At 40.5% G+C, this 72089-nt stretch overlaps 5 protein-coding genes, 2 long non-coding RNA genes and 1 pseudogene across 7 annotated transcripts in view; 4 read left to right on the top strand and 4 right to left on the bottom strand.

The window, feature by feature from the left end:
* Positions 1-38986: 38986 nt before the first annotated feature.
* LOC126792129 (uncharacterized) lies at positions 38987-41641 on the top strand. The gene is made up of 4 exons (XM_050518615.1): positions 38987-39893; positions 39978-40130; positions 40203-41435; positions 41534-41641. Exons 1-4 carry the CDS (start codon positions 38987-38989, stop codon positions 41614-41616), a joined length of 2376 nt encoding a protein of 791 aa, XP_050374572.1. The 3' UTR covers positions 41617-41641.
* Positions 41642-42043: 402 nt separating this feature from the next.
* Positions 42044-47692, bottom strand: LOC126792128 (uncharacterized). The gene has a single exon (XM_050518614.1). It carries the CDS (start codon positions 47690-47692, stop codon positions 42044-42046), a length of 5649 nt encoding a protein of 1882 aa, XP_050374571.1.
* A 1625-nt stretch (positions 47693-49317) lies between these two features.
* On the bottom strand, positions 49318-51181 carry LOC126791693 (uncharacterized). The gene is made up of 4 exons (XM_050518157.1): positions 51096-51181; positions 50908-51000; positions 50575-50694; positions 49318-50067 (listed from the first exon to the last, which is right to left on the bottom strand). The coding sequence occupies exons 3-4, from the start codon at positions 50575-50577 to the stop codon at positions 49549-49551; spliced, it is 522 nt and encodes a 173-aa protein (XP_050374114.1). The 5' UTR covers positions 50578-50694; positions 50908-51000; positions 51096-51181; the 3' UTR covers positions 49318-49548.
* A 1289-nt stretch (positions 51182-52470) lies between these two features.
* LOC126791695 (uncharacterized) lies at positions 52471-53807 on the bottom strand. The gene is made up of 3 exons (XR_007671848.1): positions 53517-53807; positions 53262-53354; positions 52471-52490 (listed from the first exon to the last, which is right to left on the bottom strand). It is a non-coding gene; the product is annotated as an uncharacterized LOC126791695 (long non-coding RNA).
* Positions 53808-54992: 1185 nt separating this feature from the next.
* On the bottom strand, positions 54993-60002 carry LOC126792127 (uncharacterized). Its single transcript, XM_050518613.1, has 5 exons — positions 59489-60002; positions 56873-58601; positions 56436-56747; positions 55684-55786; positions 54993-55613 (listed from the first exon to the last, which is right to left on the bottom strand). Exons 1-5 carry the CDS (start codon positions 60000-60002, stop codon positions 54993-54995), a joined length of 3279 nt encoding a protein of 1092 aa, XP_050374570.1.
* A 2248-nt stretch (positions 60003-62250) lies between these two features.
* On the top strand, positions 62251-63084 carry LOC126791676 (uncharacterized). The gene is made up of 3 exons (XR_007671842.1): positions 62251-62368; positions 62729-62754; positions 63006-63084. It is a non-coding gene; the product is annotated as an uncharacterized LOC126791676 (long non-coding RNA).
* Positions 63085-63193: 109 nt separating this feature from the next.
* On the top strand, positions 63194-64513 carry LOC126791675 (uncharacterized; annotated as a pseudogene).
* Positions 64514-69974: 5461 nt separating this feature from the next.
* Positions 69975-72089, top strand: part of LOC126791368 (VAN3-binding protein) — a 2950-nt gene continuing 835 nt past the window's right edge. The window contains exons 1-6 of the mRNA XM_050517813.1: positions 69975-70160; positions 70268-70339; positions 70822-70890; positions 70998-71352; positions 71630-71797; positions 71929-71978. Coding sequence (XP_050373770.1) covers positions 69978-70160; positions 70268-70339; positions 70822-70890; positions 70998-71352; positions 71630-71797; positions 71929-71978 — 897 coding nt within the window. The 5' untranslated portion in view covers positions 69975-69977. The remainder of the gene's footprint in view (positions 70161-70267; positions 70340-70821; positions 70891-70997; positions 71353-71629; positions 71798-71928; positions 71979-72089) is intronic.

Here is a 72089-nt window from a genome sequence, read left to right as displayed (position 1 = left end):
GTGATGTATATGGTCACAAAATAATCGATGCATATCGGCGATTCTCATGATCGCACCAAAAACAGCGGTGTACTCAGACAACCACACGAAATCGATTTCTTCCCTTTAAATAATAACGTGACTCCCCCAGGACTGTCACACGAAAAAAGTCGACCAAGAGGGGAATCATATCCCTCTTTGGTCTCATCGGCGTTATAAGAAGGGCCGGAAAAGAAGACATGAAAAAGGCTAATAACGCCCGATAATTTATATATATATGTTCAAAAGCAGCAACTTTAAGAAAAACATACTTGTTGGTCTGCCAAATAGACCGCATATAAGTAAATTGCTCTCCAATTCGATCGTCATTCATGAAGTTGCTTGATGAATTCCTTTTCAATCTTCGTCCGATGACAGAAAAATCTTAGGAGGATACGATCAAAATCGTATGTAGATGACAAAAGTATCGTCCATCTCAGCATGAATGTCATCACCATAGTACGACGAGCAATGATTTTACCTATATGAGCACGTGAAATATCGTTAGAAATAAAAACGTGCCAATGGACATTTAAATAATGAAATAGGAAAAAGGAAAAGAAAATATAGTATGATGCCCAAAAGGCTATTGTGCGCGGCAGGCCATAGGCCCAAAAGGGTAGAGAAGACGGGAGTAGCTTCTCTTGAGCGAAGAGTTTGCTTGTGCAGTTTGCATTTCTTGCGTATATATGCGGGAAGAGTAATTGTGAATCCTTTGATGCGGGGTCTTGCGAGGCAAAAAGATGTTTTTGCGGAGCGAAATACAGAGGAGACCCTGCGGGGCTGCGTGCAAGGGCAGGAGGGGGGATCGCAGGGGCTGTAGGGCAGGATCTGCGTGCGGGGCTGGTTGCGTGCAGGGCTGCGTCCGTGCGTGCAGGGGCTGGATGCGGGGGCAGTAGGGGTCACGTGCAGGGGGGTTGCAGGGCTTGCAGGCAGGGGTGCAGGGGCTGGATGCGTGGCTGCGGGGGTAGCAGCGGGGGGACTGCAACAACGGCGAGCAGGGGCTGCGCCGACGAGAAGGGCCGACGAGGAGATGCCAGAGGCCGGAGACGACGACGGCCGGCGGTAGAGAAAATAAAAAAAATTCTAGGGCTCTAAAAGTTCAGGGTTTTAGGGCAAAGTGCGTGATAACCTGTTTCAGGATGAAATAATTGTGTATTATTGAATGATATGGGGGCCTATATATAGGCATTACAAAACCACAATCCCGTAGGATTCGGAGTTCTAATCTATTATGGAGATGCTAATCTATCTCCTAACAGGAAACCTATTAGGCTAAGACACACACAATGGTAGAATAATAATTCTTTCGGAACACTTGTCTAATTATTATTTACTTATTACTTGTAAAGCTCATATTCTAGTTGGTTAAAATTTTTAAATTTAAATATAAGGTACTCACTTTCTCTAGAATTAGAGGTTGATTGGAACTTGTAAATTTCAAAGTAAATTGGATTAGGGACTTTATCCTTGTACCGACGAGTTTAATCACTTTTCATCAAAAGGTTGAGTGGTAAACAACACCCAAGGATGAAATTCCTCTTCCATTTTACTAAGTGAATCGGATTTGGATTTTTTTGTAACATATTTGTTTATCGCTCTTCCAAATACGCGCATCTTAGTAGGATTATGATGTCTAGGTAAGTGGATAGAGATTTTATCCCAGGCGTTGTGCCGTGTACTAAGTGGCCTCACCTACCAAAACAGCGTCTACGCTTACCTGGTCATAATTCGAAAAGAGTTACCAAAAAGAAGAATGTTAAGCTAATTAGTGCATTGTTTGGAACTACGGCAAACTACTTTGGAACTACGCCAAACTTGGATTGGAATTATGCCAATTTCGTTACACTTGAGTTGGAATTACACTAACTTGCAAAATCCTTATCCTTTTTGTTTTTCTCACTACAAGTTTTGATTGGTTTCTAATTTTCTAGAAATTGTTTACAAGTACCTTAGTAAATTCTTAAAAAAAACAGAAAAAAATCTAAATAGCCTATTTTTTCGTTTTCTGGATGGGCTCTAGTATCGCAACTGAACTAGGGAAGCATGAAATTGAGCAGATGGTGGTGCAAGCTTTAGTTGCAAACAACGTGATAGACGCATTTGGAGCTCTATTGTATGGTAAAATAATAGACAAGAACGATCAAAGTCCACGTAAAGTTCCTATGTGAACCACTCTACGAGAAAATTGGAAAAGCTGGCCTTATAATTTTTCCAATGATGCATGGAACAAAGTGTCACCATACAGATTTGTCCATTACGATTCACTATGTAATGAGCTAAAACCAGATAGCGGACATAGGTTTAAGAATGCTGAGCAGTTTGCTCATATGATAAATATTTAGATGAAAGATGTCCAAGGGTAAGCAGACGAAATGCTAGAGCTGCTTGAACCTATATTTGACAAGATCACGTGACATGGTAGGACAAGTGGGCCACTCCTACAAATATTGCGGTTGAAATAACCACAGTGCCAATATGGCATTGGCCCCGGTCGTGTCCCATGTTCGCGGCACGTCTATGGCATAGTAAAGTTTGATTGTCAATTTCATGAAACCGTTACCAAGCTTGGAGCAATGAACTTTAATGAGAATTAAGACATTTCAATGCTGGAAACATCAGTTACAGAGGCTAACCACATTTGAAGCCAATTTAAGTTCTTAATAATGTTTTCTCTTATTCAGTAATTTCATTTCACTATAAAAGGAACCTTAGGATTCTTTATTAGAGGTCCCCAACTAAACGATCAATGCAATTATTTCAAATTATCTTTCAATAGAATTCTACAATTCACAACACTTCATCTCCTTTCAATCTCCACGTTTACTTTATTGTTTTCTTTACCAGTATTTATATTTATGCACTTTTCTTTATCGTTCTTTACGTAATTGTTCTTTACTTCTTATTTGTTATTTGCTGCATTTTATCTACGTTTAATTGCTTTGTTCAAATATTAAGAAAATCACAAAGAATCACAATCATCATCACCATCATTATCACATTCACAACATTCACTTGTATCACACAACACCAAGACCTTAGCTAGCAAGCCGATCAGTGTTAAGTCCTTGTATTTAAGACATCGAGAACCCCGCGGCCGATAATGATCTTTTCTCGGCCCACAGTCATTTGGTTGCAAGTCAGATCTGCGCAAAAAAAATACAAAACCTCACTTGGCCGCTTGGTAGTGAGTTGACACAGCTTAGCACACGTCACAAGCCAGAAGGACACGTGAAAGACAAAGAGGACCCTGTCCTATTGACACGTGGCTGGGACAATTTTTTTGCCAACAAGAGCAAAGATGCTTTTTTAAAACAGACGAGAACTTGATCGCTCATGAAACATTAAAATGGTTCAACATCCTCTCACATATATTGAAAGGCAGGCAACCATGTGGATGAAGGACAACTATAAGATCAGTGTACCCATGGCTTCTTTTAAAGGATACTTGCCTAAACAAAAATTTGGAACGATGGAATGTGGAATATTTGTCATGTACTACATGAGCACAATTATATCTCCGTGGGAATTAGCAACAAAGTTCTTCAAAGTATATGGCGAAAATTATGAAGGGATTTGTAGACAATCGACACAGTTGGAAAAAAGCGTAAAGAATAGGATTCAAATGTAATTCCTTTGATTTGTAGAGATTTAGATAGGTAGATATTTGTTGACAATTGCTATGGGTGGAGAGTGATTAAGAAAAAAATGTTGCTAAATGTACCCAATAAATATCTAAATAGACCCAGCACTGTTATTTCATGTCCCCTTTTTTCAATTTTACCCTTATCGAAAAAATCTATGTTACGGTCAACTGTCGTCGGATTGAGTGAAGATGAAAGATTAGCCAACGATAACTTCAAACTTAACTTTGCGATCGCGGAGTGAGCAAACTGGCATCCATAATTGCTCACTACGCTGAATGACTTCAAGCTTGATTCTTTTGGTCGGGAATTACTGAAGAAAGAGTGAAGTTCATCACCCTACATCTGCGCATGTGCTGTCTCAATGGATTGGAGAATTCCACATATATTATTGGCTGTAATAGAAGGTTTCTGCACAATTGAATTGATGATTATGCGATTCATTTAATGATTTGCATCTCATGTTTCATTGGCTGCAACTCCAAGCTGAATAGTTACCACAGATTTGGCATATCTTATATATACTTTACCATCTTGTGATTACTAGTTTCAAGAACCCATACCAGTTTTGTTTATATTCATATGAATTTACGATCCTATGGAACAAAGAACTTAGAAACCCAGTGTTCTAAATGATGAACGCGGGTAGGTGCTATTGCAAAGAAGGGTAGAATTTGGAATATAAATTTTGCTGTGTTTACTTAGAAATTTGCTAGGTACAAATAGAAGCACCCTTAAGAAAGAGTTTAACTTTAAAAAATTGTTCATCTAATTGCAGACATTCACATTATGTTGACTAACTAGCATGGTAACCGTATTATCATTGGATAGACATAAAACTATGCTGAGAAAATCAAGGCGTTAAGTTGGTATTGTTTTTGCTTCCCATTCCCAATCAGTTCAAACGCTCAAGAATAATTCGATTTTTTTTTAAAGTCTACTTCTCGAAAAGAAATTGACCGGCTATTCATATAGACTAAACAAATGAAAGTAATACACTGGAAACATAATATCAAGCTCAAGATTTGGTGTTTAGGGTTTAATGATTTGATGGTCGTTTAAACTGGTTGTCGTTGTCAAAGTAGAAAATGATTAAATAAAAAAAAAGTCAACGCACCCTACTTTTTCGGTGCTGCGATTCGAAACCCTTCTCTAGGGTTCCGTGAGGGCGGCGACACTGTTGCTTTGGCAGGGTGAAGCTTGCGACGATCTCAGGCGACAGTGCTCTACCTCGAGCAGGGCACGTCTGCGGTTCCAAGATTCGTACGACATTGATGAGTTTGTGTGAGCCCCTGTAAAAATTTCTTTATTTTTCCGGCATAATAGTCGCGCTAACTGACATTTTTCCGAGATGTCAAAAATGTAGTTTAATATTTTTGTATTAAACTACACATTGTTACGAGTGCGAGAGTATTTGCGGAATATTTTTCCGACGCTCGGTTAATTTCCTACGAGTTTACAAATTTAACTCGTTTAAAATCATATTTTAAGAATTTCCTATTTTCCGTTTTCAAATCTTGACCGTCCATTTGATAGAATTGATCTGGACCGTTAGATCAATCTATATATATACCCAACTACAATACACACCGGGACAAGGGAGCATCTCTCTCTCTCCCTCTCCCTCTCCGTTTCTCTCCCTTCTCTGTCGAAACAAAGACACCGCTGCCGTCACCATCTATGGCGCATAGCGCCGCTGTTCGGCTGACCCAGACAGCGAGACCACCACCACCGTGATCCTCTCTTTCTACTCTCTTCAACAGTACCTACAGAAGCACCACACGCACCTACTGAGGGCGGCGTGTGAGCGCCACACGCGGCTACCGGAGGGTGGCACGTGAACCCCACACGCTGCCACATGTGGCAGCGCGTGAACAGTGATTCGTAACAGTCATTTTTGTAAAACTAACTTATTTACAGTAAATGGTAAAAGTAATTTTATACAGTAAATGTAAAAAGTAATTTATGTACGGTAAAAATGTAAAAGTAACTTCTGTACAGTAAATTGTAAAACTGATTTCTGAATTGTAATTGTAAAAGTACATTTCTAAATAGTAATTAAGTGATTAGGATTTACATGAACATTAATACGTGAACAGTAATTACGTAAAAACCGTAATTTGTTGAATAGTAAACAATAGTATTGATTCGGCATCTGAGGTTTTACGTAACGTTTCTAACCACTTTATTATACAACTAGGTGATCGATAAAACAAGTGAAGGATTTGCTTTCGGTATTGTGGAAATTACGCTAAGGAAAATAAGGTGAGTAAATCTCACTATGACGAGTCTACCCTTGGCGGTGATTCATATTTACGTTTATTTAAAAGACCGAACTATGACATGTATATGATATAGTAGGTTGTGTATGTATATAAATGGTAAATACGATACATATATATGGGTTACTATATTATATACTGTCACATTCTTCTTTCCAAATAAGTTTTATTATTGCACCAATATTTAGTTTATTTGAGCATGAGTCGCTTGGTTGTTGTACAATAACATGTGAGGATTGTATTGTACATGGTTTTAACTTTGAGTCATATTAAAACGTTTTTCTGTCTTCGGACGTGTTGGTAGTATCGGAACAAGCCTTGGCCGGGTGACAGTTACGATTCAGTTAGAGTTCTAGTTTGTCGGTCGGTGTACTGTATGAAAGGTAACAGATGAGTTACTTGAGTCTCATGAGTACCCATATTTTTGTGATATTGGGTAACAAATATGTTGCTCAGTATCAGAAAGCGTACTGCATGAGAGATAACAGATGAGTACCTAGGTCTCATGAGTACCCGTATTATAAATGTAATTTGGGTAAACAGATGGGTTGCCCAATGTCTCATGAGTACACATATTTTCAGATATTATTGGACATCCAGATGAACCGTCCTGTGTCTTATGAGTGCATTTATATTTAAATGTCATCTAAATCTCCTTTTGTTTACTATATGTGTTATACTGTTGATTTACTCATACGAGCTGCAAAGCTTATCGGGTTTGTGTTTACAATCCTGGTGCACCTATTTGATAGTGTAAGGGATAGTTCTGCAGGTGTGGATTAGCAGAATTGGATGACTACTTTGAAGATTTCAAAGTTTATTATTTCTATTTGTGGTGAGGATTGTGAGGATTTTACATTTCCATTTGTTATGATGCTTGAATTATAAACTTATTTTGTAATAATCAAATCGACTGAGATGTACTACGAACTCAATTATGATACGCTGTGACTATAAGATGATTTCAATATTTTGAGATTGTTTTAGAGTTTTCATGGCTTCGATTTTGAGTTTATCACTTGAAATTTCAGGGCTGTGACAACGACTGCCACTTGCCAAAGCTACTGCACCACCACAAATCCCGGCAGCAATAAGAACACCACCACCGCCGAGAATAAGACGCCGATAATCCCAAACGACGGTGCCCTCAATGTGAAAATCCAGCCAGATCTCATCACTGTTACCATCTTTGTGCCTACCACCATGACGACCCGTAGGCCCCGCTGGCCACAAAGCCTTGCTGTCGACTTGAGAAACATAGGACGACATTCTTCTCCTCCATGGAAATCCAGATCGGAGAGAGAGGGAGAGAATCGAGATGGTCGAAACCAAACTTGGAGTTTGCTGTGCCCGTGAGGATGCGCAGTGCCAGAAGAGGCGCTGAAGTTTTGCCCCATAGAAGATTATGGGTAGATTTGCCGATCTCGAAGGAGAGCGGCGGTAGCTCTAGGGCAGAGAGCTTTTTTTAGGTTTTGTAACAAGTACAAGCTTTTTATATAATCACTCTTTTGAATGACGTACAGGCTATGATGCACCAGTATGGGTACGGGATACGGATACGGGTACAACATGATACGCGGATACGTTTTTTTTCTAGTATGTAGCGTTTTGGATACGTTTTGTAAAATAATATTATATATATATATAATAATTTCTAAAATTTGATCAAAAACAAGCAATTAAAATTTTATAACACCTAAATCCCATCAATTCTACAATAAACATATAAGTCCATGAATTAACTACTTAATAAGTTCAAGCAAAATAAAAAAAAAGAAGTACTAAACATGATATATAGAATGTGATGTCTTCGTCTCTTCAATAATCTTCATCCTCATTGTCAAATATTACACCCTCCAAGTCCAGAGAGAGAGAGAGAGAGAGAGAGACTGAAGAAAGTAAAAGAAAGAATAGGTTTTATCAACCTTTAAATGACAATTTTAACCTTGAACGTATCCAAATCGTATCCGAACCGTATCCGATGAGTTGACTGTGCACTACATAGTTAAGATACGTTTTTTCATCCATAGATACGTGTATATGGCATGGGTACGATACGGATATACCTATATTTTTCCGTATCCATGCTTTATAACGTACATGTACTTTTCTTACTTCAGTTTGCATATTCTTGCAGTTCATGGGCTTCTCTTTATGTAGTTATTGTTCTTAAATTAATGTTAATATTTTTTTTTTAATTGCCTCTACACATTGACAGCTTTGATCATAAATTCGTAATCTTGTAGCTAGAATCAGCTCAGTGGTAAGAGGTATAATGCAGGAAAAATTTGGTAGTAAAATTTTTTTTTTACATAAAATGGACAATTTCCTCAATAAAGCAAGACAAATGAAAGTTAATCTTTTTATTTTTGAGTTTCCTATCTGTAGTTGTCTACGTACAATGCTTGCACCAGAAAGCCGATGTTCAATTGTTGTTGAATCGAATGTGCTAGGATCATAAAAATAGGCCTTTGACTCAACAAGGGTAGTGGATGATGTCGTCCTTTTTGAGCGGATGGATATGATCCATGTGAAGAAGAGATCTAGTTGGTGGTAAAATATTAAAATTTCCTTAGTCTGGATTGTGCGTATTGGTGGGATTTATGAGGAAATTAAAGAGGTGTCTGTTCATCAATAATATTTAATAAAAACAAACCTTATTGTTGAAAGGGGCAATGCAAGGCACGTAATTTACATGGAGGAGGAATTGGCATTATCTATGATGATCTGTAGAGCCAAAATTATATGCCTGTTCAACCTCAGAACATTTTAAAAATGAGGAGATGAGTTGCGAATGTACATAACACGGCATTTAACTTGTCTTGGCTAGGAACTTCATTCATAGAATGTAAACATGGAGATTGTTCTTTCAACATACTATCTCTTGTCGTGTAACCTAATTTCGATCTATGATATAAAATAATGTTTTTTTAGGGGTGGACATAAAAAACGGAAATCCCGATCCCGTCCCGAAATTCATAGGGACGGGACGGATGTCTAAAAACGTTCGTCCCGTCCCGTTTTATAATAGTGGGATGAGACATGAGACGAATAATTTATATCTCGCTTCGTCCCGTCCCACCTTTAATGAAAACTTAAAAATTCTTATATATTTGTATCAAAATGAAACTAATTTATGTTCTTAATAACTCCAAAATTATATCAACTCAAATAATAATGGTAAATTATAATATTTTGAACATAATATGCATTTTTTGGTTAAAATTTCATTATTAAATGTTACTTTGTTATGAAAAAGTAAAAATATAGGTTTTTATTTAACTTCATAGGAAGGTGAGATTTGTCTCATCCCGTCCCGATCTCGTCCCGTCCCAACCAGGATTAATCTTGAATGTGATGCATTCTTAAAAACTCTCATCCCGTCCCGATCCCGTCACGATTCAAAAGAGTGGGACGGAACGTGGGATGAGTCCCGTCCCGTCCCATCCCGTCCCGTGCCTACCCTAGTTTTTTTTGTTCCTAGTAAGTACTCCAGGAATGAATATAAGGAGAGTTTTGATCTCCATCATATATATCAGGGATTCATGTCATTTTTTCTATATTTTACTCTTTAATCTGGTATAAACATAACTTTTAACTTCGTGATAAGCTTAGCAAGCCTTAACCTTCTCGTTGATTTTTATCATGTTGTTTTGTTGATATATTACAAACACACAATTTATTACATTTCTCTGGTGCATTCGAGCATGGACCATATTGCCATTTCGCAGTCTCTTTACATGAACAACTAGTGGAATAACTTGATATGCTATTCACTTAATTTTAATGCAAACTCTCAAAAACACAACAGAATGGCTCCTTACAAATGATCAGTTGTTTAAATCGGTTGGTGTTTACACTAATTTCGTATTATGTGAGAGTAGCAGTCAACTGTTGAAATGGCATGGTATCTCTTGCTGTTTTTTTTCTTTTTCGGGAAATGTCTTGGTGTTGGTACGTTCGAAGTGTAGATCATACTCATGCTCATTAAGAGAGAGATGATCTTGTCGTTGTAAACTTGTCTATAAGTTTTGACAAATGTTCTTATGTTCAATAATTTCACAATCTGAAAATATGCGTATTGATGTGGCAATGGATAGTGTGAAGGCACTAGTTGCTTTTTTCAAAGATTATCGAGAAAATGGGTTTGAGAAGACTTTGAGATGTGCTAGAGAGATTGCTACTGAATTAGATATTGATCCAGTATTTCCTGAGAATAAAAGAAGAAGAACAATTCGTAAGAAGAAACATTTTGATGAGATTGTCACTGACATTGAGCCATCTGAACCAGTCCATGAAGATTTTGTACAAGGGTCATTCTAAATTCAATACTTTCTATACATAGTTGATCAAGCAATCGGTTCATTGGAGAGAAGGTTTGAGCAATACAAGCAATATGAAGAGACTTTTGGCTTCCTATTTACAACAAAGAAGTTGAAATCTTTGAATGCTGAGAAACTGGAAACAAGCTACAACAATCTTGAAAAGAAGTTGGAGAATGGCCGCATTTCAGATATTTATGGTGGGAATTATTTAATGAGTTGCAAATTTTACAAAAACATTTACCAGAGGAACATGATACATCTAGTGCAATACTATCTTTCTTGAAAAACACGAATTGTTATCCAACTAGTTGTCTAGCATATAGGATTTTGTTAACAATTCCTGTTACAATTGCATCGGCGGAAAGAAGCTTTTCAAAATTGAAAATATTGAAATCTTACTTACGATCAACCATGACGCAAGAAAGATTAAATGCTTTGGCTTTGATTTCAATTGAACATGAGTTTTTAGAAAAGTTTGATTATGAGAGTTTGATAGATGACTTTGCATCTAAGAGTGCTAGAAGATCAGTGTTCCAGAAGTAGTAATATTGCACTAATGAGATTATCATGTTCTTTTGGAAAAAGTCTGGTTTTAGTTAGTGTTTCATTGTAATGACTTTTGTTACTCCTAAATGTCAAGGCAATCGGACATGCTTTTATGCACATCATACCATGTCTTATGTCTTTGCATTTGTGCTTGTTGTAGCTAAACTTGAGGTCTGCAACTTAGATTTCTCTTAAAGTCAAGTAACTAGAGATTATGTATTTATTTTTTGTAAACAGAGGATATAAGAATACCCATTTTGTTGAAAAATTTGGTATATTGTTTGTTTGTTTTTTGTTTTTTCTATTAGGAATGTCTCAATATGTAAGTCGTAGAGGGCCTCACAAAATGATGGACCGGCCCTGCCACCAACATTGAAGTTTCAAAGAAGAGAGTAATTTTGAAAGGCTACAAACCAAAGGAGAAGTCAATAGATGGGAAATTAGAGAATCAAGCTTCCAAGGGATCCCTTCCTGAAGCAATTGTTAAGCAGCGATTCTTGGTGCAAAAAGAGACAGTGAAGAACGTGGTTCACAATAGATGTTGCTCATCATCTATGCCTGGTTACATTCTTTAGCATATTTTATTGCTAAGGTCCCTAGCCAGGTGGTGGCTAATGGTCCCTGGTTTGGATGATGCAAGTTTTGCATAAGTTGGTTGGGTTTGTGTGTGTCTCCTTTGGTGCTTGTGTTCGTGTCTTTGTGTTCAGGATGCATTACAGTTCTAGTTTACCTATGCATTTTATTATTGTAGGCAGGGAACTATCAAAACTATCAACTAATAGCTAGTAATGAACTAAACAAATATCCCAAATAGTGTTTATTCTGTGTGAAAGCTACAAAAGTTCACCAAGGTAGTTGTTTGATCTTTGAGGTGTTGGTTTGTGTTCTATCATTCAGGAAGGGGAATGCTTGGCTCCCAGTTAAGGAAGCTTATCGACTAATAAATTGGCAACCATCTGATAGTCCAGTGAATGTAACTTGTACGTCAGTGCTTCTGTTATGGTTCGAGTTTTGTGTATGTTCGAGCAAGGATGGACTGGGTCAATAATGTTAATATTGAGATATTGCGTAGTTTCTGGTGTATGTGGGGGGAAGACAACGAGTATTTAGTTGCTTAGAATATCCACTAATGGGTGCTAAACATTATATGTAGCGAAAAGCTGCAAGACTTTCACTATTACTTGTATCTCCTTATAAAAGATTTAAACCCTGCATATGTTCTTGGTGTTATGATGTTGGAAGTATGGTAGTGGTATGGTTGTGCCCATTGGAGTGTGGCTTAGTATCAGAGCAGGTGTTCATGACCTCTCTTTTACTCTGCTTCTTCTTGGTCAATTTCTGATTTCTTCATCCTTTTTGGAAGAGAAATCTATTTAGAGGTTCTACCTCACTCATTTCCAATGTTGGAGTAAGTCCAAATCAGGTCATTTATCTGATTTCTTGTTATTTTTAGGAGAGAAATCTGTTAAGATTTCTTTTGTATAAGACTCTTCATTTCTTATTGGGCAATTTTATGATTTCCTCTTTCCATTTTGAAGAAAAAACTATTATTAATGGTCAAATTCTAATTTTTCCATCCCATTTTGGAGGAGATATTGGTTAAGAGTTCAGTACTATTCATTTCTTCTTGGCCACATTGTGATTTCTTCTTTCCATTTTGAAGAAATTTGTTGTCCACGGTCAAGATCTTATTCCTTCATGCTAGCAGGATGTATCTATTTCTGCTTGAGAGGTGATCTGGTATAGCCAGCAATACCACGACAGCCAATACTCTCTCTGTTAACGTGACATGACAGTATCAAGAGTTTGAGGAGCATGTATTTTGCCCGGTGTCACACTGTATGGCATGAGATTTATTTTGACTAGCGGGGCTAGTCTATTTATTATAATTATCTCTTTGATATTTATTTTGGCTAGCGGGAATAGTCTATTTACTATAACTATTCTTAATTATTTTCTTTGGCTAGTGGGGTTAGTCCATTTTCTATAAATATTCTCATTGCTTTTACATGACTAGCAGGGCTAGTCTATTTTCTATAATTATACTTGTGGATTTTATTTTGACTAGCGGAGACTAGTCGGTTTACATGAGAATTGTTATATTGTTATTGAGCGATTTGATAACAGGTGCATGCATCAAATTTTCATATTAAAGAAAAATAGGGAAGTATAATAAATTATTTATTGTATTCAATATTTGATTTTCGTCCAGTCACTCCAATGTATTTGTTTTATATAATTTCCCCTGGGCTCTTCGGTTTCAATCATCCAGTTTGCAGGAAAGGCCAGACGAGGTCAAAGGTTCCCATAATTGAGGCATAGTCACTATTGCTTCCTCATGGTAGGATCATCGATCCTTTACCTTTTTGTTTTGTATTCTTTCCAAATTGTTGTAATTGGATGCTCTAATTACCTTTGAGGAAATTAGTTCATTTAGGAGTTATGTTGTATTGTGTGACGGCGGTTGATGCCTTAGGGGAGCAGATGGCTTCAGGAGTTGAGGCTGATAGTTGATTTTAGAAGTGTGTCATTTTTTACATTTAGGGTTGGCTACTTTCAAAAGAGACTATATCAAAAATTTTGGTATACCTCTTTAAATAGTGGTTCACGCATGACTTACTCCAAGTATTAGGGTTATATTTTGGACGGATTGTGTCATATAATATGTTATTAAGCTATGACAAATTGATAAAGAACAATAATAGTCTTGCGTACACGAGCAATATATCGAGCTCCCACTAGTTTGAAGTCTTTCGGCCGACACCAACATAAACACTTGCATGGAGTAATCGATTATCCACATAATATAATACGTCCACAGCCCACCAATTAGTTGACTACGGGAAAACAAAACTCATACTCTTCAAATCATTCATCTTCTGATCGATATATGTGCTGATATGCACCTTGTATCTTATCCCTTTGCTATCAGTTAATCGATTGGTGAGTGAGAATGCACGGTGCACCCTACCGGCCAGCTTCTCCAACAGCAACAGCAGTAGGAGTGTAGGAATTTTTTTAAGGGGTTTGGAACCAAGCTGGAAGGCTCAGGCCTGATTCTATTTATTAAATAATAATAATAATAATAATAATAATAATAATAATAAAAATAAAATACGTAACAAGAAGTTTAGACTAAAATTTTGCTGAGAGTAAAAACCTAAAAAAAATAAAGTAGATCATTTTATTATGAACCCAAATAATCAGCTTGTAAGAACTTAACGAACGCACTAAGAAGACTATCATACCAATTCAAAGTGTCATTAGTAAGACTTAAATTGGCCATTTTATGAGCTACCTCGTTTCTTGCTCTAAAGATATGACGGGAGCGAAATGACATTAAGTGGACTTTAAATAGACAGTTGTGTCAACGGACTTTCAAGTTCTATAGAGGAGAGAAATGATATATATGAACTGAAATGTGAGTTTTGTATATATACCAACTTAAGGTACGGATTTTTATTTTTAACCAACTTTCCGATCGAGTTTTCACATCTCCATCGTTCAGTCCTTAGATAATAACGTATAGATCACCTCTGCATATATTCAGCCAATTTGGTAATCGCTACGTCACTCAAAACTGCGTTTTTCTATTATACACACATGAACGGTTCAAATTCGGTAGATTTAATCCATTCATTGGTTTAACTTAGTTAGATACCTTAAAAATTACCAAATTGGTTGAAATTTTACATAAGTGATCTATAAGTTATTACCTAAGAATTGGACGGTGGCGATGTAAAAACTCGATCCAAAAGTTGATAGAAAATAAAAATCTGTACCTTAACTTAAGGTACGGATATTCATTTTTTTGGTAGCTACAACTTTCTAACTGGCTGTAGCATGTATATCAAACTGAATGGTCCATAATATTATGAATAAGAACAATAATGCAGGTTATGGGTAAAGAAAGAGAAAACTATGTAGAGACCACATGTTTCCAAATTAGATCAAAGACGACAAAGGGAAACTCTATTTGAACTCCAATGAGAACAGCATTGCCCATCAAGATTAGGAGTACCCACCACCGAAGTAGCCCTATCCATCTTGCACGTGTGTGGCATTGAATTGCAGTAGGCTCCCCATACCACACGAACGTATGGTATGGATGATATATGGATCTCTATCTCAATCTGAGCTAGCCTGGTTTCGTTGGCTTGCTTAGCTTTCTATTCAAAGTTGAAATCCCTCCGCTGGAAAAAGACCTTCAGTGTCGATATGCAGGCGGCATGGCACTTTGGAACACTGGCAATCTGACTAGAGATTAAAAAGTGTATGACTGTGTCTGTCGATCCCATGCATCGCTCTTATGTATGAATTATTATTGATCCCTGCAATTGGACTCGATATGTCCCTTTAATTCGTTGTATTTGCTATCTTATTCATCTGTCAAACTCTATGCTTTTGACTAAGAGCTGCTGAAGATAATTGAGTCAGAATTCATATAATAGAAATATTGATATAATAGAATTCATATGCAATTGGCCGGGATACTAACATCTAGCCGGTAATTCGTTTCTTCCTTAATTCAAAGTTTACGCAAAACATACAGTTTGAGATCTATGTACAGATTACAAGAGAAGGCTGCATTACGCAATTTACATGTGTGTGTCAGTGTTACTAATAGAAATATTGAAGAGCATGCCCTTTGGTAATTTACCTATATATATACTCACCACGCTGAAGGTCGGTTTAAGCAGGATTGATCATAGCAGCCCCGTAAAAGAACCCATGTTTGCCGTATTAGTTACCTAAGTGCCACTGAGGGTTTAATTACCAGATGTTTAGTCTCCAGACCCACCACGTTGTTTGGCGATGCAGATGTGACGAACAGACTCATACTCCAATTCTCTTTCTGTGCTTTCCTCAAACTCACCTCTTCACTCAGAACCAAAATCTGCTATCAGACTGAACAATACCATATTCACTGAGACCAAAATTTCAAATCAGATTCACGCTCAATATAAGCTGCTAGTAAGTTTCCCGATCAACAAATTCATTTTCATCTCTGTAGTCACAATATATCTGGGTTTCGTCATTCTTTGAATTTTTGTGAAATCTGAGTTTAGGCATTTTGTTCCGATTTGGGTCTGATTTTGAAATAGTGGGATTGGTCAATCCTGAATTAGATATTTGGCAATTTGGGTGTGGGTTTTTGTGATTGACCTATTTATTTCAAGGTTAACACACACACACACACACAAAGCGTCTCAGCTATGGACATTTTCACGGTCTGCACCGTACAGATTCGGCGACCAGTGACGCGCAACGATGGCGTGGAAGGTGTCGGCCCTTACTGGCACTCCTGTCTATGCAAATCGGAGTTGCAGCGCCAGCCCACGGCGGCCGAAATCTCGAAATTTCAATTTTCTGGGCACCGTGATGAAATTTTATGATTCCGGCCGCCGTGGGCCGATGATGCAACTCCGATCTACACAGACAGAAGAACCAGGAGGAGGGACCACTGCCAGCACCATTTGCGCCATCGTTATCTGTCACCAGAATCGTCCAATCCGCACGGTCCAGACCGTACGAACATCTGCATACGAGAAAATCTATATATATGAACCATAACCATGTGCGGGTGTCACATGGTCATCTCTTTGAAATCTCTGAAGTTGGTGACGTTACCAACCAATTTAATCATGCTTCTCTGATCACAAAGCCTATAAATGTTAGATTTTTTTTCAATATCAATCAGTTATTGGCTAATTATCCCATTGATGGTGAGTGATTGTTGTCTTATCTCTTATTACAAATAAGTTTGGGAGTTGTCATTCAGTCTTTTACATTAATGACATGAATCATGAAAGCTAATTATATATATCCACTTCCTAGGGTTTCATGGACAATGAAAGTTGAAACTAACAAAAAAAGAAAGGGAAATAAATGATATAGGGTTCCATCTAAGATTTATGATCTATCTATAAAGTCTAATTTTCATGTTAGCACCCTAAATATTTGAGTTTTATATTGTTTCATCTTATGGCACGATTAGATGCCTTGATAATTACAAATAGTATGGTTTTCTTATTTCACTGTGATGATTTGTTATGGTGGTAAGTGATGTGTATCAGCACCTTGGTATGTACAATTTGATTTGATTAGTGTAGTTTACAACTTGAAATTAGTTCTTTCATTTTGCTTGGTTTGATTTTGCAAGTTTTTTGCAAAAAACTATGTTCGTTGTTTCGCTGCCGGTTGTTTGTTTTTGCAGCCAATTTTTTTATGAATTAAATTTCTTTCATTCTTCTATTATATATTAGTATTTGTGAATAGGCACATTATTAAGGGTTGGGTTTGTTACCTCTTGAATTTATTATTTGATCGAAATAAACGTGAAATTTAATTAGGAGACATGTAGTAATTTTTTTTACGGATTAGAAATGGCATTATGTTGGTTTATGGGTCCATTTTTTTGGTACTTTAAATTGATAAGTCAAATGACTAAACTTCTCGATTACATATCAACATGTGTGCCACTTTACTGATCGTGGATTAAGTTCGACAAATGTTTAATCGACAACGGCTGATACATTCAGTATTTATAGGTAAGCACATAGTAAAATTTTGACAAATTTTGTTCTTATTTGACCATCCATAACAAAGGTTAAAAAGAATGAACTATAAATATTTGATAAATAAATATCGGCTATTATTATTATTATTATTATTATTATTATTATTATTACTTAAACAACATACACTTGATGGGTGTGGTTAAGATTTATTTTTTTAAAAACAATAGAGATTTTACTAATAATAGTGGATATAGTGGGGGTAGTTGCAATACATGAAAGTTATCTGAAAAAGAAAATAATTTTTATTATTATTATTTTTTTTTACTTTTACCTTTTTAACTTTTATTTATATTTTTAAATTTTGATTTAGTATATACTGCAAGGATTTATTTGTAACTTTATAAGAATTTTGGGTCACAAAACCTGTTTTAGTTATAATAGTATAGATGTTTCAGTATGAAATAATTGTGTATTATTGAATGATATGGGGGCTTATATATAGGCATTACAAAACCACAATCTCGTAGAATTCGGAGTCCTAATCTATTACGGAGATGATAATTTATCTCCTAACATGAAACCTATTAGGCTAAGACACACACAAGGGTAGAATAGTATTCTCCCGGAACACTCCCCCTTGTGTCGCATGCCTAGGTTGCATGGTGCACACATCGTTGTCTCGGTAAAAACCTTATCAAGCAAAATAAAAACCTCTTGAGTAAAAACAAAAGCTTGATCGAAGGGAAAAAGAGCACAACGCACCGTCTACATTTGATAGCATCTTGTGAGGTAGACTTCCCCTGAAGTCTACGAAACAACTCCCCCTGACTAGTGTCATAATCATGGAGTACAAAGAACAACGTATACAACGTTCATTACATGCTTCTCAAACGTAGTCTTGGGCTAATGATTAATTATTAATCTAGCTACACATCCTTAGATCATACATGCTATACTTAGCCAAATCAGATTATCGGATAGAATGACCTTCATTCACTGAAACGGCCATAACTTCTTCGTCAAAATAGGTATCAGCGAACCGTAAAATGTTCTGGAAAGTAGATACCCGTGGCTTTCCAATGACATAAATTTCACAACGTAATTCGACCGGAGCAGTTCACAGTGCTCTGTCGAAGTTGACTGACTTGCAAATTTCAGGACAGAACTGTACTATTTTGCTAAAATGGCTATAACTCACTCAATATGATAGATATGAACAAATGGTTGGTGTCCCTGAAAATTAGACACATAGACCTTTCCAACGGTACCAATTTCACCATAATTAATTGAGCGAACTGTCATGTAGGTCTCGTTGAAGTTGACCTACGAAACTGGACAGATTCTGATTTGTCACATTCAATGTGTCTTTCACAAAGGAATGGGGGAATTGACTAATGAATGACTGATTTTTGTCCGAAGCGGAACCGTACGTATCCTTTACCCTACAGTGTCGACTGCTATACCAAGGCGTAAGTTGATATTGCTGGAGCTGCCGGCAGCGTTGGTATGGATAGGATTGTGTTGGTTCACTAAGTGTAGAACTAAACCCATGTCAAAGGAGCAATGCAAGTCTAATGATGATGCATAGGCGCATAGTTAATCACGTCATAATGAAAGCAATAGTGTCCCAACAACACTTACATATATGAATATATAGATCATTGAATCTCTTCATCATCTTTACTTAGATGGAATAGAGAATCAAGAATTAGCTTTCATATGAACACATATGGGTATGAGTTCTTGCAATCGATTGTACTACGTTCTCTCGAACGTCGCAATCTGATTACATAAGCTCTATATGGTCTGAAGGCATTTAAAGTCCCTTGGGCACTCTCATATCTGCGTCAAGATCCCTTTACAGATATTCTATGACCACTATCATATGCTGCAAATCAGTTTTCATGGACACTACTACTGATCAAGTAGCGAAAAGCAATTATGTCCATAACGAGAGAATATAACTCATCGTAGTAATACTAGGATAATGAGACAATCTTTTTGCCATAAGTCCTACATATATCGCATGACTTTATCTTTCTCATTACACTTACGAACAACAATCAACATAACAAGTCTAGTTCAGCCTGTATTGATTCTTTCCACTTCGGTCAAGTTTCTCAGCGTTGATGCTTTACACCGGAATAAGAGCGTAAGCGAATAAATCATCAATCATGGGAGATCAATCCATTTGAATACATTCAATTCGTGAGATTTCTATAATTCTCTAACATCAACAAAAGGAGTCTGTCGAGTCCCACATAAACTTAGCTGATACATATGTTTAGAGAATATCTCTTGACGATGGGCGAAATAATTGTGCCTACGCACTTCGCTTCTTTCTGATTTTGATTTCAGAGAATAATGGTCTCCCCCTCATCTAGGTAGGAGCCAAGATCGAAGCTAAGACCCTTATTAGTCCATCTTTGCGTTTACCGCCCTTGTTTTGTGGTGCAATACCACAGGCGCCGACAACACCACAGCGTACGATGGTGCCATCGCTGGATTCTTCCCACTGTCAGGGATGGTGCCAACGGTGCTAGGACCAGGTCATATGAAATCCTCCCATATTCTGAGAGTCCCAACCTTACCAACACATCACAGCATTTATGTGTGATCTCGTCAGTTTCGCAATATCGGTAAAGTCATTGAGCATCGAATCTTTGACTATCTGGAGGTCGATAATGCGTTGCACATTTGCTCACTTTGAGTAATGTGGGATCTTAATGAGACATAGTGCCACACCACGTCAATTCCTGGCGTTAAAACCGCAATGGGAGCATTCCATATCTCCCCTTACAACGGGAAGTATGTCTCATCAAAGTGACTGTCTGCTAATATCGCAGGATAGAGATCAACGGTTGTAGATTAAAAAATAGCGGACAAGTGTTGGAGATTTATAAATCATAACCAACCAGAATACTTAATCGTTTCAAGTAGACCCATTGAGATAACTACAATAGAGGCACATAAACAACTTTAAACAAATGGGCATTTAATGAAAAGAACATTGGGATCGTATCCAGTAACCATCTGGTACGCACTAAACGCTTGGCAAGTTGTGGGTCTAAAACGAATAAGTATCGATGTATGCAACATCATTACATATCTCCATGCAAAAATCGGCAGGTTAATACCCATAACCAAGTCTGAGCTCTGCTGGATCGTGCAATGAATGAACATGAGGAATAATATGTTTAACGACGATCCTAGTAGATATGCAAAATGAAATCATCAAAGTCGTGGAGATGAACTCTCCAACGGTATCCAATCAAATAGATTTGAGAGGATGGGAAGGGTGTTGAGCCCTTAGTATGATGATCATAGCTAAAAACTTAGCAAATGCAGCGTTCCTTGTGGAAAGCAAAGTGACTTGTGACCAACACGTCGATGCTCTTAACCTATACCATAAAAATACCAAAAAATGTCTGCATTCAGTTGGATAGGGTCCACTAATGTCACCTTAAATACTTTGTAAGAATGGAATGTTCTCGGTTAGAGCCTTAGCAAATAAGGACTTCCTTGAAATCTAGCAAGATAACAAGCTTTGCAAAATGAGCGATGGGCATCTGAGATTATTATGGAGGCATTAGAAAACACGGGAGGCATTACAAGCTCCTATGAAGGATGGGATGCCACCACCAATGGCCTAAATGCCATGGAGCCGCCGAGAGGGCCAGGCTCGGCCTCACCGTGTGGCGCACGGGTGAGGTGGTCCTCCAATCGCTTTGTGAACATGAAAAATAGATGATCATGTGAATTGCAAAGAACTCTATTCATCATATCTTGTTCAAAATGACCAAAAAATGACCATGTCAAAACCGAGAAGATAGTAAAACTGAACTCATGATTCAAAGAATCTTGAGTTACATAAAGCTACTGCTGCAGGCAAGCAAAGCTATGTATGTAGGCTAACAAAGCTACTGTCTAAGCTTGCAAAAGCGACTGTCAATGAAATCTAAGAAATTCATTCCTCTCCATTCTTAACAGAGATATCAAGATGAAAATTCATCATTGGCATGTAGGGCCTTTGAAAACTTAGCAAGGCACGAAGATATAAAACACAATCTCCACACGATATCCGTAAAACAACTACCTGCGCAGTAGGACAGTGTGAGTGGTTACGCAATTAGCAAGACACTCGATTTCACAGCGGGACATGCTCAAAATAAAATTAAGAGAGTTCATGACGCGGTGAACTTCTCTAGACAATACGCCGTAGGATATTGTAAAGGGGGGATTGAAACAAATGTGCAATCTCATCGAGTGTATCACATGGCAATAGAACTACATTCTTCAACTTAAGAGTTGGAAAAATATGGTATTGGAACAGTTGAATACCAAACAATTAGGGTGAAAAATCATCCAATTAGTGCGGGTGGTCACCAATAATAATAAAATCGTTTGAGCTATGAAACGATTTAGAGAAAATCGGAAAACCATGTCAAAATAACTCAAAACCGGGTGAAATTTGGACTGGAAAACGTGACAGTAAAAACTGCGGGAAATATGCCGGAAAAATGACGAGAAACGACGAAACAATTGTCGAAAACTCGCCGGAACCGGCGGCGCCGATTACCGGAAACACGGCCTGCAGCAATCGGAGCTGGCTGGCAAGAGGGCCGGGGCTGCTGTCCGACAGGGGACGCTGGCAGGAACCGGATGGTAGCGCCGGAAATGCAGGAAAATGGCCGGAAGGCGGCCAAAACGCCGGTAAAATGGCGGAAAACCTTCTGAAAACGCCGGAACAGTAACAGGGAAAAACGACGTCAATTTTGACGTTCCGAGGTCCGTTTTCCAAATTTCAAGGTCCAAAATCACAATGTAGTGTAATTGGGGTCCCATGTTACCCAAAAGCGGCCAATTTAAAAACCGCGTGAGTTGCAAACGTTGACAATTCATGCTAAGTCAAGGCAAATAAAATTCTCACGAGATCATCTTGTAAACAAAGAATACGAGAAATTTTATTGAATATGCCAATATTTAATACAACACAAACAAGCTTCCAATTCCAATAGACGACTTAAGCTAAAGTCAAGCAAGAATCATGGCAATACCAACGTCATACTTGAAAAATAGTAAGCAGAAAACATAGTCAAAATAGATTGACTAATCAAAAGTCTGTAGCAACAAAATCTTGCATATCGGATCGGGCGGAGCCTTAGGCTGAGGTTAAAAAAATGTGCTTACTTGAGAATGGAAAAATGTTACGTTTCCATCTCCAAAATTCCCTCAACAAATAGATACAGGTGCCAAAAATGACATGTGTTTCTCGGATGTGGAGCATGGTTCAAGGTCAACTCTCGTAATACAACGCCATAGACGTTTATTGAATCACTCTAAGTGTGTTCCATAGAATTCGTTATTTTTTAGATCTTTTGTAAGCAAATAGTGCTCCTTCAGAGTAATGAATTTCAACTCAAATAAATGAGTACATACACCTTGGGATTATCGTTTATAGACAAGAGTTTAAGAAAACTCAAATATTCAAATAACAGTCGCGATGGCGACGCATCCATAAGAAACGAGGGTTGTATAGGTTTCGAATAATTAAAACTATTCAAGTATGTAATCGGAATTAGAAGGGTTGTGATGTATATGGTCACAAAATAATCGATGCATATCGGCGATTCTCATGATTGCACCCAAAACAACAGTGTACTCAGACAACCACACGAAATCAATTTCTTCCCTTTAAATAATAACGTACTCCCCCAAGACTGTCACACAAAAAACATCGACCAAGAGGGGAATCATATCCCTCTTTGGTCTCATCGGCGTTATAAGAAAGGCCGGAAAGAAGACATGAAAAAGGCTAATAGCGCTCGATAATTTATATATATATGTTTAAAAGCAGCAATTTTAAGAAAAACATACTTGTTGGTCTGCCAAATAGACCGCATATAATTAAATTGATCTGCAAATTGATCGTCATGCATGAAGTTGCTTGATGAATTCCTTTTCGATCTTCGTCCGAGGACATAAAAATCTTAGGAGGATACGTTCAAAATCGTATGTCGATGACAAAATTATTGTCCATTTCGGCATGAATGTCATCACCATAATACGACGAGCAATGATTTTTCCTTTGAAGGTTTAGAGAAGACAGGAGTAGCTTCTCTTGAGCGAAGACTTTGCTTATGAAGTTCGCGTTTCTTGCGTGAATATGCGGGGGAAGCAATTTTGAATGCTTTGATGTGGGGACTTGCAGGGTAAAAAATGTTTTTGCGGAGCGAATGCGGAGGAGACCCTGCGGGGCTACATGCAGGGGCTGCGGAGGCTGCGTGTAGGGGCTGAGTGAGGGATGCGGGGGCTGCAGGGGGGGTTGCAGGGGCTGCGGGCAGTAGGTTGAGGGGTGTAACGAGCTGCACAAATGGTTGTGCCATCGTGACACTTCCTAGGCCCTATGCCGAAGAGAGGGTGTCAAGCGACAAGCATGGAGGCTGTTTGAAGGCAGATTGGCTGTCAATGGCACATCCAGATTGCAGTTTCGTAATTAAGATGAACTTCTATGTTCGAGGTACTTAGGCTCGGAATTTGGAAAAAGTCTGAACACGGAAAATGTTCGGGACGTCGAAAAGAGTTCAATGCACTTGATGGCATATTTTTATGAGCTTGTATGAATTAATTATGGAAGTTGCCCCTCCTCGGATATTTGATGTTTCCTCCTACCAAGTATAGTTTTCTCCAATATGCTCTATAGGGGGGTACCTGGTGTCTGACTCTCCACCACCCTCGGTGTCGGCCTTATGGGGCACTAAGCGAGTTACTCCTGGGGGACCTTGGGGAACTTAGGAGCTAGGCGGATGTCGCCAAAGAGTTGCGGCATGCATTTCCATGAGTCAGGATGTCTCATGGACAGTATCGGCTGACAGGCCGATATTGCGGGTCCATGCAGGTGGCGAGGTTTGTATGTGGGCGATGCTTATGCCAGCGGCATGGGCGAACTTGTGGGCTGAAGGAATATATGTCGGAATCCCGTGGTGCGCAATGGCCACGCAGTAAAGCGACGTGGGCATAGGTTAGGGGTTCGACTTTGCCCAAAAGAAAGAGTTACCAGTAAGCATGGAAGGGCGATACCGTGCTAGAAGGAAGGAAGCCTATAGTGGGCCTATGAAGAGTATGCTGGCAAGACGGATATGTGTCGGGATGATATGTGGGAGGCGAGCCTCGCCCAATAAGTTAACACCCTAGGGCCGAGTTGCCCATATGATTATCCCCATGGGTGAAATGTAGACAAAGGATGCCTATACGCCGAGTGAGCATGACGATGGATACTCAGGAGGCAAGTAACGTGCGCATGCTTCCCAGGGACGGTCAGATAGAAGGAAGCGAGGACCATCAGGGTCTCGGCCTACTGTCATGCTGCTTGCTACAAGGTGCATGATGCACGCATGATAGTAAGGGGTTGGCATTAGCCGGGATGGCATGGAAGCCTATCGGTTGGGCGAGTGTCATGGGAGTACCATGACACAAGGAAGCGATCGGTAAGTCACAAGTTGTGAGACTCATGTGTGAGTAACTTTCGTTGGTGGAACCTCAAAAGAAATGAATTTAAGAGAAAAAGATCGGAATTACACAGGAGGCGCACAAGTAAGAAAAGAAAGTTGGCATCATGGATGCATGAAGAGTTAGGCTGGCTTTGGTTAAGAGTAATCTTGGCGCCGCACGGGTCATATTCCGCTGCGTAGTAAGTAGGCCCGTAACAGTTGGTATCATAGCCTGGATGGTCGATGCGTGGTGAATGACCTTCGAGAGCTGAACATTTACTTGATTGAAAGGGATACCAATTGGACTGCAATGAAGACGGATGTGACAGGCTTGATTGTGAGTGCGGTTGCATTGTCCATGCAAGCCTATGAAGTTATGAAATGGCCGAGAGTAGGCCAAGAGTTGAGAAACTAGCAAGCTAGAACAAGGAAGGAAAAGGCAAGTGTCTTGTATCAATGAGTTGACACTTGTAGGGGACTAGGTGAATTGTCCAAGGAAGAGTTGAAGGAGCATATCTATCAGACCTTCTCTTTGAGATCGTAAGCACAAGAGTAGGCCCACTTCTGAAGGGGAGTCGTGGGTTGTTACATCCTCGAGACTGTAAGCAGCCGAGAGTAGGCCCATTTCTCGCAGGATCCATGAGATTGTAAGCCGCCAAGAGAGAGTGCATTTCCAAGGAAGTTTTTAACAACGCTCCTTCGATGGTCGAGTTCATGAAGCCAGAATGTTTACATGAGTTGTCAGGGATAAAGCCAAGAGTGGGCAAACAAGAGATTGTAGATGAGGGTTCTAGCGAGCTCCTATATGACTAGGTTGGATCAATCCGGTGAGATAAAAGGCCAAGAAGGGCCAAGCAAGATCAAAAGGTCATGGTGGCCAGTAATGTAAAAATTCGAAGGACTCAAGAGTGTGAGTCAACAGAGATCAATAGGCCGCGGTGGCCAAGTTTGAGAAAAGTCAAGATGGAAAAGGGGAATTTAATAAAAGCGGGCAGTGCAGATTGTCAAATAGAATGAGCGATGGATGAATGCCGTAGTTGGTGGCCTTACCTAGGTGTGCACTTGAGAAAAATACACTCAATGTTAGAGGGCGAGCGATATGTCTTATGGGGGACGAGCTCGTGCAACGTCTTAGGGGGGACACACTTCTGTCTAAGTTGTGGGAGTATCAAAATATCATTTGAAAGTGAAGACTTGGAAGACAAAGTTGCTGCCACTATCCGTATCAAGCTTCAAAAGAGTGAAGTAAGAGGAAAAGTGGGGGATAACCCCAAGGGCTACGAGAGAAGTAGCGAATGAGAAGCAAACACTACCAAGCAAGAGGCCAAGAGCGTAGAGTGATGAAGCAAGACAAACCAGCCCACAGAAGGCAACTGTGAGAGTGTCGGGTGGTCATGCCACACCAGAGTTGTTAGTTCTGAGGTGGGACAACTGAAGAATGGAAAAGGGACTCAAGATAGCTGCATGTGTGCAGAGGGTCCAAGATTATATGATTGTAGGAAGACTTCCGAGAGGGCAACTGCGTGTGTGCCGGATGTCTTGCCTTGATGATGGTGCAAGTCCCAAGCGAGGACAAGTGAAGAGCTTGAGAAGCAAAGTCGGGAATGCTATCAAGAAAGTCGGCATGATCAGTTGAGAATGAGAAAGGCGGGCGAGGGTGGAATGATAAATTCTAGACGGCTTATGCAAGAGTGAATGTTGAAGGTTGTCTTTGGCCAAGTTCACAGATGGGCGCAAGTAGGCGGTGAAGATATTGTCATTTTCCAAGTTCACGAATGGGCGCGAGAAGGTTGTGACAAAGGTGTGTCAGCTGCCAAGTTCATGAGTGGGCACGAGAAGATTGTGACAAGTCATACACGAGCCAAGTTCATAGGTGGGCGCGAGAAGGTCGTCACGAGATGGATTCCAAGGTTGGAGGGACAACAGTAATTGAAAGAATTATGATATTAAGCAAGCCTATAGAGCCAGTGAGAAGGGACAAGAGTTGCACGTCAATGAAGAGCATTGACATTAAGTGGGGGAGGATGTCACGCGTTGCACTCAAGGTTAGTGCAGGCGTCTGTCAATGAAGGGCATTGACATTGTAAATGGGGGAGGGTGTCACGAGCTGCACAAATGGTTGTGTCATCGTGACAGTTCCAAGGCGCTATGCCGAAGAGAGGGTGTCGAGCGACAAGCATACAGGCTGTTTGCAGGCGGATTGGCTGTCAATGGCATGTTCAGGTGGCAGTTTCATAATTAAGACGAACTTCTATGTTCGAGGCAGTTAGGCTCCGAATTTGGGAAAAGTCTGAACACGGAAAATATCTGGGACGTCGAAAAGAGTTCAATGTAGTTGACGGCATATTTTTATGAGCTTGTCTGAATTAATTATGAAAGTTGCTCCTCCTCGGATATTTGATGTTTCCTCCTACCAAGTCTAGTTTTCTCCAATATGCTTTATAGGGGGTACTTGGTGTCTGACTCTCCACCACCCTCGGTGCCGACCTTATGGGGCACTAAGCGAGTTACTCCTGGGGGACCTTGGGGAACCTAGGAACTGGACGGATGTCGCCAAAGAGTGGTGGCATGCGTTTCCATGAGTCAGGATGTCTCATGGACAGTATCGGCCGACAGGCTGATATTGCGGGTCCATGCAGGTGGTGAGGTTCGTATGTGGGCGATCCTTATGCCAGCGGCATGGGTGAACTTGTGGGCTGAAGGAATATATGTCGGAACCCCGTGGTGCGCAATGGCCACGGAGTAAAGCGACGTGGGCATAGGTTAGGGGTTCAACCTTGCCCAAAAGAAAGAGTTACCAGTAAGCATGGAAGGGCGACACCGTGCTAGAAGGAATGAAGCCTATAGTGGGCCTATGAAAGAGTATGCTGGCAAGACGGATATGTGTCGGGATGATATGTGGGAGGCGAGCCGTGGAGGCGAGCCTCGCCGAACAAGTTAACACCCTAGGGCCGAGTTGCCCATATGATTATCCCCATGGGTGAAACGTAGACAAAGGATGCCTATACGCCGAGTGAGCATGACGATGGATGCTCAGGAGGCAAGTAACATGCGCATGCTTCCCAGGGACGGTCAGATAGAAGGAAGGGAGGACCATCAAGGTCTCGGCCTACTGTCATGCCGCTTGCTACAAGGTGCATGGTGCACGCATGATAGTAAGGGGTTGGCATTAGCCGGGATGGCATGTAAGCCTATCGGTTGGGCGAGTGTCATGGGAGTACCATGACACAAGGAAGCGATCGGTAATTCACAAGTTGTGAGACTCATGTGTGAGTAGCTTTCGTTGGTGGAACCTCACAAGAAAGGAATGTAAGAGAGAAAAATCGGAATGACACGAAAGGCGCACAAGTAAGAAAAGAAAGTTGGCATCATGGATGCATGAAGAGTTAGGCTGGCCTTGGTTAAGAGTAATCTTGGTGCCGCACGGATCATATTTCGCTGCGTAGTAAGTAGGCCCGTGATAGCGGGTGCCGTATGAGGGACTGCAGGGGGGTTGTAGGGGCCGCAGAGGCTGCAGGGGGCTGCAGCGGTGACGAGCGGGAGCGGCGGCGAGCAATAGCGGCGCCGACAAGATGGTGCCGGAGGCCGGAGACGAAGGCGGCCGGCGGTGAAAATATTTCTAGGGCTCTAAAAGTTAGGGTTTTAGGGCAAAATACGTGATAACGTGTTTCGGATGAAATAATTGTGTATTATTGAATGATATGAGAGCCTATATATAAGCATTGCAAAACCACAATCTTATAGGATTCAGAGTCCTAATCTATTACGGAAATGTTAATCTATCTACTAACAGGAAACCTATTAGATTAAAACACATATGAGGGTAAAATAGTAATTTTACCAGAACAATAGATAGATTATTATTATTTTCAAAAAAGGCAACTGCTGTTTTTCTAACCACCTCATCGATGACCAAAAAAAAACCTCCTCGAGCCTAAAACAAGTGCTTATTCACGTAAAAAAAAGTGCTTATATATGGAGAAATAAATTTTTGGACTTAGTGCCTACTCACCCTACTGCCTTTCTTAACAAAAGCATGTTTAAATTAGAAAAAAGTATACAGAGGGGTGAACACCACTTTAACCACAACCAACTCATGTATCACGCTTGGATATGCGTTCTACACATAACAAAAATTATAACTAGAACCTGATGCTTCTGTTGGCTATTCTTTAACCTGTAGATCGAACATTTGTAACTGGGTTTATGTTGGGGCATCCATTGGCCTCACATTTTCCGAAACTAAAATGTAAAAACACACTTTTATTGCGCCAATTCATATTCTTGTTGATACATAGATTTACACGATTAATATTTAGATGATTAAATCTACTGATATGGTGTATGAACCACCCACTCCTCCTCCGCCGCCGGCTCCGTTGCTGAGCCTATCAGACTGGTTTTTCAAATACAAACACAAAACACCAAACCCAGACCCTAAACCCAATCTCATCTCTCTTACCCAAACCCAAATCCCGCTGTGCCATTCTCCGATTTCCCCTCCATTCCATTTTTCGATCTCCCCGACACTCTCTTCTTCTTCTCTGCTCTTTGGCTCTGCAGTAATGGAGGTAGATTCGAGGAGTGGAGGAACCCGAAACCCTATCATTCATAATCCCAATTTTCATAATCTATTGTACCCTTTCACACGAAGATATAATCAAAGCCGCGCATTTGTAATTAGAGAGTGAGAGGGGTAAGGTTCAGCCGGTCTTCAATTCTGGATCACTTGTTTGATAATCAAGTATTCTTGCGGCTGGTATCCCTTGGAACCCACTCACGTGTTGTGCACGGGCTGCTGCATGCTATACAGCCGGGTATAACAGAATTTTCCATTTTGTGAAGGATGTTCACATCTTTTATACAATATAAATGTAATACAGATACGTACGTGAGTGGGGTTTCCATTTTGTGCACCATCGTAGAGCATTGGGGTTGTTCTCCCCTTGATTTACTTTCAGACTCCACGTAAAAATTGTCTTGAAATTGAAAATATATAAAAAACAAAAATGTAATACAGATACGTGACAGTAATCGGCAAGCTGGCAACATTATTGGTGTCGTTAACCGTCAATTCAAAGCATGCAAACTTTGACTTTAAATGGATATGATATATATACACCCCGGTTCGAGTTTGTTTGTTTGTTTGAGCCCGAATATTATTGGCCTCGTTCATGCCTGAGCCCGAATCACTTTCTAACCTTAATATCAAACACTCGAACCACCTACTCCATTGTCAAGCTAATAACCAGTCCTGAAACACGTAAATAATCATCAAGCAACTATTTAATTATTTATTATCGATTCGTCTTTCAGGAAATAACAGTACGTAGTAGTTTATACTGATATGCTACTCCAGTTAGATGTCCGTGGGTTCTCGATCTCTCCAGCGATGTACGTAGTACGTACCATTTGGACCAAAAAAAAGATGTACGTAGTACGTACCATTCACTGTACTACTGAACAGTCTAAACTTTAGGATTACTGCTCGTTCAGCCGTTTAGGGTACAATATGAACAGTATTCATATAATTCATAAATATCCAAATAGAGCTATCCTCTATCATGCATCAACGTACTGCGCAATAAGTAATTTAATAATAGCCTCATATCGATCAACAATAGTTCGAAAGATAGACCAATGATGTAAGGTCTCCGATCTATTTTCTATTTAAACATCCACTTCAGGTCCTTGATGAACGCATATCTGCTCTCTCTCTCTCTCTCTCTCTCTCTCTCTCTCTCTCTCTCTCTCTCTGTGATATACACGCAGTCGAGAATGAGAACAAGGAGGTCGATTTCCCGTAGAATTGGGTCGAAGAAGAGGAAGCTAAAACTTTCTTTTGGTAGAAACTCAGAACGGGTTGCCAAATCATCCATAGAAAAGAATCTGATGGAGCTAGGGAGGATCATCCCTGGGTGCATTGTTGGCAGCAATAACCCAGAAACCTTGTTCCAAGGAATTGCTAGTTACATATATCTCCTAGAAACCAAAGTGAATGTTCTCAGATACCTGTCCATTTCATATGGACTTTGAGTAAGCACAGAAGCTACTTGTACTACTCTCACACTCTGCACTCTATACTCAATAGTGCAAAGTGCTAGAGCAGAAATTAATTAAGGCATGATGCAAAAATCTGTAGTTTATATACGTTCCTTTCTAGTACCTGTGAAATTTAAAGAATCAATAAAACCCTTATTGTTCTCCGTTGAGTTTTATATATATGGGACAGTATTGCCAGTATATGTAGGTACAAGTATATATTTATACGTGGATCTGATATTAGACGCTGCATTGAGATATGAAATTCATGATAATGATCATAATATCGTTTATTCTTCATATTGAATCAAGTATCTGATCTCCAGGCTCCAGTCATCAGTTATGAATTAAGATGTCGAAACAATCAAGTCATGGACACCTTTATGGACAGATCCCATGCACACGCTTGCCTACTTTTGCAATAATTGACATTAGACACCAACATTTGTTGCGCTATCTATATGGAGCCAATTTAAGCCATTATCTCTTCTTTAACATAAAGCCGACCAAAACATTTACAAACATTTATCCTCGGAATGGTAAGCAACGATGGAAAAACTTGAGTTGTACTTACATAGTTACATTTGGTATTAGTAGCATGGAGATTTACATATTGTAGCTAGATAAAACGTATAATTTGTACAATCATCACTATCATCATCAATATGCAATGAAATGGCTCGGAATCTCTATCAACCCTGGGTATCCCGCTTGATTTGCACAAGGACACGCTGGCTATTAATCGAAATGTTTGCGAAACCACTTTACTCAGGGTGTTGAAGGAGAAGAAGGGAAGTACCACAAATATGGGCTACAAAAACAATTAGTAATGGAAGACATAGTAGGAGGAGAACGGGACAGACTTTTAGTGGCCGGGACCGGAGGAGGTGGATGGGGCAGGGTAAGGGTAAAAGGAGGGGGAGGAGAAACTAGGCGTAGTATGAATTTGTGCGAGTAAATCATTAATTGAAAGTTTGGACTTTGGAGCGGGAAAGTAGTACTTGATCATATATATATATGTATTGTCTATCTCTGAATCATGCCCTCATGTTCCATTTGTTTGGAAGATTTTGAAGCCTTCACTACTAGAAATAAGGCTATGGGGACATTTAGTTTAGGGACATTTGAACTAGTGTCCTTAAATCTCTTCATTTGGGGACATATATTAGCATGTGTCCCTATTTAAGCAAAATGCACATTTATGTGTCCCAAAATTCTTGAAACATGACTACAATTGTATATAGGAACACTTAGTAGAATACCAAATTGATATCGTGAATTTGGACCATTGGATTGCTAGGAAAGGGATATCAACAATCCCTCGCCATTTTCTCAAACATTTCTCTCTCATCTCTTCCGTGAGAAACCAATACCAAATCATTCAAATTTCTCGAAACCCTAATTCATGATTTGCGGATAACTTGCCAGATTTATGATAGGAGCACTTTGTGCTACGTTCTTAATATGTTTTTACCTCTATTTGTACTTTGCTTAGCCCTTATTGTTGTAATATCGAGTCATTGAGTCACAATAGGAGTCTTGGACGGTTATGGATGTATATTTGTGCTTAAACGAGTTAAAAATGAAGAATTGGTCTAGAGTCCTAGTTTGAGTAGGAATCCTTATAGGACTAGGAAACCTAGTTGGATTAGGAGTCTTAATCTTTCTACGATTTAGTCGCATTGGCGATATCTTGAGAGTCCTGTTTGCATTGGGAATCCGTGTTAGACTAGGAAACGTACCATTTGCGAAAGTCCTACTTGAACTCAAACTCTTATTACGAAACTTCCCTAAATGAACTTTTTTGTTCTAGTAACTTACTTGTTTTAGTAAGTTTCCTTTTTGCAAATTAGAAACTTTCCTAATCTAGCTAAGCTTATCTATTACATGTGTCTTTTTAAGACAACTATTGTCTAGATTAAGACATGATTTTCGAATGGATTATCTCTTACTTATGTTTTCTTATTTTCATATTTAAGAGATAATTGGAAGGGAAAAGGAATATGTGTGGCACATGGAGAAGACTCACGGTTTCAGCCTATATCCAAGAAGAAAAAGGAGTCCAATGTCGTGCAAAACTACTCAAGGATTATAGGAGATGATTTTTAGAATTGAAGGGATAAATCAAAGAGAAGAAATAGGAGATCAGGCCATGTACCCTAGAGACTCACACGGCAACGCAAGGAGAGAAACAAGGAGTCCAAGCCGTGAATAACTCTTGAGCTTGTGAAGGAAGCTTTGCCGTGCCTATGGATTAGCTGAAGGGATAAGTGTCGTGGCTATCATTCAGCAAAATACAGGGAGTCCAGCCATGTTATACATAGAGAGAATAAAGGAGATAAGAGCTTGTTCTACAAGGAAGACAAAGGGAGCCATTCGATCCAATTGAAGAGAGAAGATCACAACCATGTAATCTCCTTGATCCAGCCCAATGCCGAGCTGCTCTCTCCTCCTCCTTCCTCTATATATAGCACGGCCTTTCTCACAAAATACCATCTCCATTCTCTCATAAGCAAGGCCGAACCTCTGCCAAAATACATCCATAAAATTCAAGCGAAAAACTTCATCCATCACCACCTTTGTTGTGCCATCTTCTTGCCTCTACCACCACCGAATTCATCTTGCTCCATCCTTCAAGGTTTCTAATGTGTGATTCATCCATGGCTTGTAATTTTTATTTAGGTTTTCTGCAATTTTCGATTTTATTGTATGATTACTTGGATGATCTTTTCGGTTTCATATATGAAGAATATAAATTTAGACTTATTTGGTTTTATGTTTTGATTGAATGAACTCTTAAATATGTATCTATTCCGTGTGTAATAGCTTAGGGCAGTAGGATTTTCAATTAATTTAGGTTTTATTTCAATTAATTCCATGAACTTATACATCTAAATCAATGCTTGAGGAAGCCAAGACCATGGTTCTCCTAAGGTTGCGATTTCATTCACCAAAGTGTTCTTTAATTGAGTATGCGCTTCGTGTTTCAATTATTAGTACTTGTATAGGGTTGTGATAGTTCTAGGAATTTGCATGCTTAATCAAGATGAGTGACACCATGCTTGCTTACATGTCTCCAATTCGACTTAATGTGCTTATGTGCTACTTTGTTGTTTAACTAGTACGCTTCGTTATGTTGAACTCTTGTTAGCATATGTTTAGGATTGAACGCTTAGTTGATTCTAAATAACTAAGAAGTCTTAACGATTAGATGAACCGCTTCGGACTCTAATTAGAATTGGAATTGAAATGGACTTATAAAGAATCAAAATTATTTGCTGCCTATATGTTGTTCTATGCGTGTCATACATGTTTCTTGAGTAGAATTCATGTTTTGGTTATGTGATGAGTGGTAGATCAATTGTATATAAGTAATTTAGGATTTATTTTTAGTAGTAGTTTTAGAATCCAAATCAAATCCCCTAATAACATGATAAGTTTTGAGGCCATTTTGATTCCCCAGACTGAACGATCCCTGCTTATTTTATACTAACGATGATGTTTTTCAGGGTATTTTATAGACGTTCTAACCAACGATCTATCAATTTACATCGAAGCTCATGGGCCAGGCAGGCTTCTCTCCCCGACGTCATTACCACCTTCATTGATCTCATCGCTGGGATTGTTGACGATTCGGAATCTCAAAGCCTGGGTAAGCGATTTAGAGGTTGTATGCTCGTTTATATTTATACGTTTTCTGGGTTTTTTTTTTTTACTTTGAGTTGCTTCTTGTGCTTGGAGATTGAGGTTTATGTTTGCGTTATAAAATCCAGCAATTGGGACTGATTGAGATACATGAACGGAAGTAATCATTGTTGTTGCCGAGCTTTTTTGGGTTTGAAGATCAAATCCTCAAGTTTTCTCTCTAATAAAATTGATCGTAAGGTGAGCAAGTCTTACCTTAATCGTAAGTTAGCTCCTTTCACTCGGTTATTGAGCCCGAGTTTCTCTTCCTCGGCAGCTACGACAGCGCCTCTCACTCTAAGCTTCTCAACACTCAGGGCATCTCTCGTGTTGTCAATGTAAGCCTCCTAACTTTTCGGTTTTGATTTTCGGTTTGTGTGTGTGTGTGTGTGTGTGTGTGTGTGTTGGATTGTTGCACATTGTGTCTATTTTGATTAATTGAATGTTTGGAGATTTAAATTAGCACATTTATCGGATTGAAACTAGGTAGTGAATAGCAGCATTGATGAAGGATAAGATGTTTCACTTGGTATGTGTTTTCAACTTCAAGGATGTTTACGCGCATAGTGGAAAGTAGAAGGTGTGGGGCTATAATTGCCCTACAATGTTAATATGAATATTGACATGTCTTTTATTGGTTTGATTTAGTCTCCAATAATCGATGGTCTGACATTCAGGTCTCTGCAGACGGTGCCTACATGTCAAAATCTTTATAAGAACTCTTTCACATACCATTACCTTCAAGATGACAAAGTCTGCAAGTTGAGGATGCAAATCAATTCTTAGGTTTGTGTCCTCTCCATTTTTATATCTTTTATGTTTTGGGAAACCTTTTCTTTGCATGATGGATTCATGCATGGATGGTAGATGTTTTCGATGCATGTTGAGTTGACTTCAGAGTATTCTGGTACTTATTAGGGTTTTGATGCTGGTTATTAGTTTAGTATTCTTCTCCTCATTGGATGTTTTAACTATACTGGTTGTAAAAATGAACTATATGTCAAAGATATTTAAGTCAAGGTAATTGACCGTTTATATCTTTCAGTTGAAGGATTTGATGCTCTTTCGCATTAGTGCCATTAAATAGTATGGACCAATTTTTACTTCCTTTACTAACATGTACACATCTAAAATCACCGGTCATCTATCTATCAGAATGCATTTGCAACTTCAACTCGTTCATACCTTTTGATCAAAATTTCCCACTCATAGCTCTCTGTTTGATTGCTAAATTCTTGATACATTCTTTGTGGGGCATGATGCTTTCTGTTTTTGGACTGAGAAAATGAAAACTGTAATTGTTCAAGTGAGCATTTAATGAAAATGTGTAGAAAAAGTGAGACTACTCAACTGGTTAATGTATCTCATTACATTGTAGGTATAAAGAGTGTTAAAGGTAGACTAATTGCTTCTATTCTATTGTGTCTTTTGTGTGTTTGAGTGAATCAGACTGGATGTGTAATGGTGCATTTTTTCTGGAATCTTTTTTGGTACTCCTAACAAAAAGGCTAAACACCCCAATAAAGTTTCTAAAGGAAGTTAATGTTCAAAAAATGCTGAAGTCATGCAGCGGCTGCATGTTGAACAATGTCAAACATGGACTAGTATGTTTGTACTTTGTAAATACTGAATTTCTAAAGCATGCATTTGTTTAGTCTGGATGTTTGTGGAAATTGGTTGTGTCTACTACTTTGAATACATGGTTGCCAGAGCAGATTGGTTTTATGGAATATGAATGCTAGCTTTAATTACTAGAAATAAGGCTAATCAATTGTTGTAATTTTTCAATTCCATAGAAATATTGGGTTTCGAAATTTTGTTGATATATTGGTGAATATAATATTTCAATGGCAAATATATAGAGATTGTGTGATTAATTATTTATTGTTATGATATTTTATATATTTTCTTAGGACTGGTTTGCAATTACTTCCCATTATAGGGACTAAGAGCAAAAAATATAGTTATGTTAATGGGCACATATAAGTGTCCCTAATTGGTGTAGTGTATCTATACACATGCATGGTATTTTTACTTTAGTTTGTATTGGAGATACTATGAGACTCACTCTTTTATTTGGGGACACATGAATTAAGTGTCCAAGTTAGCAATATGAACACCTTCAAAAGACACATTTACACTAATTGTCCATTTTGGCCAATAAAGATGTATTTATGTCCCTATAGCTAGCAATAGGCACATAATATGTCCCACCAAGCCTAATTTCTAGTAGTGCTTTCTACGTTAATGGTTACTTGGACACCCTGTGGAAACCCTCATTGCTCATTCATCGAAACACGGTGTTAATGCTGTGATTATACTTGATTCAGTACGCCGTGCTTCCCGCGTATGTAGTACGCCGTACTCCTGGTCACTTCTCTGTCACAGGTAACACACGTCGTTAGAGCAGAGACCACGGCGGCGTGGTCTTCGACTCTCCGACGCTCAAGTCAGGGTAATGATAATTTGTGCAGAGTGATGGTAGGAAGTTCAGTGTACTTACCTTGTAAGGTCAAGAGTTTGACCTTTTATTGTTGAGTTGAAGTGGATCGTTTACTTGCCATTCGATGTGGGACGACGTCCGATTAAGGTGCTCTCTGGAGCCTTCTTTGAGATGCGCGTGAGGGCACGTCCGTAGTCGGTTTGGGCCGTGGGGAGGCCCGTTGTGTAGTTAGCGCGGCTGACTTGCTGTTAGTGTTGTAGGATTGTGCTATACGTTAGCTTTAATGCGCTGGTAGTTGTGCTGATTATGGCGGGCATAAGCCTATGCCAACAAGTCCCCCCAAGTTCCCAGTCTAGGGAGGTAATTTCTTGACTGGGGAGTTAATAATTGAGCGTCTTGCCATGATCAGCAATGGGTCTTGCGGACCCTCTCGTAGTCCCCCCACTCCCCGGTTAAGGAATGCCGAGTTTTTTGTTTAGTATGTTTGATCGCTTCTCTCTGTTGGGGACTTCTTATATCGCTACTTTTGAGCATAGTGCGTCTTTCATGGCGTAGTAAGTTCTTACGCGTAGGATGTCTTACCGCTGTCTTTGAGCGTAGTGCGTCCGTCATAGCGTAGTAAGTTCTTACGCGTAGGATGTCTTACCGCTGTCTTTGAGCGTAGTGCGTCCGTCATAGCGTAGTAAGTTCTTACGCGTAGGATGTCTTACCGCTGTCTTTGAGCGTAGTGCGTCCGTCATAGTGTAGTAAGTTCTTACGCGTAGGACGTCTTACCGCTGTCTTTGAGCGTAGTACGTCCGTCATAGCGTAGTAAGTTCTTACGCGTAGGACGTCTTATCGCTGTCTTTGAGCGTAGTGCGTCCGTCATAGCGTAGTAAGTTCTTACGCGTAGGACGTCTTATCGCTGTCTTTGAGCGTAGTGCGTCCGTCATAGCGTAGTAAGTTCTTACGCGTGGGACGTCTTATCGCTGTCTTTGAGCGTAGTGCGTCCGTCATAGCGTAGTAAGTTCTTACGCGTGGGACGTCTTATCGCTGTCTTTGAGCGTAGTGCGTCCGTCATAGCGTAGTAAGTTCTTACGCGTAGGACGTCTTATCGCTGTCTTTGAGCGTAGTGCGTCCGTCATAGCGTAGTAAGTTCTTACGCGTGGGACGTCTTATCGCTGTCTTTGAGCGTGGTGTGTGTAGGTTGGGATCAGCGCCATTCTTGCTGTGGGGAGCACGTGTCATACATGCATTGGGTGGATGTTTCGTGAACGTTTTGAATTCGTGGGGTGACGTTATCCGAGAAGACAGTTATTGCGTGTAATTAAGGCGTGTGTAACCGAAACGTTGCCTCGGTAACTCAGGCCACGTGGCGAGATCTGGAGCGATGCCTCTTGGGTCGACGACTAGGATGCGAGTAACGGTTTCCTGAATCTGACGGTTAAGGATCGCTGCTGAAGGATCAACGGGCAGGATGTGAGGTGGAGTTTACTACAAAAGGGTGAAAGGGACAGAATGGCTGTCATTATCGACAGACCCAAGTTTTCGAAATCCAAATTCTCTCATTCCCTCTCTTTTGCTCTTGTCTGTTTCCTTTCCTTCCAAGCGTAAACTCATCGGGATTTTGGCGTGAATCGGCTTTTTGAGGTATGTTTTCTGGTCGGATCCTTCTTTATTCGGTTTGTGGCTTGTTGTTTGTTGGTAGATTTGTGTTCGTAGGGTAAATCGGTGGCCTTGGGTTTTGGGTCTTTCCGGCAGATATGTGGGTTTTGGGTCCATTTGATCTTTAGGTGATTATTTTCCGGCAAGGTGGGGTGTTTGTATGGGCGGTGCCGATGGGTTTTCGCCGTTAACTGGGCTTGGTGTTCTTCATGTTCTTCGTGTTCTTCGTGTTCTTCATATTCTTCAAACTTGTTCTTGCGAGGTTCGTAGGATAGATCTGACTTTACTTTTTGACTTCTAGTTTTAGGTTGTTCGCCTTTGACTTCGGTGTTGCTTGCTGCGGCGTAATGTCTAGGATAATTATACTAACTGATAGCGATTCCGCGTCTGCAGAAGGAAGTTGGTCCGCGTCGTCATCCGCTTGGTCGTGGACAAGTGAATTAGAGACCAACTACTTGGACTTGGTGCGGCGTAGTGGTGGAAACGATTTGCATCGCGAAGATCGTTCTACTGTCTTTGCTAGGGTGTTAGCGAACTGGGATACGAGTGAGTCGTCAAGCACCATGGAGTCGCAACGTGAAGAGACTGGAGAAAGTGAAGGAGTATCTGAGCGTATTATAAGTGCTTCGGGGACTAGCACTTCAGGCCCAACGCTGAGCCCAGCGCCTGTAAGGCGCTGGTTAGATGGTGGTGTGCAGAGGTCGGAAGTGGAGGAGGCATATGGAGCCGACTCTGCCGCAGTGAGTGGTTATGTCGAGGAATTTAAGTTACCTGGGACTATCCTCGCCCGTGCGATTCGGCGTGATGAATTTGGTTCAATGTTGCCAAACGGGCATGCGTTGGTGAGCCCCTCCGTATTACGACTTGGGGTGGAGTTGCCGTTAGACCCTCGTCTGCAATGTCTTGTGGCGGAGTTCGGCTTGGCCTTTGGCCAGGTGAGTTATAACATGTGGCGGGTTCTTCTCGGTCTCTGTTCATTATTCTACCTGTCGGGGTGTTCGGCTCCTACTGCGGCGGAGGTTCTCCATTTCTTCAAAGTGGATTACAACCAGCGTAATGGTAATGGGGGGACCGCGCGGTTTGTGAGGCGGGATGAGCGCAGTGAGTACCAGGTTTTAGAGAACTGGCCCACCTCGGAGGCGAACTGGAGAAAAAACAGCTTCGTGGTGGAGGACGGGTGGGAGTATGGGCGCATTAACGGGGTGGAGTACATCCCAAGAAAACGTATTCCCTCGCGGTTCCGGGCTATTAACTGTAGGTTTCAATGCTTTACTAACTTTTGTTACTACGGAATGATTGTTTGCTGATGCTACCTTCGCTCTGTTTTTGTTTATGTAGCTGGAAGGAGATTGGTTTTGTCCGAGCGAGAGGTTGAACGGGTGAATCGTGTAACTTATCTTTGGAGGTGTCAAGGTGAAGACTTGGTTCACGATTTAAAGGTATTGACGAACCCGTACCTCCTGTTCGAGCAAGGATTACTCCGCCGTCATCGTAAGTAGAAGTGCTCTGTTTTTTTTTTTTTTTTTTTTTTTGTGGCGTATTAATCTGTTGTTATATGTGCAGCTACTACACTCTCGGTGAACAGGAATTTCGAAAAGTCAGAGCGCGTCTGCTACGCCCGGTTTCTGCAGCAGGAAGATCCTGACGTTACGCCGGATACTGAAGGGCTAGCTATCACGATGTTGCGACGCGTCATGTCTAAGAAGGCGGCAGCCTCTACAAAGAAAGTAAACGTCGCAGCGCAGCGAGTCGAGGATTCGTCCGCGGTTGTGGACCTGTCCATTCCCCTGCACGCGAACCTGCCGAATGAGCAGGGATTACCACGCCGCAGTGATGCGGAAGGAGTTGGCCGTATCGATGCCGATCCGCATCTGGCTGATCCGGCGGTGTCGCTTGAGACTGGTAGGAAGAAGAAGCCGCAGAAGGCGAGCGCGTCTTCGAAAAGAGCAAAGTCATCTGCTGCCCCCGAGGATGTGGAGGATGCGGCAGTGGAGGCTCCGCCTCCTAAAAGACAGAGGACTACGCAGCTGGCGCCACTCACCTTCACGGAGTCTCGGGTTTTCGAGGATCTGTCCGCCTTGGACCGCAGTCCTCTGAGCCAGCTAGGAGCTCCGGAACTGGAGAAGCTGGTGTTGTTAAGCCAGCGCGCCGGGCTCGGGGGTTTGAGGCGACCTGAAGGATCTGGTCTGGACCTGCGGAGTCCCCTCGGTCTTGCTGCCACGAGGGCAGCGAAGATGGTTTTTAATTTGCTTGATGCGGAGCGGGATGCTCTGGAGGCACAGCGCCACCTCGCCGAAGTGGTTGAACGAGACAGCACCCGTGAGACAAGGGTGTTGCTGCTGGAAAATGACTTGGCCAATGCTAGGGCCAAGTTGGAAAATGCGGCGAACCTCCAGGAGGACCTTCGGCAGGAGGTTGCCCGTCGAGAGGTAGCGGAGTCACTTGCCCGAGAAGCGGCGGCGGAGAGGGATGCGGCGCAGTCTGCCCTTGCGGATGCAGAGGAGCTTGTTAGGAGGATGAGCGAGGAGGCAGAAGCTGAGAAGGCCCGCGTAGCAGAGGAGGCTGCGTCTAGCGCCGTGACTGCCTTCAAATCATCTATGGAGATGACTAAGTACTTGGAAGGGTACTATGTCACGGCTGTGGGTGACATGATAGCGCAGTTCCAGGAGCTGGAGATGCTGGATCCTGCGGACTACGAGGTCCGTCTGTCGGAGAAGGGTTTGGAACCGCCGCCCATGCCACATGAAGTGACTCCGCCCTTTTCGCAGCCTACTTCTACTGCGGAGGCTGAAGGTGGTAAGGAAATTTCTAACTCTTCTTCGTCTGGTTTTTCTTGTGATAATGACAGGTCTGATTCTAATCCGGAGACTCCCTCTCCTACTCCTCCTTCTCAGAGCATCAGGATGCACAACCGCCGCAAGGCGAATCGGGGGAAGCGGCGGGGCTAGAAGCTGCGAGTACCGACGATGCGGTCTGAGCAATGCTGGCGTACTAAGTTGCGGGGGAGGAGTAGGATAGGGTGATAAGATCGTTGTAATGCGTCCCCTGTCGCCGTAGTCTCTATGTTTCTGTAATTTTTGTAACGGCCTTTGTGCCGAACTTGCTATCTTTTGATGAATAGAAGTTCTTTTGAGCCGTGTTTTTTTTATATTATTGCCGTAGTAATATTGTGATTGTTGTTTTGTGCTTTTGGCTGTATGCTTAATTCTATCTTCGTTGTGCGCACAATGAAATTGTCTGTCGAAGGAATTTAATTGCCATAGTACGCTAGCGTAGTAAGGATCAATGGTTTGAAAAATTCCTCATTTCATTGATAGCCTGGCCGTAGCCATTTTGTACAAAGATAGCTAAAGCAGCGCGCCAAAAGCACTCAAACAGTTGGTCCTTGTGCTACGGATGGACTCTTACTTGTAATAGTACTTGAGTTGTTCCATGTTCCAAGGATGGGCTAATTTTTCTCCGTACTTGTCTTCTAGGCAGTACGTGTTTGGGGCTATGATTTGGACGACTTTATATGGTCCATCCCATTTCGGGCGTAGTCCAGTGACCTTTGTTTGGATCCTCTTTAGAACCCAGTCGCCTACTTGTAGTGTCCTGCTTTTGACCCTCGAGTTATAGAAGCGTGCCACGCGCTGTTTGTTCTGGATGTTATGGCGATGCGCTGTGATGCGTTTCTCTTCCAAGAGATCTTTATCAAGGTGTATACTGTCCGAATTGGTTTCGGGGTCAAATAGTGAAACCCGTTGTGTTGGCTGAATTACTTCGATGGGTAGAACTGCTTCCGTGCCATACATTAAGCAAAAAGGAGTTTCGCCTGTGGCTTCTGTTGGTGTGGTACGGATTGCCCATACTACCTCGTCAAGTTTTTCTGGCCAAAGTCCTTTAGCTTCACCCAGCTTTTTCCGAAGAAGGCTTTTAATCAATTTGTTGGCGGCTTCTACTTGCCCATTGGTTTTTGGATGTGCTACGGATGCGAATTTGAGCTTAGTTCCTCTTGCCTTGCACCAGGTGATGAGGTACTCGTTGTTGAACTGCGTGCCGTTATCTGTGATGATAGACTCCGGCGTACCGTGGCGGTAGAAGATGTTGCGTTGCAGGAAGTTTTGAACCTTCTCGGTTGTTATGGCCGTCAGGGGCGCAGCTTCAATCCATTTGGAATGATAATCGATACATACAATGACCCATTTGAATTGACATTTCCCGACGGGTAATGGGCCAATCAGATCCATTCCCCAAAGGCAGTTGATCCACGGGCTGACTATGTAGGATAGTGGTTCGGAGGGTAGGCGTGGTATGGGTCCATGGATTTGACATTTGTGGCAAGACCTGGCGAGCTCCTGTGCATCGGAGGCTAATGTGGGCCAATAATATCCTGTGCGGAGTGTTTTTGCGGCCAATGCGCGGCTGCCGTAATGGTTGCCACAATCACCGCTGTGGATTTCGTTCAAGATCTGCTTGCCTTCTTTGGTTGTGACGCACTTGAGGTCAGCATTCAGCAGACCTTGGCGATAGAGTGTGTTGTTCCGCAGGTAATATCTTACCGCCCGTCTCCTTAGTTGTTTTGCCATGGTCTCGTCCTCTGGTAGTTTGCCGTTGCACTTGAATGCTACTATCTCATCCATCCATGAGGCTTGGTCGCGCTCTATCTGGCATATCTGTTGCAAGGTCTGGTGAATGGAGGGATGGTGGAGAATTTCGACCCTGGTATCCTTGTGGCATTGGTGGGGTTGCGCCGTGGCGAGTCGTGCTAAGGAGTCCGCTCTTGCGTTGTTGGCCCTCGGTATTTGATTGATGTGGTAGAATTCGAACCGCTTTAATAATGTTGTGGCATACGCCAGGTAGGCTGCTAGTTGCTCATCCTTAGCAGTGAAGGACCCGGTGATTTGATTGACTACGAGCTGAGAATCACTGAACACATTAATGCTAGTGGCGCCCGTGCTTAGGGCTAATTGTAGTCCTGCAATCAGTGCTTCGTACTCCGCTACATTGTTGGAGGCAGCAAAGTTGAATTTTAAAGCATACTCGAGTTCGAGTCCCCCCGGTCCGCTCAAGATGATCCCCGCTCCGCTAGATTTTGCGCAGCTAGAGCCATCTACGTGCAAATTCCATGGTGAAATACTGACGGGGTTGATGACATTATCTGGTTCCACTTCCGCCGTATCTCGGGGAATCATTTCTGCTATGAAATCGGCTACAGCCTGTCCTTTTATGGCGGGTCGTGGCCTGTATTCGATGTCGAATTCTGTCAGCTCGATAGCCCATTTGCTGAGTCGCCCGGAGTGTTCTGGATTCTGTAGTACTTGTTTGAGAGGTTGATTTGTGAGTACGTGGATGCTGTGAGCTTGGAAATAGTGGCGCAGTCGTCTGGCTGCTACGATGAGCGCGAGGGCTAATTGCTCCAATGTTGGGTATCTTGTCTCTGGGCCGTTCATAGCTCGTCCTGCGTAAAAAACTGGTAGCTCTTTAGTTCCATCACGGCGAACTAAGGCACTGCTGACCGCAGTTGTGGATACTGCGAGGTAAAGGTACAGGGGTTCACCCGGCTGCGGGGTTGACAGTAATGGTACTGCGGCGAGGTAATCTTTTAATCCCTGAAAGGCCACTTGGCAGTCTGGTGTCCATTCGATCAGTTTACTCTTAGAACGTCTCAACAATCTGAAGAACGGCTCACACTTGTCAGTCAGTCTTGATATGAATCTAGATAATGCCACGAGCCTGCCTTGGAGGGCTTCTACATCCTTCTTGAGTGTTGGCTGCGCCATATCTAGGATGGCCTGTATCTTTTCGGGATTCGCCTCTATGCCGCGTTGACTGACGATGTAGCCCAGGAACTTGCTTGTTGTTACGCCGAAAAAACATTTCTCCGGGTTTAATCTCATCTTGTACTTTTTGAGCACATTGAAGATGGTTCGGAGGTTGGTTACATGGTCTTCTGCTTTTATGCTTTTGGCCAGCATGTCATCGACGTACACCTCGATTTCCCGACCGATGTGTTGGTCAAACATTTGTGTGACGCACCGCACATACGTAGCACCCGCATTTTTTAATCCGAAGGGCATTACGTTGTAGCAGTACAGGCCCCTATCAGTGACGAAGGTCGTAGCTTCTTGATCCGCCGGGTTCATGCGTATCTGATTGTACCCGGAGTAGGCGTCCATCATACTGAGCAACTCGTGACCTGCCGTGGCATCGATGAGCTGGTCAATTCTGGGTAGGGGGAAACTGTCTTTTGGGCATGCTTTGTTTACGTTCTTGTAATCCACACACATACGCCATTTACCGTTGGCTTTGCGTACCATAACACAGTTTGAGATCCACTCAGGGTACTGTACCTCCCGGACGAACTTCATGCCTCTTAATTTGTCAACTTCCTGGCGTATTGCCGTGCTTTTTTCGTCGTCGAAGCTTCGGCGCTTTTGCTTAATTGGGTGTGCGGAAGGTTTGATGTGCAATTCATGCATGATGATGTCGGGCGAGATGCCAGGCATGTCTTCATAAGACCATGCGAAGACTTCCATGTTGTCGCCCAAGAAACTTGTTAAATCTCTCTCAACAGTGGGATTGAGAGTTGCCCCGATTTTGATCCTGCGCTCCGGATGACTTGCGAATGGCGTAATGCTTTTCAATGAGGATTCAGGGTTTGCCGGGATTTTTGTCTCGTATGGCGTAGCCTTCTGCTTGCTCTTTCCCTTCGACGTTTCGTCATCTCGTGCGTCGACAACTTTGTCAGTTAAGTTTACTGTGGCGTGTACTGCCAGGATTTCGTGTCGGTTGCGCGTTTGTCGAATTGCACGTGTCTGGCAATCTTTTGCCACGGACTGTGAACCCCGGACCTGTCCTGTTCCGTGCGGAGTTGGGAATTTTATGATCATCATGTGTCCTGCGATAAAGGTTCTCATCCGGTTAAGTGTAGGTCGGCCGATGATCCCGTTGTATGAGCTGTAGGCATCGACTATGATGAATTCAGCTTCGACGCAAACTGTGCATGGTGCAGTCCCAATACACACCGTCATATAATCCGAACCTAGGGGTTGGGTTATGTCACCAGAGAAGCTGACTAGCGGTTCGTGGTCTTGTACCAATTTCTTGCCGCTACGCTCCATTTTTTCGTAGCAGCCCTTAAATAGGACGTTGACTGCAGATCCCGTGTCGATCATCATCTTCCCTACATCCCATTGTCCGCCCAGGATTGCGTCTATGAGGAAAGCGTCGTCATTGGGTAAGGAGATGCCAATTTCCTCGTCCTCAGTGAAGGTGATCGGTTTCCATCCTTCTTTCTGTCGTTTAACGTTTCCTCCTGTGATGGCATACACCTGTCTTGGGTGATTATTGCGGTCGAGGCGCTTTTTTGCTCGGTTGGACAAGTTGGTCTTCGGGGCTCCTCCCTCTATAACGTTGATGCGGCGTAGGGTCTCGACTGCGGCAACCACATTCTGTTGTACCCTCTGTTGCGCCGGGCGAATTCCCGTGTCGCCATTGGTTCTTAATATGCGGAGGGTGCGGCAATCGTTCGTGTTATGACTTCCATTTTCGTGGAATCTGCACCATTTACCAGTTTCCGCTTCGGTTTGGGGGCGTAGCGGTCTTGCTGGTTTCCTCAACGTGTCCTGATGTGCGTGAAAAAAGTCCTCCAGGGTCTCTTCCCTAGGCAGTGTGTGGTCACTACGGCGTCCCATCGCGTTAACTTGGCGGGGGTCTCTGTTGTCGCGACGTTCCTGGTCAAGTCTTCTGTTCCTGTCCCGGCCCCTGTGCCGATCGTTGTTACGCACATCACGGTGATTGGCTTGATGCCACTCCCTCTTCCTGCCTTTGCTATGGTCTGCTGTGTTTGGGAAGAGCTCGCGCTGGAGGGGGACTGTGTGTACAGATGTCTGCGGCGTAGTAGTTTTGTCTGATGGTACTGGGGTTCGCTTCTCTCCGTATGTGACGTATTCTGCCTGAGCGTATCGTACTGCTTCAGTCATGATGTCATCGTATGTGGCGCCGCGCATTCGAGGGTCCACATTAATGTGGAACAAGAAGTTCTCTGACCGTAGTCCTTCCTTAAAAGCAGCCAGGGCGAGCGTTTTGTTCAGGTTCCGGCATCTGGATGCTGCCGTCTGCCATCGCATGACGAAGGTGCCCAATGTTTCCCTGCTCTCTTGTTTTACTTGAAATAGGCCATCAGTTGTGTGGGCGGCCCCGGCCATGAGTATAAACCGATTCAGAAATGCTGTGGTTAACTGCGCGAAGGAATCCATGGAGTTCGCTGGTTGTTCAAAGAACCAATTCATGGCGTCCCCATCTAAGGTTTCGCTGAATAGGTGGCATAAGGTGGCGTCGTCGAATTCTCTACTGGCAGTGACTTTTTTGAAGTTATCAATGTGCCGGAATGGATCGCCTTCACCTGTGTACGGCGTGATTTTTGGGCTCTTGGATTGAGAAGGACGCACGGTGTTCATTATCCTCGTAGTGAATGGGCCTGGCCTGGCGGCGAACACTGGTTGGCACCGTGGATTGGCATCCCGTTGTTCTATCGCTGTTAGCCGCTGCAAGATCAGGGCTAGCGTGGCAGACTCGCTGTTGTGAGCAGCTGTGGGGGGTCTGGAGCGAGAGGTGACGCTTGTGCTTCCTTCCTCACGGTTATGGATACGCCGTGGTGATGGTGGCCGTTTCTTGGCGAGTTCGGAGGGGGTCAAGCTGATACTTAAGCGAACTTGTTCTCGTCCTCTTGTTTGCGCGCTGCCCTCGCGATTTGACTCCTCATGTAAATGACTGCGCTCAGCCCGTTCAAGCTGTGTCCGTATCCTGTCAAGTTCGCTCTGGAGAGCTGCTGCTTTCTCACGTTCCAGTACCTCGCGCTGCTGGCACTCGGCTAGGTCGCGAGCCATGCTTTCCATTCTTGCGGCGGTTGCCGGATCTGTAGTCGCATTGGTACTAACGACTGTTCCGGGTGTGGGTGTGAGGATGAAAGGGTCGTTGGCGGAGGGTAGAGGGTGGTTGAGGCTAAGGTCTGTGACGTCTCCGATGTGACCACCTGCCGGAGTAGAGGGGGACGGATTCGTAGTGCTCATGTCGAAGTGTAGTTGTTTGGCTAGGTGTTGCATGGGATGTTTTTTTTTTGTTTGACTTTTTGTTGCGGTTTCCCACAGACGGCGCCAATGTTAATGCTGTGATTATACTTGATTCAGTACGCCGTGCTTCCCGCGTATGTAGTACGCCGTACTCCTGGTCACTTCTCTGTCACAGGTAACACACGTCGTTAGAGCAGAGACCACGGCGGCGTGGTCTTCGACTCTCCGACGCTCAAGTCAGGGTAATGATAATTTGTGCAGAGTGATGGTAGGAAGTTCAGTGTACTTACCTTGTAAGGTCAAGAGTTTGACCTTTTATTGTTGAGTTGAAGTGGATCGTTTACTTGCCATTCGATGTGGGACGACGTCCGATTAAGGTGCTCTCTGGAGCCTTCTTTGAGATGCGCGTGAGGGCACGTCCGTAGTCGGTTTGGGCCGTGGGGAGGCCCGTTGTGTAGTTAGCGCGGCTGACTTGCTGTTAGTGTTGTAGGATTGTGCTATACGTTAGCTTTAATGCGCTGGTAGTTGTGCTGATTATGGCGGGCATAAGCCTATGCCAACACACGGGCACCCCTACCAAGAGGTGCTATGTCACTACTTGTAAAAAGCTAGATGTGGAGATCAGTTAATTTCGACAGAGTACTATGACCATATTAAGACGAATTACAATGATGGTTTCGTAGTTGGAAATCCTTAGACCTCGATCTAGTTTTGGAGCTTTTCTTCGGTTTGTGCTTATCATTTATTTTCAAAAGAAGTTATTGCCGATTTAGTACAAGATTGTCAAGTTTCGTGTGAATTTGATTTTTGAATTAATGAATTTATGGTTTGAGACCACAGATCGCACCAAGAAGTCGATCCAATTAATGATGAGTTTTGCTGAGCATTTCCACTTAATATCTCCAAATGGCACATCAGAATGAGTCATCAAACTGAAGAAACAGACACTACTAGAATTCAGGCCTTTGGCCACGGTTGGTTTTCCGTCACTATGCATGCATTTGGGTACGGAATTCCGTATCAATAACTATGTAGGCACGAAAAACCTGTCCGACACCCCATGTACCATCTCCAATTTGCATTTTCAGATTTTTGGGACTGATTTAGATGTCCGTCGCACCATTTGCACAACCTGACTTGAGCAACTCACGCGCCTCCTGTTTCTCCTTCTGACATCAACTGGGCCCCATCGATTTTAATAATAAGCTAACATAACAAATCCGTCCCCATTTTTAATACATATTTGGCCCCACTATTAATTTGTCCGTCCCCATATTGGCTGTAAATTTGTAAACATACTCAATCAATCCGTGCCCAGTTTGTACAATAAAATAATGAAAAAATTTGGCAGTTAATTTCAATCCGGTTTTAGATATTTACCCTGGTTTTGTTTTTGTGTATGGGCCCCAGTTCTGTTCCACTACTGGGTCCCAATTTTGTGGTAACAATTTTTTCACCTGATAACCATATCAGTTATATAAGAAAATTTAACATATTATAAACACTCCACACTCCACAAATTGAACCATTTCTCAGAATTCCAACGTAACAATTCATAAACGTCAACCCATATTCATATATTCATTCCATATACAAGGCAAATGTAGCAGCCTATGTGGTCTTTATACATCAAAAGCTACATCCTTAGGCTACACCACAGCTTTTATATACCAAAAGCAAATCTCATTCTAAGCTAATTTTTTAGATAGAATGACATTTGTTTCCTACCAAAAGATCCAACGTACCTAACTGAGTTTGGATCCTAAAGCTGTTTATCTAACAGTCTTATGTACATATTTCCAAAAACATATGAGCCACTAGCCTTGTTAAAATATACAAAATGACATAGGGTTTACCTAACAAGGAGGGCAGCCTTGTCTGATATGTTGAGCCGTTTGGCCATTCAAATGACAACTTGCTTCAGGATTGTCCGGCTTCTTGAGGAAAGTCATGAGACGGCTTAGGTCCAGAGAATCCATATTAATTCCTGCTGCGGCAAATATTTGTGTCAAGGGATTAGCGGCAACTTGTGCTTCCAATTGTTCCAATTTCTTGTTCACGACTCCAAGAGAATTTTTCAAGGCCTCTTCCCTCTCGGCTGATTCTTGTAGCTTTTGGGCCATATCTGCTTCTCTATTCTCATTTGCGGCACGTTGTGCTTCATAAGCCAACGTCAAGTCTCTAATTTGATTTTTCAACCCATTCTTTTGTGTAACAATGCCCGGAACATCAACCCAATTGGCACCACAACCATATCCTCTCACTCTGTTACGCTTCTCAGGGCCCAACACCGTGTTGAAGAATTGATTCCGAACTTCTTGGGTTACTTCAAGGCCTTCATTTTCAGCTGCATCTTCAAGTCTTTGCAATGCATCCTGCACCAAATACTTCTCTTAAGATAACCAACCGATAACTAAAATCTGACCCGCTAATACATGTATACATCTACAACATTGACAAGATACAACAAACGCCCGCTATCTCATAACTTGATTACATCTTGGTAGTTAATGATACATTTACAACTTCATAACATTCTATCCATTTATAGTCTAATACATATGTCTTAAAGAGTAACCTCATAATGTTGTAAGCACATACAATTAAGACTGTGAACTAATACACTTACAACATCATAACAATTCTACATGTTTACATCCTAATATAGATGTCTAAACCAATAGCACCCTAATATAGATGTCTTAAGTAGTAGCCTAATATTTTTGTAAGCACATATAATTAAGCCTATGTGAAGTAACACATGTACAACTTCATAACAATTCTGTCCATTGATAGCCTAATATAGATGTCATAAACAGTAGCCTAATATTGTTTTAAGTACATAGAATGAAAATTGTGTTAAGTGGATGTAATACACAAACCATTTTTGCTTGAACAGCATCGTTACTCGGCTGAGCGTTAGTACCATCTTCTTTTGTTGATGAATATACAATATTAAAGAAGGATACCCTATCAAGCACTTGTCCAGGATGTTCACATTCCTGAGACAAAACTAATATGGTCAGTTGATTTAATAACATCAGACACAAACAAGGATAAAACATAGGTTTTGAAGTGAGGGAGTGAATTTCTCATGAACAATAAGAAACTCACTATGATCAGCAATCCTTTTTTAATTAGATGTGAATATTTCTAATACACAATCACTAGTTTCAAAAACATCATTAATTTTAGAGGGTTTAGAAAATCACTACCCATTCATATCTCAGCTGAGCATAGGTTTTGGTCCCGGTTTTCTGGTACAACTTTAATTGTCGTCGATTTATTACATTTGTTTGTACAACCTCCTGATCAATGAAAGTGAATTACTATGGCTGGAACCAATATAGACTTTGTATATGTACCCAATAAATATGAACATTAAAACATTACAAAAACGTACCTGACTTTTTAGTGCATCCCATCTTTCGACCAAACACTTCCATTGCCCGGGATGAACATGTTTGTGCTCACATTTAAACCTTCTTTCCAATCCCTTGTATGGATCATACCATTTTTTTTTTTAACTTGTGCTTGAAAGACCTCCATCGATCATTTAGTTTTTCCACAATCACAGCCTTGATCTTAGCTTTTAAAGCTAGAGTGGAGGGATCACTCCAATCCAATGCATTCTACGTAAAAATTGCATACATATTAGGTACCTTAACATGACACAATTGAGATCACAAAAGATGTTATTACTTACTTCAACAACAATCCATGCTTGTTCCACTTGTCCAGCCTTCCAGATCTCACCCCAATTTTGAGCATGCAACGGAAAATTAGCACATTCTTTAACAAGTTGTCCACAAAACCGACCTAGTAAACTTACTTTATCGCTTGGGGCAACTGCCTGTCCAATTTGATTGAAAACAACAGTTTCGGGGCCACGTAATCCAAATTTTGGCTTGTTCTGCCCTCGAGTGTTACGTGTCTTGCGCTTGCGCTTCGTACCTTGCGTACTGCGCCCTTCCATCTCATTGACACTAACACTTTGTTCGGCTTGCCTCTCATTGGCAGCCATTTGATTTGCAGATCTTGAGCACAACAGACCTCTTGTGTGGACATGTGGGGATTCTTCTCTTGTGGGAACAGGTGGGGATTCTTCTCTTGTGTGGACATGTCGGTATTCTTCTCTTGTGGGAACAGGCGGGGATTCTTCTCTTGTGTGGACATGTCGGGATTCTTCAAGCCTCCCTGTATTATTACTGTAGGCACTACCCATGTTCATCATCCTCATAAACTCATCGTCCGGAAGGCAACCAGACACTTGGGATTGTGGCTCATCAGACAAATGCTCAAACATGGTACCAGTGAGTGGGATCATTCTGTAACGATAAAGATGGGAGTTGTTATAGAAATTACAAAAAATATACACAGACAATAAGAATAAGAGATCATCATTTGTTCAAGCACATCGGTTTATAAAGGAACTGAAAACATCTTCATTCTATACAAGCCCATTGAAGCTCTTCATATATCACAATAACACATAATAGATACATAAATACTAGAAAGTTCACCCGAGCGCTGCTGCGAGACTTCTAATGTTAAAACAGTATATTCAATCTCTTTGGTATTGCAAAATCACAATGAATTAGATGTCAAATCAAGCATAAGAACACCTAGTATATTTCACATTGAGATAGAACATTTAAATAATTAATCCACACTTGAAAAGGTGACAGTTTACACTGAAAAGTTGCACTTGCGAAAGGTAATCATGTAAGGAAACAATTGAGTGACAAAGAGTTGAACTTTAGATACCAATAAGCCTGTAACAACCACCAATTGGAACCTGAAATTCAGATAAACCTCAGCTTGAAAAGAATATACAGTTACAAAAGATCAGTTGGATACTATGATGCTAAAGAATTCCTATGTGGCAAAACTTGATATTTGAAGATTTAAATTCCCAATGACCATAACTTGATATGAAAGCAGACAAATGATGCTCAGATAAGGAGATCCGATTCAATTGGAAGGCAGCAAAGCAAATAACTAACAGCAGCAAAGTTATTCACACAAAACTTGCTTGCCATTAACACATATAAAACCTCCTTTCTATGAGCCTATTGACCCCATGTTGATAAGAATGGCAGCAATTCAAATTCCTAACACTCAACTTACCATTCAACAACCTTCAAATGTATGACCTACAGGGTTTTAATCAAAACTTTGAAAAAGAAAAAAAAATGTATGAACCTTTATTACATAATACATATCAGTCATAATATATATCTCATTCTATTTGTCTATATTACATGACACCTCTTTGCATTTCTTAAACAATGAAGCAGATTGGGAAAAAAAAAGGCAGATTGAAATTGTCTAATGCAAAGATTGTTCAACATAGCAGTGCTGGTATGAAAATCATCTTTTAAGCAAAACATGCAATGTATTTTTCAAATTGAAAGGCAATTAAATTATTTAAATCCCATCTTTTATGTTTTCTTATCGTTAAAGTACTGGTACAGTAAGATATTACGGGGTGAACTGATGCAGCTATGAGCTATGTCATAAAGCACCAAGTGTTGGATTGCAGATTTTAGAGAGAAACCAAACTTACTCGACCAGTGAGTGATGGATCAGTCACTGCTCCAAATATTAGATTCGCTGTTGGATAAACAAGATCATAAATAACCTCTGCTGCAGCATTTACCTGTGAGAAACACCCAAAATTAGAGTTTACTAGAGGAATGTCTACTGAATGCGAATGAAACCACTATTTGCAGAATTTGCTAGATTGGGAATAGTCATATTGAAAAACAGGAACTTATGCAACTAGGTTTTATGCTAATCAGAAGAAATGCTGAAATGGTACCTCATAGAGTGTCAAATCAGTTCCACCAGTTATGTTCCACACAATTCCAGTAGCCCTGTCTATACTGATATCTAATAAAGGTGATTGAATGGCGTTTAATGCAGCATCCCTTGCCCTTGCCTAAGAGAAAAATCCAGATGGGACAAGAATAAGGGAAGCAACAGCGATCAGCCCCAGACGCACCGAGGCCCGACCCAATTCATTCAGAACAGTGCTTATGCATAAGAAAATAGGACAGCCTCACATATTCATGTACCTTTTGGAGATGAAATCCACCCAATTGGATTAGGATCTTGAATGTTCGAATAGGTGAGAAGTGGATTCGTCCGGTGAGAACGTGAATTGGGTTTTGGCGTTTTGCTACATCGTTTGGCTTTATTTTACTGCGAATGGGTTTTGGTGGCTTTAGAACGTGAAACGTGATTCCGCTTATTTGAGTATCTGGTGGATTTGGGTTTTTGGCTAGGAGATTGACGGGAAGAGATCAGTAGAAAAACCTATACATCAGTCTGGCTAGATCTGATGTAGAGCTTATCTCTAATAAAAACTTATGGCTCTCCATTTAAGCCTTTTTCCTCTAATAAAGTAATTTGACCTTCTTCTTTTTTATCCTTTTGGTCGAAATTGATTTCAGGTTTTAATTCTCCCGCTCGTCTTCCACAATTTTTGCCGCTCTAAAATGGGACGGATGTTGATTTTGTGTGTCATTTTGAGCATCCACAGAAAAATTTGGTCAAGTTGCCCAGCTGACCATATAGAGTAATATGACTATCAAATGACATTAACTATTCGTTGTGTACCAAAAGAGGGTCATATATATGGAGATCATCTTCCCCTCATTACTCATGCTTTAAAATTTATCAATTTCCATATATAACTTTGTAATGTCAATATATATAATTTGAATTCCTACCAAAAGAGGATCATATATATGGAGATCAATTTTGACATAGTATCGAATTTTGACTGAGAATTCAAAATCGAGGGGATAAGAATCACCTATATTCTACATATTCATGATGATACTAACATGCTGGTACGTGAGATACTTTTTTTGTATCCTACTGTGTATATACATTTCTCCATAGTTATGATTCCACCCCAATTGTGAGATACCAATTTTGACTGAGAGGATCATCTCTACATCATGTGGGATGAGCTGTCTTTCACTAGTATCATTAAGGCAACAGCTTGGCAATGCAAGTGATAGGATTAATCCACAACAATAAAGAGATAGACAAGATAATTGAAACCAGTACAAACTGTTCTTCATTCCATACCGAATCTCCAAGAGTTACAGACATATATATTGGATCAACTGCTAGAAATAAGGGGATAACTGCCTAAATATGCTTACAAAGTTAACAAAATTAAAAAAGGATGAAAATATCTTTCAATATGCTTGGCAAAATACACAGAACATATGAACAAACATATGAACCAAGCTAACACATGAGTCAGTTACGCACCTGATCTTCATTGAACTACAATCTCAGGCATACCAGTCCTTACTTGAACATCTTCATCAGAAACGAGTAACCGTTCAAGATTTTGTGGCGCTGCAATGTCATCTTTCGTCAAGTGTCCCATATCAAACAAATCTCTTGGTTTTGTTCTAACTGCTACATGCCAATCAGGTTGAGTAGGATCCTTAACATAAAATAATTGATTGGCATTTGAAGCGAGGGTATATGTGTCCGGCCCTGGAAGCAAGTGTTTGAAGTTGACCAACACAAAACCATCTTCATCAATTTTCATATATCGGTCTCTAACCCTACCATCAATCCAGTCACAGTCAAACAACACTACTTTACGCCCACAGTAATAGTCCAACTGGATTATGTCTTTCACCACTCCGTAGTAGTCAAGAAGAGCAGCCCTTGGATTGCGATCTTCAGCAGAAGCATATGTATGTTCCATCGCCCTCACAAAAACACCACTATTCTGTGTGTTCCTATCCACATCAATTGATTTCACTTTAAAACGAAAGCCATTGACAATATATGATTTCCAGCGACCTGCCCAATGGCTTGGACCCCTAGCCAATGCTTGCAAGTCTTCAGGTATTTGAACTCCCTCAGCAATCTTGGATTGAATCTACAAAATTGAAACGATCATATAGACAAACTAAGAATACACCTTAAAAGATATTTTCAAAAATGCTTACCTCTGTTCTAAACCATTCGGGAAACTCCATATGTGCTCGTGCTTGTGCGGCTTTTCTCGTCTCACGTGGATTTTTATTACCTATAACCTCTCTCTCATGTCGGCTGAAAATTAATAACAGCAACTATCAATCAGTTGTACTTAAGAAACCAAGTATTACAATATGCAGTCTGCTACCTCACATTGATTTCACAGACCTGATGATGTCAAATCAAATTACATATATAAATATACATAATCAATATATTGAGTTCACTCCAGCGCATGTCTTGAGATTAACATTTATAGAAATTACAGTGGTACCAACAAAATATACAATTGATCATTGTATCAATAACATATATAAATATACAATCTATTGGGTTCACTCCAGCATGTCTCAAGATTACAAGAAAATTATCAAAAGGACGTACAGTGAGACCAAACATCTATATCTGCATTGATTCACACTCTTAATTCATAAATGTATACAAAACATTGGTTTCACCGTATTGAAATTCAGTTTTTGTACTCTGATGTAGTGCCATTACTGATCACAGTGTCAATGTATATTATAAAAATTGACTTCACACTCTTAATTCATTAATGGACATCAATTGATTTCACAGTAATGAAGTTCAGTTTTTATATCTGATGTAATGCCATTACTATCATAGTGTATGTATATATCTATATATACATTGACTTCACACTCTTAATTCATAAATGGATACAAAATCGATTTCACAGTAGCCTAAAGCTCAGATTTTATACCTGATGTAGTCTTCAACTTCTGGACAACTGAATAGAACAGCTCGATGTGCCCGTTCCCACTCTAAATGCTCTAGATGAATGAGCTGTTGACTGCCAAGATGCCGACCATGACCAGCAAATATGGACATACCTTCCCTAGTACCGCTTCCACTTGCATCAGCATTACGGCCCGGTCTATTTCTTTTGGTAACCATTTCATCACCATAGTACAATGCACAAAACCCAAGGGTTTCCTCGATAATATACCCAACAGCGATGCTGCCCTCTGGTCTACTTCGATTCCGAACATACTTTTTCAGTGTATGCAAGTACCTAAATAACAATAACATATAGCTTCTGTAGTTATTGATCAGAAGTTCAGAACTTAAGAAAACAAGGCAGACAAGCTTCATTTAATGCGAATTCTAGTTTTATTTCAATAGGATAAAGTAACTAACCTCTCAATTGGGTACATCCACCTAAATTGTACAGGACCTCCAATTTTGGCCTCTTCAGCAAGGTGCACAGTGAGGTGTACCATGACATCAAAAAACGATGGCGGCATTAACCTCTCCAGATGACACAATGTAATGGCAATTCGTCTGCTCAAATCTTCAAAATGTTCTTTGGTTCCAACTTTAGTACATAGATTTCTGAAAAATGAACTAAGCTCTAGCAAGACAGATTTGGCTTCTTTTGGTAAATGACGGATTGCCAAGGGAAGTAAATACTGCATTAGGATATGCAGGTCATGACTTTTCATTCCAGTGAGATTCTTTTCAGCTTTCCTTACACATCTTGCAATATTGGAAGCAAACCCATCAGGAAGCAGAACAAGAGATAATATCTCACAAATCAACGATTTTTCAGCCGGCGTTAAAGTGAAAGGCATAGGGTCATACACCCAGCGACCTCCAACTCGTTTTGGGTGGTACTTAGGCTTACAATTAAGTTCTTTCAAGTCCAAGCGTGCATTTAGGGAATCCTTGTCTTTGCCAACCATACCCAATAAGGTTCCTATCACACTTTCAGTGACATTTTTCTCGATGTGCATTACATCGAGATTGTGCCGTAAAAGCAGGTCCTTCCAATATGGAAGATCATAAAATATGCTTTTCTTCTTCCATGGACCAGAGTACTTTCTCTTCCTTTTTCCCTTTTTTCCTCTTTTTCGTTTCATTACCTTTTTAGTATCTCGCTTGCCATATTCAAACTCCAGTCCATCTAATGAATCCAGACATTCTGATCCTGTCATAGGAATTGGTGGTGGATCTAGCTCAATGTTACCGTCGAAGGGTTTCTTAAACATGCGATACTTATGATCCCTTGAAAGAAAGCGACGATTTCCCAGGTAGCATGGCTTTCGCCCATGTTTTAGCCAAGTACATTTGGTGCTGAATGCACAATTCGGACAGGCTAATTTTCCTTTAGTGCTCCAACCAGATAACATAGCATATGCTGGAAAGTCGTTGATAGTCCACATAACTGCGGCACGCATGTTAAAAGTCTCTTTCTTGAATGCATCATAAGTTGGTATCCCTTGGTCCCACAAACTTTTCAACTCTTCTACTAAAGGCTGCAAGTATACATCTATATCTTTTCCAGGACTTTTTGGACCAGGAATCAGCAATGAAAGCATCAAGTAAGGTTGTTTCATACACAGCCACGGGGGAAGATTGTAGACAGACATCACAACTGGCCATGTGCTATGGGATAGACTCATCATACCAAAAGGATTAAATCCATCACTTGCTAGGCCAAGACGAACATTTCGTGGCTCAGATGCAAAGCTTGGATGCATTCTGTCAATATGTTTCCAAGCAGGTGAATCGGCAGGATGTCTTAGCACCTCATCATCAGAATTTTCTTTAGAATGCCAAACCATATCCTCAGCTGTATGGCATGACATGTAAAGACGTTGAAGCCGAGGTCCCAATGGAAAATAACGCAGTACCTTGTGAGCAACTCTAGGACGTCCAATCTTGGTTCTGGACTTGTAGCGACTTGCCCCACAGTGTTTGCACTTACGAAGTGCAATATCTCTTTTCCAGAACAACATACAATCCTTAGGGCATGCATCTATCTTCACACAGGGCAATGCCAAATCAGTTACAATCTTCCTTGTTTTGCTGAAAGTGGCAGGAAGGTCTGCTTGAGGGAAGAAAGCTTTTAACAAATCCAACAAACCTGAGGAAAAGAGTACATCACAATTAAATACTAGTAACCACAGACTATAGCAGAACATTAAAATTGTGGTATGAAGGAACGTAGTATCAGAGCTAGTAGTGTATTTATCTTCCATGAAGGTTGATCATCAACTATATCTTGCATAATCACATAACACCAAACACAACTTATAGCTCACTGTAAAAAGTCTATAAACCTCTCTCTTGGTTATCATATATTAGGTCTCTACTGGTATTCACAATGCTCTGGTAAGATTATTGCAAGTTAAAGCTTTGTGTTAAGGTGTACACGGTTGATTAGAAACCTTCCCAAGGGACCAGATTTTTCAAAATGAAATCAAGGTTAAAGAAATGGAGATGCTTCTGAGCTACATCCCCTTCATGATTGAGATATAATTATATGCCCTCATTATCTCCTCTCTGTATACAAATACAGGGAATGCCCAATTTCCCTCAGTGTCAGTGCTACGATTTTTGACCAGAAACTTGACAACAACCTTGAGCTCTAAAATCATACAACCAAATAGCCAACTCCTTCCCTCATATCAATAGCCATTTTTGACAAGACAACACAGTTTTTATGTTGGTTTTTCTTTTATAAATTAAGGTTACACCGCAATTTAAGGACAATGGAGAGAGCATAACACCTATATGTACTGGTAGGTAGGTAGACAAAAATATCACAATTAAGTACTAGAAACTATAGACTATAACAGTAATTTAAATTACAGTTTCATGGAAGAGGGGTATCAAAGTAGATAAATCTGATGGCAGATAGTCCAAACATAGGACTCAACCAGAACAAATCAAAAAGATAAAGCTGATAGATATGCCGCGAAGTTTATAAAGCATGGAAGAATAAATTGAAACAAAATTGAGGGCACTAACCTGTGAAAGATTCATCAGTCCAAGAGTTTGTTGTTTTGTGTTGATATACCTGTAGTATGAAATCAAGTTTGGACTTCCCACAACCTGGGTATAATTCACTTCTACCTTCTTCAATCAAACGGTAGAAGTTTTCAGCATCGGGGTTCAGGTTTGGTGGAGGTGCATCTTCCTCTTCAACATTGTCATCATTATTAGGACCATGCATGCCAAATGCATCACGGAGCATAGCACCTATATCAGCATCACCTAAGAGAGGCTCTCCTACGTTAGGCATTGGTAATGGCTCGCCATGCCACTTCCAGCGTGAGTTAACATAATCCGGCCACATGCCATCTACTTTAAGATGTTCTTGGACCTCTTCCGGCGTTTTCCAACCACAATTGTAACATTCTACACATGGACACTTGATCTTGCCCTCAAAACTACAAACTTCCAAGGCGTTGTTGATAAATGCACGCAATCCGTCCATAAATTCATCACTTCTGCTATCAAGAAATACCCACTCTTTATCCATGATAACATAGGAGGCCTGCAAAACCGTACTCAAATGCAATTAAAGTAAGGAGTTTAGAATGCAAAATGATAAAACTCAAACTAAAACCAACTATGTGTCTCGCAATGCAGACTCCATAATAGATGTAATTTCATCCATACGAATTTAGAAATTCAAGAACTGGTTCATCCAATAGATTTCTACAATAAGAGCTCGTTTCATCATATATTTTTTTGTTTGGGGGGGGGGGGAGGGAGGGAATTGGGTGTGCAATAAAATATGAAAGCAATGGGTATTCTCATATATCATCAAACAAATTTGAAAACAAGAATGATGCGATCGGCTAAATCATTGATTCACATACGGTGAAGCCATATAAGATCAGTAGACTAATTAATCATCCTACCATAAAAGAATTCCGACATTATTTGATTTCTATAATTTTTGACTGGAAAGAGCTGGTTCACCAAAAAAAAAGGATTCACGAAGAACTCAATTACAGGTTAATAAGAACTCAATCCAAATCCTCCAACCAAATCCAAAACTATGCAACCCAAATCAATACCCATATAAAGAAACAACAAATTGACCATTACTGAGGCCAAAAAATAAAATTAGAATAAAGAAAATATCCAATAGAGAAGGCTCACCAATCTGCCCAGCGAAGAAGGCAATCTGATCACAACTGTAACACCTTCTTTAACAAAACACTCCCAATTATAGTATATTGGAGCCCCTGCCAACACATCTGAGAAATCATCTACACTTGCTTGATAGAGAGAATATATAAACTTAGAGACAAGAATAAAGAAGACAAAATCTATAAAATGGAAGGTTGAAGCTGATGTGCAAAGCTCAATGCACTTATGCAATAAGTTCAAGTTCTCTGTGCGTGTGTGAGAGAGAGAGAGAAAGCGAGAGATCTAACCTCCAAGCCAACACAAACAGCCAATTTTGGCGGCGTTTGCTTATCGCCCGAATACTACTTTACAGATTGATAAGCATAGATCGAGTAACCGGCACAGGCATAGTAAAAGCTTGAGGGAGGATGGGAGTCGGCGATGAAGAGAAAAGAGAGAATGTTTTGTGAGGAGATAAATTAAAGATATCGAAGAAGAGACGGAGATTGAATACTGAACAAAATTTTTTTTTTCTTTATATCTAAATAACCGGTAAATTCGTTGAGTACGGTGCGCTAGGCACGGACATGTTGTGGATTTTATCATATCTTAACGTAAAAAAATATTCCTTGTGGGACGGACATAGAAAGCATCGTGCCCAAGTCATGTATGAGCGCGTGGTATAAATAATATCGTAGGGAATTTAGTCACGGACGCTTCAATTTCATGGCTTTATTGCCGTCGTAGAAATTTGGATACGGACATTGTCGCCAAAATTACCCTTTTGGGACGGATGCATAAAATCTCCCGTGCCCAAATTAGTCCAAACCCATAACGGATACGGAGTCCGTTGCACTCTCTCATTTCTGCGACGGACCAGTCTCAACCGTACCTATTGACTACATACAGGGACAGACAACCAAGTCCTCCCCAATCGAACCGTGCCCTAAAGTCGAAAATGTAGTAGTGAGAGAATCAATTCAAGAAGTTGGATTTCTTATATAACTTGAAATTCTGTAGCCAAAATTAACGGATGTAAGATGTCTCAAGGAACAATATAAAAGGGTATCCTTGCTGCAATTGAATGGAAGTCGTCTTTCTTCTTCACCTATTTTATATCTCAGGTCAAGGGATGTGTGGAAACCCTAGCTAGACATGATTCTCACGGATGACAAAATGGCTTATTTGGGGCTCTCAATGCAACATTTACTTGTTGGGACAATCGCCTTAATTCATGAGCTTCATAGGTTCTTGCGAGGTAAACATTTACTACTTGGAAGGATTGTCTGGTTCTTGTGGAGTCGTGGTTTGAAAATGAAATAAGGTAAGTTTTTACTTGATCTCTTTATCAGGGAAAAGTTCTGCGCATAGAAACGATCTGTATTATTTAGAGCATGTAGACCTAAGAAGCACGGAAGCTTGCTTGCAGTCGCGCTTCGCGCTTCAGAAGCGGAAGCGCGCCGGAAGCGGTCGGAAGCACGATTCCGAGAAAAAAGTGGTTTGGAAGCGATATGGAAGCGCGAGCTTCCAAATTAGAAGCGTCAAATAGGCCGAAGGAAGCGTGGGTAATTTTATAATATTGATTAAAACCTAATTTCTCTCTTACTTCCCTCCGGCCTCCTCGTCTCTTACCTATTAATCTGAAGCTCTTCCAAGTTCCAAGTTCCTGTTGTCAATCTCTGACTGAAAGACATGAAGTACACGACGAGCCTATTTGTTTCGATCCTTCTCCTGTTATCGTCATCCCGTTCTGCCCAGAAAAACCAGGTACCTCTTCTCATCTCATCCATGTTAGCTCCATGTTATCGCCTCGGTTATATTGGGTGATAGTTATAAGAACACGCAACAGAGAAATTCACAGACTGGAGAAAAGTTTGAGACTTTTGGTTTTTTTTTTTCAATGAAATATTGGATTGTGGAAACTTCGAACTTGGTTGAACTGAGCAAAGCAAAGACTTTGATCACAAATAGGGTTCGGTTTGGAGCATCAGAGAAACTAGAATTTACCTTAATATTGGTTCGTTCATATCATAATGACATAATGCATATTAGTAGATTTCCATATAAGTATATATTATGCTATCTGGACATTCAAGTTGACGCTGTTTTCTGCATTTTGTGAACCAGGATTCTGAAAGTTTTGCAGCTTCAAGGTAATTTTTTCTATTAATTATGTTGGTCAATTTGCCAGTTTCTTTTGCTATTCGTTGTTAGGGATAGATCCGGTCAAATTCAATGGTAAAGTTGGAAGACACAAGTAGGGAATAAAGAAAAGAGTAGGATTTCTTCTTATTGGTTTCAGTATGATGCAAAAAGTTGACATCTTTAACATAGCATTGCTGGTGTGGTTATACTTTACGTGCTAAGGTTGAACTCATTATATGTGTGTCACTTTTGTTCAAAGGCTTCTACAAGAAGAAGAGCGTCATGAAATACATTTTTCCAGAGGAAGAAGTAGGGCAGCATGGAAGATTATTGAGGAGGTATGGGAAAAACACCGAGTGGTTTAACAAGGTTGTACCATGTTTGATTGTGTGCTAAATGGAAAACTGTGATTATGTATTCTGCAGTATTTGATGCCATTTGTGAAAAAAAAAACGCTATGAGATCTCAAGTAAGTGTCGCCTTCATCCTGATAATGACCTATTTAGGATTAGGAACAGCACAAGATTCATTTGGATATAAATGAATGGCAGTGCGGATACTGTAAGAAGAGCTTCCGTGCTGAAAATTTTCTTGATCAGCATTTCGACAACAGACACAACAATCTTCTGAATGTAGTATGTATAACGTGTTCACTTGGTGTATTAATACCATTGTGTTAATCATGTTGCTCACATTAAAGTATTTATTGGATGCAGAGCGGAAGCAAGTGCTTAGCTGATCTATGTGGAGCTTTGCATTGTGATGCTGTAATGGATACCCAGTCAAGCAAAAAGAAGTGCAATCCTGCAGCTACTGCAAGGAATCGCCACCTATGTGAGGTTGCCACACAGTACTATAATTGTTCGGAAATTTCATTCCACACTACGTTATCTTGCTTGAATCTTATTTGTTTTTTATATATTTACTTTCCAATGCAGGGTCTTGCTAATAGCTGTTTTCCATCCAATCATGGGCCCTCAGCACACCGTCTTAATGGTTCTCTTTGCTATCAACATAAGCTCTTCTATCTTTATTTCCTAATTTTTTTTTCTTTTGCTGCTCCCTCCATATCTCTTGGTAATACAGTTATACTTGTTTTACTGATGCTTTTGTTTTGATGTATTGTAGAATTGTTCTTGCACCAATTCTGTCATTCTCACACTTGCTCGGGAAAGCAGAAACCCTTTTCTAGAGGAGGACAGGTAAACTTTTCTGTTTCTTAATGCATTAGATTTTGAGAGTGAGATTCACTATGAAAAATTTCATTTTCTACACTGCATAAATGCCTGGTCATGTCAAAAGTCCAAAATATTTGTGCTGTATACATGCACATTGTCTATTTAGTAGCTTAATATATATGTTGCAATGACTGGGTCTTTTTTGTGCCATTTTTGTATCCTCTGCCTTAATATCTAATGCAGCGTGTTGCACAGATTATCTGTGATCAATAATCACATGGTTACACTATCTTGTTTGTTTGTGCAGAAGCAAGTACATGTATTCTACCTGGCTATTTCCATACTGACTCTGATGATACTCCCTATTTTCTATGTGATTCTTTATTTACACCAAAAGTACCTTCGGGCCACTTACAATTGTCATCTACATTATGCGGAAAAAATTCTTGATTCTTATGTAATTCTTGATTCTTATCTACTCCTAGTTTCCCTTTCACCTAGTTCAACTATTAGCTAATTTAGTAGTCTATAGTAAATACTAAAGGGACCATGAACCATGTATGGTTTAGTTGGGGTTGTCATTGTCGTGTAGTTTTGGATTATATATCTATAGATTACAGAAATGCAATATGGATGAAACTAATCTTGGAAGGCTTGAGTTTGAGGATTTTTCTCTTGATGAACCGACTTTGGAGGTTGTTTTGTTTGATAATGTTCAGGAGAATGTTTATGAGGATGATGTCGTTGATGTATAAGTAGTATTGTCTTTATTTTTATTGAGTTTATTTGGTTGTGTAACAATAACATTGAATTTACTATGAATCGGATAATGACTTTGAATTTGCTATTTTTTTGTTTTTGTAATATTATATATACAGGTTAATATCTTTAATTATATATTATTTTATTCCGCGCTTCCGAAACGTCCCCGCTTCGAAGAAATTTTGAAAAAAACGCTTCCGCGCTTCCACGTCCCCGCTTCCGATTCCATGGAGCCTAGATGTAGACAACCACTTTATTGCATACATTCTTTACAAAAAACAACCGACCAACTAGGCCATGTTTTGCGCATATCAAAAGAAAACTAGGGCGGGCATGTTTGTGTAAACTATAATCCTAATGACCTGCTAATTCCTTCAAAAAAAGAATGACCTGCCAGACTAGTGCTATTGACTGGAACCTTTCTGGAACATCCAGGACATTGACAAATAGAGTTATTATACCCTCAACATAGCATGACTGTATGAGTAACGTACTAAGAAAGCCAACATTAAGCTTGCGACATTTGTCCTGTGGGCAGCTGCCCCGGCCTTTGTTTCAAATGAAAATTTTAACAAGAAAGAAAAGAAAGAACATCATGGTTTCAGACACTACATACAGTTGTCCACATATATTGGACAAACTTGCGGCACTAGATTCATCCGTAGCGCCGAGAAATATCGACAAGCAATAAACTAGGGTAAAAGGCTTTGCATTTGTTGTTTGAAATAACCGAGCATATATGCATGCTGAACAGACTCTAAACTATGGCGTTGAACGAGACTAACGTCTTAAGGATTACGAGTCTTGCTAGTTATTAGAAACGGGGATGAGGATCTCATCTCCATGAAGGCTCATGTGTGCAATGATACAAGAACCAAAGATGCTAGTTACCCCACCACCCTCCTGGTCTTTTTTCAATCTAAGGGATTCTTTGGTTCGGATTAGGCCTCATCATTTAGCCCGCGAACCCGAAAAGCCCACGGAGACCCGCAAGCCCGACGGGTTTTTACTCGGCCCGGCCCCGGCCCGCGAGAAAGCCCGCCAAAGCCCGCTTCCGTGGGTAGAGGGCCGGGCTTAAATTAGAGGTGTGAAATCCGGCCCGGCCCGTAAAAGCCCGCCAAATAATAAAATATTATACATACATATTTTATTAGGTTTAGAATAAAACTATTGCATTATTAAGCAACTATATTAAGGAAACTTCTTGGGATCGATCGACACCAGTAGATATGATCGGTATATATATTTAGTGACCCTGTAAAAATTACATCCAATTCGGAACTCGTTTTACCGTCGGCATTTTTGGTAAATCGAAAACACCACTATTATGCCCTAAGGGAGGACCTATTACAAATATGCGAATGCTGAAAGCCGTTTGCATATATGAAATCACCTAATTTTTGTTACCTATCGTCCGTGGTCGAACTGAAGAAATCTATTTGGCAAAGCCCCGGTCAATGAGGTTTAAATATGTTAAAACGCCTCTTTTTTAGTTGACCGTTGGTACGAACGGTCAAACAATGTCCAAAACGGACGAAATTTTTACGGGTTCCCTAAATATATATACTGATCACATCTACTGGTGTCGATCGACCATATTTTGAATTTGAGTTGTCGATCGCCGAAGTGTCCACTAATGTATTATAACCTTATATTAGGTTTATAATAAAACTATCACATTATGAAGCGACTATATGAAGGAAACTTCTCGGAATCGATCGACACCATCCGATGTGATCAATATATATATTTAATGATCATTTTAAAATTTCATCCAATTCGGACCTCATTTAACTGTCGGAATTTCCGGTAAACTAAAAACAACACTAATATGCCATATGGGGGACCAATTACAAAGATGCGAATGTGGAAATTTGTTTACATATTTGAAATCACCTAATTTTTGTTATCTATCGTGCGCGGTCGAATTGAAGAAATCTATTTGGCAAAACCCCGGTCAATGAGGTTTAAATATGTCAAAACGCATTTTTTTTAGTTGACCGTTGGTACGAACGGTCAAACCATGTCCAAAACGGACGAAATTTTTACGGGTTCCCTAAATATATATACCGATAACATCTAGTGGTATCGATCGACCATATTTTGAATTTGAGTTGTCGATCGCCGAAGTGTCCACTAATGTATTATAACCTTATATTAGGTTTATAATAAAACTATCACATTATGAAGCGACTATATGAAGGAAACTTCTCGGAATCGATCGGCACCATCCGATGTGATCAATATATATATATATAATGATTATTTTAAAATTTCATCCAATTCGGACCTCGTTTAACCGTCGGAATTTCCGGTAAACAAAAAACAACACTAATATGCCATAAGGGGGGACCAATTACCAAGATGCGAATGTGGAAATTTGTTTACATATTTGAAATAACCTAATTTTTGTTACCTATCGTGCGTGGTCAAACTGAAGAAATCTATTTGGCAAAGCTCCGGTCAATGAGGTTTAAATATGTTAAAACGTCGTTTTTTTAGTTGACCGTTGGTACGAACGGTCAAACCATGTCCAAAACGGAAGAAATTTTTACGGGTTCCCTAAATATATATACTGAGCACATCTACTGGTGTCGATCGACCATATTTTGAATTTGAGTTGTCGATCGCCGAAGTGTCCACTAATGTATTATAACCTTTATATTATGTTTATAATAAAACTATCACATTATGAAGCGACTATATGAAGGAAATTTCTCGGAATCGATCGACACCATCCGATGTGATCAATATATATATTTAATGATCATTATAAAAGTCATCCAATTCGGACCTCATTTAACTGTCGGAATTTCCGGTAAACTAAAAACAACACTAATATGCCATATGGGGGACCAATTACCAAGATGCGAATGTGGAAATTTGTTTACATATTTAAAATCACCTAATTTTTTTTACCTATCGTGCGTGGTCGAACTGAAGAAATCTATTTGGCAAAGCCCCCGGTCAATGAGGTTTAAATATGTCAAAACGTCGTTTTTTTAGTTGACCGTTGGTACGAACGGTCAAACCATGTCCAAAACGGAAGAAATTTTTACAGGTTCCCTATGTATATATACTGATCACATCTACTGGTGTCGATCGACCATATTTTGAATTTGAGTTGTCGATCGCCGAAGTGTCCACTAATGTATTATTACCTTTATATTAGGTTTATAATAAAACTATCATATTATGAAGCGACTATATGAAGGAAATTTCTCGGAATCGATCGACACCATCCGATGTGATCAGTATATATATTTAATGATCATTATAAAAGTTCATCCAATTCGGACTTCGTTTAACCGTCGGAATTTCCGGTAAACCAAAAACAACACTAATATGCCCTAAGGGGGGACCAATTACCAAGATGTGAATGTGGAAATTTGTTTACATATTTGAAATCACCTAATTTTTTTCACCGATCGTGCGTTGTCGCAATGAGAAAACCATTTGGCAAAGCCCCTGTCAACGAGATTTTATTATGTGAAAACGCCTCTTTTTTTGTTGACCGAAAATTCCGACGGTTAAGCGAGGTCCGAATTGGATGAAATTTTTACACGGTCCCTAAATATATATATCGATCACATCTATTGGTGTCGATCGACAATATTTCGAAATTAGAATTTATTTGTGACTTTTGTTTTAGAATGTTTTCTAATAATTCTTTTATACCCTTAAATTAGAGTATTATATTATTTTTCTAATACAAGCCCGTAAGGTCCGGCCCGTAAAAGCCCGCAAGGCCGACCCGGCCGGGCCCGCAAAAACCCGCAAGGCCCGCCTTAGGTGGGCGGGCTTGGATCTTTGTATTTTTAAAAATACCCGGCCCGTCACTTATTTAAATTTATTAAGACCCGGCCCGTTGACGAGCCCTAGTTCGGATTGAATACGCATGTGAGTAACTTTGATCACTATTCTGTTATTTTCAGAATGTTATCGATGGACTGGAAGATAAGAAAAATAAGTTGATGTTTCTTTGTATTCACGTCGTCTATGGAGGGGTGAGTTATCATTTCTCAGATGAAAAAGTTTATCTATTTAGATATTGCCAAATACAATTAAAAGTGCATATAATATCTTTGACAGTATGATAAACAAGGTACATACACAGATGACAGATCATCTCTATAACTATAAGACTGGCAAATGAATAACACTTTGAATCGTCCAATGGCGATAAACCAGACAGCCAAATTGAAAGTTCAGCAGAATGAAATATCTTCTAAATGGTAACTTGATTACTAAATTCCCTTTTGATGGTATTCATGAAACAATACATCGCCCCTGACTCATATATGAGGAATCATGCACAATTAAGAAAACACTAATAAGCATCAAAGCATGATATGTACTTGATGTCACATGAACCTAATGAGAACATCTTTAACCAAATCTTAAAAATGCATCAATGCACCAACAAATATCGAATAAGCTGAAGCCATAACTATTTTTGAACTCCAAAAACATTCATAAAAGTCCAACACACCTAACTTTCATACTGCTTTTAACTCACAAAAGATAATATTTGTTTAACTGTTTTAACAAATTCTTAAGCATGCGACCTCATACTAATCGAATAATGCTTAAGAATGATACATGTTTGCTTCCTTTTTATCAAGTGTTCAGATCAATCATATGTGTCTGCTCCTTTAGATCAATGTTGGCCCAATTCCATGCTTGGTTATCATGTCTTGCTTTCTTTTCTAGGCTGTTGTGGTTAGGGGTATTAGTGCGGTGGCCCTGGCCAGCTCTAGCAAGCTTAACCATATCTTAAACTCCTTCATGCTTAGCCTGAGTTTATGGTTTTCATTTAAAGGTACAAAGTAGAGGGCCTCTTGATTCTCTTAATCATGTTATCCAACAAGCCTCTGTACTTGTATAGTGGTTAGCATGTGTGTCTTCCCTCTTGGACATTTAGAGTACCCTCCAAGCTCCCTTCTTAGCAGCTGCATTTTTTATATTATAATGTTAAACATCCTTTCCAACTGTAATATCTCATTTGTCCATTTTCTTTTGGAGAAAAACTTTGAGTAATGCCATGAGGACTGGAATATTTTGCATTTAATCAATTACTTGGCTTTCCTTTTAAGTATTATTTATTTTCCATAATTTTTTGAGAATTTGTAACAAAACATGGACCATACAGGAATATAATGATGGTGAGATTGATGAATATAAGTAGCATACATGTAAGCTTAAGATTTCTTTATAAATGGCATTGTAAACTTCAACCTCTCAATCTGTTGCATATATCTGGGAAGTAGCAGCCTTCAGATCCCAGGTTCATGGAATCGAATTTCAGTCCAAGCCCTGCGGAGCCACACCCTGATACAATGGATTTTATGTCTCTTGCATGGTGCAATTTTGCAGTACAAGCTTTGCAACCAGAGCAACAAGGCCACCAATCTCTTGTTCTGTTGGACGATCCAATCGTCAAGTTTGAGAGCCATAACATGACTCAATTCACGGTAGGCTTAATTAACTCAATTGATTTATAATTTCAATAATGTGAGCAATCTATAGTGCAACTTTCGTAGACCATGAATTTGGAAACAATGTATTTTGCAACTTACAGAAGTTGGAGAAGAATGCACATATGGGTGGTGCAGATGTCAAGCCTCCACCATGGCAATCCAATGACGTAAAGGTGAGCACATAAGTTGATGAAACTTTAAAATGATTGTGTCACACATCGATTATATATATATATATATATATAGAAGAATTTTCAGGAACGTACCTTACATAAAAGGTACGGATTCGCCAATTCCAGCGACGCCAGGCTACAACGGCGGGGTAGACCACGACAGCCGCACTCCCCACCTCTCAGCGGTCCCGTTTGCGCCGGTTGGAGCTCCATCAGCGACCCACGGTGGCCGAAATTGTGAAATTGCCGGAATCTGCCCAGAAACTTGATTTTTACAGATTTCGGCCGCCGATCGAGCTCCGGCCGGCCCAGACAGAATCGCCGGGAGTTGAGTAGTGCGGATGTGCTGGTCTGCACCTGTCATCGCCGGAATCGGGACGTCCGCACCTGAAACGGCCTATATATATAACATGTTACATATTGATAAAACATGATTTGCTACGATATTTCATTAATAACATCTGATCGCCTTTCTTCAATAGTCATGGATATGGATGCAACAAGCCATGCATCCAGAATTGAACTACAACAGCTATTTCCGAAAGAAATGGGTGAGTACCATGTATTACTCAACATCTTCCTCTGCGTGTATTTTCGTATTGCTAATTTGTTTACAAGGAAAATGCTTTAGCAAATTAAGAATTATATTACATTGCAGCTATCGTGGAAGATAGTGCCATTCAAGAACATGTCGATTAAGAAGTGGCTGAAGGAGATCAAGGAAAAGAGGAAAGAGGAACACAGGTTGCAAAGAGCTGAAGTCCACGCAGCTATATCTATGGCGGGTGTGGCAGCAGCGCTAGCTACCATTGCGGCCGAAAGCTCTGGAAAGAATGAGAGCACAGCCAAGGAAGCAGCAGTGGCTTCTGCAGCTGCTCTGGTGGCAGCCCAGTGTGCAAAAGTTGCAGAAGCAATGGGAGCAAAGAAGGAGCAGATCAGCAGTGTAATAGGTTCGGCCATGAGTAGTACAAGTGCAAGTGATATCTTAACCCTCACGGCAGCCGCTGCAACATGTAAATATCCTATCCTTCTCAAGTCTGGTTAAATGCTTAGCAAAATAATGCTGGATTTAATCACTATACCACCTCTTACAACAATTTCCAACTTAACATTATGCATGATAGGTGACTTCTATCATTTCTACCTAGTTAATGGTTATAATTCTTTTTCTTCAACTTGTTTATATTATGCATATTAGGTAACTTCGAAGCAACATTGCATATATGACCAATATGAAACTACACTTGGTTTTGACAAAAGCCATTCCTTTTCATTTTTGGTTTGGCCTAGCTCTAAAAGGAGCAGCTACACTTAAAGCAAGATCAGGATGCAAGAATATGCTACACGGCGGTGCACCCGTGCTGCCCATCGAGGACAACCACGAGGTTGACTTTGACTTCGAAAAATATAGGTCAATGCTAAGAACGGGTGTGCACCTCAGCATCGAAACACCAGATGGTCTGTATTCCTATATAATCCATATAAATTCTTTAATAGAGTTTTCGTGGAATCTAGTTTATAATTCTAGGACGATACCCTGATTTACTTGTCTACGTGCTAATAGTACATTTGAAACTATATGTTCACAGGGAAGTACATGGTCAGATCAGTGTCTGTCATCCTAAGCAGTGAAGCCAAGGTTGGGATTACAAACTTGTAACAGCTATAATTGTTTTTGCTGCATAGTAATAGCATGTCCTACTTGCAGTTCAATAGAGATCTTTGTTTGAAGGTTTACCCAATTCTAAAT

The sequence above is a fragment of the Argentina anserina genome, chromosome 4 (genome assembly GCF_933775445.1).
Source record: "Argentina anserina chromosome 4, drPotAnse1.1, whole genome shotgun sequence".
Lineage (NCBI taxonomy): Eukaryota > Viridiplantae > Streptophyta > Magnoliopsida > Rosales > Rosaceae > Argentina > Argentina anserina.
The sequence above is the reverse complement of the archived record's forward strand: the minus strand, read 5'-3'. Positions and strand labels throughout refer to the sequence as shown.

Bases quoted from the DNA above. Each gene is read 5' to 3' on its own strand.
- LOC126792129 (XM_050518615.1), top strand. From the start codon at position 38,987: ATGTCTAGGATAATTATACTAACTGATAGCGATTCCGCGTCTGCAGAA. The intron at 40,131-40,202 runs GTAAGTAGAAGT...TTATATGTGCAG, and splicing joins AGGATTACTCCGCCGTCATC to CTACTACACTCTCGGTGAAC. The intron at 41,436-41,533 runs GTAAGGAAATTT...CCTCCTTCTCAG, and splicing joins TACTGCGGAGGCTGAAGGTG to AGCATCAGGATGCACAACCG.
- LOC126792127 (XM_050518613.1), bottom strand. From the start codon at position 60,002: ATGGATAAAGAGTGGGTATTTCTTGATAGCAGAAGTGATGAATTTATG. The intron at 56,748-56,872 runs GTTAGTTACTTT...ATTGTTATTTAG, and splicing joins TGGATGTACCCAATTGAGAG to GTACTTGCATACACTGAAAA. The intron at 55,787-56,435 runs GTATAAAATCTG...ATTAATTTTCAG, and splicing joins GAAGTTGAAGACTACATCAG to CCGACATGAGAGAGAGGTTA.
- LOC126792128 (XM_050518614.1), bottom strand. From the start codon at position 47,692: ATGAGCACTACGAATCCGTCCCCCTCTACTCCGGCAGGTGGTCACATC.